The sequence below is a fragment of the Cervus elaphus genome, chromosome 18, assembly GCF_910594005.1.
Source record: "Cervus elaphus chromosome 18, mCerEla1.1, whole genome shotgun sequence".
In the NCBI taxonomy this organism is placed as follows: Eukaryota; Metazoa; Chordata; class Mammalia; order Artiodactyla; family Cervidae; genus Cervus; species Cervus elaphus.
In genome coordinates this window covers 104,387,671-104,459,759 of record NC_057832.1, presented here as the reverse complement: position 1 = coordinate 104,459,759, position 72,089 = coordinate 104,387,671, and the positions used below count along the sequence as shown (strand labels likewise).

The window sequence follows — 72,089 nt, the reverse complement described above, 5'->3', positions numbered from 1 at the left end:
AGTAGTTAAGATTTGCGGGCTTTAGTTGCATGCGGAATCTTCCTAGACTAGGGATTGAACCTGTGTGTCCTGCATTAGTAGGCAGATTCTTAACCACTATACCACCAGGGAAGTTGTAGAAAGTTTCCTAATGCAGAGATGATATTGCCTTAGAGACAGAGGCATTTGGAGTTTCCAAGTATTAATGTTATGGAGATTCAATATCATGTTACTGTTATGGAGATTCCATGATCTGTTCATGACTAAACTGGGATTACCAGACTTGACACCTGAATCTAGCCTTGTCTATTTTTTTTTTCCTTGCAAGTTTCAAATACCAAAAGAATTACTCTCATTCTGAATCCTGGAATGAGAATCAGCACATTGTATTGAATATGCTTGTTAGTAATTCCACAATCTGGATATCCAAAAAAAAAGGTTAAAGGGTCTAAAATGAATACTTCCTTATCTGCACAGGCTCTTCTTAATTAGTGACTGATTTGTACTTTCAGATTTATTCAACTTGGAAGGGGTTAAAGTTGAAGATTCTAATAGCTCTCACCAGTTTAATATCTACTAATCTTTTTATCCCAGGGAGGGGGACAAGTGCATCCCTTGCATAGGACTGAAATGGAGCAAAAAGTCCTTAATTATCTTGGTCATCTTTGGGAAGGAAAGCATTATTTAAAATGGTGAACCCAGCAAAGAAAAAACAGCTAGAAAATCAGCAAGAAATCTTCATTATTCTCCTAGCACAGTGTGTCAACCCAATGAGTGTTTATAAATGTGAGTTAATTTCAAAAGAAACTTTATCTTGGTATTCTAGCTATCAAGGGTCAGTATAGAAATTGACAGTAGAGAGATACCAATATAGCTGCAGTCATGACAAACCACGCAGATGAGATGATACTGGGACTGCATTTGAAGAATAAATCAGATTGAATAGATAAAGGAAAAGGAAAATGCACTAGGAACCAGAGTGTGAGTAAAGTTTGGAGTGAGGAATGAACAGGATATGTGGAGTATGTAGGGGATAGTGAGAAGACCATCTTGATCAAGACGGGGAAGTTGTCATGAATTAGGTGAGACAGAGATTGTACTACCAGGTTATGAGGGTCTTAATAGGCAAAGGCATTTTGATGTTATGCAGTGGATGTTTGAAACTGTTGGATTTCTTGGTGGGGAAATTATTTTAGTGCAAACATCTCTGGTGTTTTCCTTGTGACTCTAGGACAGCTTTTGACTTGATAGTAATGACTGTGGTTGATGAAAGAGGAGATGATTCATGTGTATTTTGACTTCTTTACAAATTTGTTTTGAGCCTGAATCACAGGAAGAGTCTGAAGCCTTTTCCCATGATTTTTGTTGGCAGCAGCTGTACGTTCCCATGGGAACGCACATACTTACCTGTCCAAGCCTTCCTCTTTTATTTATGTCCTCAGCTTTGTTCACTTGGATGTTTTCATCTTTTCTATGGAGCATATTCACACAAAAGCTTAGAGCACAGCCTATTTTTCTTTCACAATTGAGGATTCACATCTTCAAATGCATAAAACTCCAAACCAAATATGATGGAAGGAGGCATTTGGATAGACCATGGAGTGATAATGTCACTTTGAAGACCATCTTCAGTAAACATTTTAGCTTTCTGCAGTGATCAGGTGAAGGAAAGATGGCTCAGTGAGCTTCTTTGGTAACTAATTCTGGAAAGCCTTTGCTAAATTCTAATCCAAAATAGAAAGAATCTCCCTTGCTCATGAACTAAGTTTGCAATGCTGGGGGTAACACTGCCCTTTTCATTTCCTGGAGAGAAGTTCTCCTCTGATCATAACAGCAAATCAGCAAACACTTACTGAATTTTTTACTCATAGAGGACACATTAATTTCTATGTCACTTTGTTCCTTTGCCAAATTCCAGTGGCTTGAAATGCAAAATAGATGAGGTTAAATAAGAGCAGTTGTATATTTTTGAGAAACTCTGAGTTTAGTTACTATAGATTTTCTAAGCTATTGCTTTCCTTAGTTTATATTTTAAAAAAAATCTACTGAGCTAGTTTCCAGACTAAGTGCAGATGATTCAGACATGAATAACACTTCCTCTGGAGTGTTTCAGGTAAGACAAATACATAACGAATAAGCCATAATAAAATTTAATAAGTCCTTTGAAGTGTGTGAGTTCTGTGGTAATGGTGAAGAAAACCACTCTGTGGTTCCAGGGTGGCTGTCACAGAGCAGAAGCCATTTGGGCAAGTCTCAAACGGGGAACAGGGGCTCCCTAAGTGGAGTAAGAGCACTTAAGGTGAGAACAGAATGAGTAAAAATCACCGGAACATCAAAGTGCAGCGCTGGCTATTATTTCTTTTCATTCCAGAAGACACGGGTCAGAAATCCAGGGAGAGACAAGTGTCTGGGAGTTTGCCCTCCTCAAGGATGCTCTTCTCAGCTCAGACATGCTGCAAGCAGAAATTTCAGGGCTGCAGAATCAGGCTGATTAAATCATAGGTCAGGACTTCCCGGGGAGCAAAATATTTGCAAACACTTTCATAGAGATGGGACAATGGTCTCAAAATAACTGCAGGTTCCCCAGACTATCAGGAAACACGATTTCTGGAGGAGGAGCCATATTCTTCTAGAAAGAACCTAAAGGAAATGCCCCAAGGTTTTAGGAACTTTGAGTGGTCCCAGCCTTCTTCTATAGCCCTTTGTGGTTTTCCTGACCACGCACTCTTCCCTTTATTAAACTGCGAGTTCACTCCCCGTATTGGTTTCCTAGGGCTACCACAACAGGTTACCACAAACGTGGCTTAATACAAGAGAAATGTATTCTCTGGTAGTTAAGGAAACCTGAAGTCTGAGACAAGGGTGTCAGCAGGAGTGATTCCTTATGAAAACTCTGAGGAAGAATCTGTTCTGTGCTGCTCCCCTAGTTTCTGGTAATTACCAGAAATCCCAGCACTCCAGCCTCTGCCTCCACCTTCAGAATGCCTTCTTCCCTATGTCTCTGTGTGTCTCTAAGCTCCTTCTCCCCTCTTTTTATCTGGATACCAGTCATTAGCTTTGGGGCCCATCCTAAATCCAGGATGCTCTCATCCCAAGATTCTCAATTACATCTGCAGAGATCCTTTTTCAAGCAAGGCTGCATTCACAGTTTCCAGGAATCAGAACCTGGACATATCTTTTGGGGAAACAGTATTCAATTTACTATGTCTTCCCCTTTTATAGCCCACATCTGATGTCTTCTGAGCACTTGTTTATGAGATGTTAGACCCTGTGCAGAAACTGGGCACTGGGATGGAAAGACACAGCATCATAACTCCCACTGGCAAAGAGTAAAACAAAGGTCTAGATTATCCAGCTCTAGATCTCCAAGAGTTTTCTTACTAGAATCTTAGACCAGAGGCTCATCCAAGATGTGAGCACTAACTGCAAAAGGTTCAGAGTAAAAATTTCTATTGGAAAAATGTGGGGCTACTTCAAACATACCTTTTTTTCCCCTCCTTTTTTTTTTTTAAACAATCTCTATGGTTGTCATATATTCAGCCTCTTGTGAATGAGAACAGATTATTTACAACACTAACAGTTAAATGGCAAGTTGGGTTCTGATCCCTTAGCTAATCAGTAGCTACACAATCTCCCAGAGCCAAGAGGCTCAGCAAGGAAGATCAGTTCACAGCTTTTATTGAGGGTAGAGGGGTTCGCTAATTGTTTCCTGCTAAATCCCTGATGAGTTTTTGCAGAGCAACCCTTTCTAAATGGATTAAGTAAAGCTACTTCTGCTTTGCTTCCTCTCAAATCACTTTTTTTGTTGTTGGCTTATAACGTATTCCCAAGAATTTTGGAATTTAGGATGACTTTCCCAAGAAAATTTTATTTCTTAGCAAATTACTATTTAATGTCTTCCAGGAGCAAAATTACAGGTTTGGGATTGTAAATAAAGCCTACTCAAGCTTGGTCAAATCTAATTTCTCCTACTCCATGCCTGCATGCAAGCAGCTGACCACGGCTGGAGAAAGACTGCCCCATGCTGACTGCTCCGACTTTAAGTTAGTGATCACTAAGCTCAAGCGGTCTTTTGGTGCTACTTGGCCATTTCTCTCCACATGTCTCAGCTACTCCCAATCCTGAATGACTATTTCACACCTTCTTCTCTCTCCTCAATCCTTCAACAGTTCTTTCTCCTCAGTTCTCAAATAGCAAATGACTTCCTTGTTTCTGTGAAAAATACTGCAATTCAGAAGAGAATTTCCACAGACTCCCTCGCTATCCACACCCATGACCATTCCCTTTGCCTTCTCTCTGTTACTCTAGAATGTGTGCTCCCAAGGAAGCTCCCTCCAGTTGCACCCCAGTACCACTCCCTCTCACTTACTGAGGGCATCACGTCTGTCGTTTTCCCTCCTAGCCCTGCATCATCAGCTTTTCCCTCTCAACTGGATGTCCCGTCAACCTGCAAGCCTGCTGCAACACTTACCATCTTAAACACATATACCTCTATTTTGACACCCCACCCCACCCTCCAGACACTGTTCAGTGTTTCTACACAAAACTATTTGAAAAAGTTGTCTATACAGGCTGTGTCCTATCTCTTTTTTCTTTTGAACTCACTCTCTGTCCTGAACCACACCTCCATAATTGATCCTGTCAAGGTCACCATGGCCTGCAACTTGCTGAAGCCAATGGGCAATCTCCGGTCCTCACTTTAGTTGGCCCTTCTACAGTATTTGACACAGTTACTATCTTCCTCCTGTTAGGAGCACTTTTAAAAATTTTTTATAACTTTTAATTTTATATTGGATTATAGCCCATTAACAGTGCTGTGGTAGTTTCAGGTGGACAGCAAAAGGACTCAGCCATACATATACGTGCATCCATTCTCTCTCAAGGGCTTCCCTGATAGTTCAGTTGGTAAAGAATTCACCTGAAACGCAGGAAACCCATTTGATTCCTGGGTCGGGAAGATCCTCTGGAGAAGGGATAGGCTACCCACTCCAGTATTCCTGGGCTTCCCTTGTGGCTCAGCTGGTAAAGAATCCGCCTGCAATGTGAGAGACCTGGGTTCGATTCCTGGGTTCGGAAGATCCCCTGGAGAAGGGAAAGGCTACCCACTCTAGTATTCTGGCCTCGAGAATTCTATGGATAGAGGAGCCTGGAAGTATAGTCCATAGGGTCGCAAAGAGTCAGACACGACTGAAGCGACTTAGCACACACACTTCCAGGGAAACCCAAACTAAGACGAATACTAATTATATGCCAGCGACTCTCATATGTATATCTCCAGTTCAAGCATCTCTCAGATTCCAAAGTCACTATATTCAGCAGCCTTCCCCCGCAGCTCTGTGTGGATGTCTAATATCCATTTCACACTTAATGTGTCTCTAAGTGAGTTCCTGATTTCCCCTCCAAACCTGCACTGCTGAAGTTGAGGTCACTCCTTCTTTCACGTGTACACACAACCCAACAACATTGTTTGTTGGCTCCATCTTATGTTCACATCTTACCTTTCCTATACCCATTGAGCCCTCATGCAAGCTGCCTTACCCTGTTTATTGAGATAATGTCCGAACTGTTTTCTCTCTTGGCCTCTTGCCCTGTTAAGGTTTCTTTCGCTCAGCAGCCACAAGGATCCTTTTAAGCCACAGTCAGATCATGTCACTCTGATCAAAACTTGCCAATGACTTCATCTCAGGGCAAAAGCCAAAGTCCGTCATATGGCGTAGAAAGCCCTCTGTGGTCTGCTGCCTGTCTTTCCCTCTGATCTCATCTCCTATCACTCTCCTGCTCTTTCTGCTTTAGGATCAGTGATTCCATGTGCCCCTATACATGCTCCTTTCTAGGACCTTGGCACTTTTTCCCCCTGAAATCTGGAACATTCTTATTCTGAATAACTGCATGGTTTGCTTCTTCTTTAAAGTCCCTTCTGAAATGTCAGAGGGGCCTTATTTAGAAGGGCCTTCTTTGTAGGGTGTGACGTACATGTTATCTGATCATGCCCTTGCCTGACTCTGCTTTCTCCTGCATGCTGCTTTTCTCACCCTCCAGTGTTAGTTGGCTTCTGGTTAGATTCAGTCAACTCAGGAGACTGGAGAGCTAGAAGAAGGAAAAGAGAAAGTGAAGTCGTGTCTGACTCTTTGCGACCCCATGGACTATACAGCCTGTGGAATTTTCCAGGTCAGAATACTGGAGAGGGTAGCCTTTCCCTTCTCCAAGGATCAAACCCAGGTCTCCCACATTGCAGGGGGATTCTGTACCAGCTGAGCCACAGGGAAGCCCAAGAATACTGGAGTGGGTAGCCTATCCCTTCTTCAGTGGAAAAGAGAGGGAGGGATATTTTCTCTGGCCTCAGGCTGCATTTCCAGGCAGCAGCAAGTTTCTCTATGGCTCCTGTTCCCTTTGAACTGGCTTCTAGCTTCTTGCAGGTCTTCCAGCCTCCAGAATATGACAGCACAGAGTCCTTGTGCCCCCATCATAGGAATGGTAGTGGCTTCCAGCAGTTGCTGATTTCTGGGTTCCTTTGCTGTTACTTATTTGGCTTCTCAGATCTTCAATATCCATATAACCAGTTCTTTTCATTAAACTTCCATCTTTTAAAATACTCAGACCTATTTCTGTTTTATTCATTGAATCCTGACTGAAAACTTATATCAGTTTCTGTTCCAAAAGGAAATGTGTAATTTGAAGAGATTTTAATAAAAAGGATTCTTTACATAAGTGTTGGTTTGGTTTTAGAAAAACAATAATGGGTGTACAGTAACTGCTGGCTAGTCACAGAATCTACAAAAAAAAATTCACACACACACACACAAAGCTACCAAATCTAATAAATGAAGCAAAGTTGCAAGGTACTAGATCAACACTAAAAAATTAGCTGTGTTTCTATACACCAGCAATGAACAATTTGTAAAAAAAAATTAAAAAAACAATTTCACTTGCTACAGCATCCAAAAGAATAAAGTATCTAAGAGTAAATTTAACCAGAGAAATTAAAAATTTGCACACCAAAAACTATAAAAATTGTTGAAAAAAATAAAGAATACTTAAATAAGTGGAAAGACATGTTCTGTGTTCATTGATAAATGACAATATTAAGATGGCATAAATTTTTTTCTTTTTTTATTCTTCATTTATTTTTATTAGTTGGAGGTTAATTACTTTACAATATTGTAGTGGTTTTTGCCATACATTGACATGAATCAGCCATGGATTTACATGTGTTTCCCATCCAGATCCCCCCTCCCGCCTCTCTCCCCATCCCATCCCTCTGGGTCTTCCCAGTGCACCAGCCCGGAGCACTTGTTTCATGCATCCAACCTGGGCTGGTGGTCTGTTTCACCCTTGATAGTATACTTGTTTCAATGCTGTTCTCTCAGAATATCCCACCCTCGCCTTCTCCCACAGAGTCCCAAAGTCTGTTCTGTACATCTGTGTCTCTTTTTCTGTTTTGCATATTGGGTAATCATTACCATCTTTTTAAATTTCATATATATGTGTTAGTATACTGTATTGGTCTTTATCTTTCTGGCTTACTTCACTCTGTATGATGGGCTCCAGTTTCATCCATCTCATTAGAACTGATTCAAATGAATTCTTTTTAATGGCTGAGTAATATTCCATTGTGTATATGTACCACAGCTTCCTTATCCATTCGTCTGCTGATGGGCATCTAGGTTGCTTCCATGTCCTGGCAATTATAAACAGTGCTGTGATGAACATCAGGGCGCACGTGTCTCTTTCAGATCTAGTTTCCTCGGTGTGTATGCCCAGAAGTGGTATTGCTGGCTCATATGGCAGTTCTATTTCCAGTTTTTTGAGGAATCTCCACACTGTTCTCCATAGTGGCTGTACTAGTTTGCATTGCCACCAACAGTGTAAGAGGGTTCCCTTTTCTCCACACCCTCTCCAGCATTTATTGCTTGTAGAAATTTGGATAGCAGCCATCCTGACTGGCGTGTAATGGTACCTCATTGTGGTTTTGATTTGCATTTCTCTGATAATGAGTGATGTTGAGCATCTTTTCATGTGTTTGTTAGCCATAAGATGGCATAATTACCCAAAGCAATCTACAGAGTCAATGCAATCTCTATAAAGATTTTAAAGATGATTTTCACAAAAATGGAAAATCTAATTCTCAAATTAAATGGAATTTAAGGAGTCCCAAATAGCCAAATTAATATTGAAAGAGAAAGATAGAGCTGGAGGACACACATTTCCCAATTCCAAGACTTTTATAAAGCTACAGTAATCAAATCTGTATTATTGGGATAAATATAGACAGATAGACCAATGTAATAGAATTTAAAATCCTTAATAAAACCCATACATCTATGGCCAGTCTATTTTAGACAAAGGTACCAAGATCATTCAGTGGGGAAATCTCTTCAACAAGTGGTAGGGAAGTAATTTGATATCCACATGCAAAAAGATCAAAATTGGACCATATACATCACACCATATACAAAAATTTAACTAAAAATGGATCAACAATCTAAGTAAAGAGTTAAATCCATTAAACTATTAGAAGAAACTATTAGAAGAGTATAAACCTTCGTGACCTTAAATTTGGCTAGGGATTGGGGTAGGACATCAAAGGCATAATAATAAAAGAAAAATATAGATAAATTGGACCTCAAAGAATTAAAAAACCTTTGTGCATCAAGGGACATTATTGAGAAGTGAATGACCAACATATTTATCATTTATGTTGCTAATGATACAACATAATTTATTTGGGATAATTTATTTGCTAATGATACAAATAATAAAAATCTAATATCCAGAATATACAAAGAATCTTTACAACTCAACACCAAAAAGACAACCTAATTTAAAAATAGGTTAAGGACTTGAGTAGACATTTCTCCAAAGAAGATATACAAATGGACAAGTAAATGAAAATAAGCTCAGTATCATTAGTCATTAGGGAAATGCAAATCAAAACTGCAATGAGATACCACTTCACACCCACTAGGATGGCTATAACTTTAACATATTAATAATCAATGTTGGCAAAGATGTAGAGAAATTGAAACCCTCTTACCATACTGGTGGGAATTTGAAATGGTGCAGCCACTGTGGAAAACAGTTTGGTGCTTTCTCAAAAATCCAAACATAGAATTACCACATGAAGCTGCAATTCCACTGCTAGGTGTATACCCCAAACAATCAAATGTACTCAGATGCATGTGCATACATGTTCATAGCAGCACCATTCAGAAGAGCCAAAAGGTAGGACAGTCTGGTTTCCATCACTGAATGACAAATTGGGGATAAACAAATTGTGTCATATTCATATAATGGATTAATATTCAGCCATAAAAATAATGAAGTTGATACATGTTACAACATGAATGTACCTCAAAAACACTATGCTAAGTAAAAGAAGCCAAACACAAAAGGACACATTATGTGATTCCATTTATATGAACTGTCCAGGACAGGTACATCCACAGTGACAAAAGGCATGTTGGTGGTTGCCCAAGCCTGGTAGGAGAGGGGGTTGGGAGAAACTGCTTAATGGGTTGGAGTTTCCTTTTGAGGTGAGGAAAATGTTCTGGAACTAGAGAGAGGTGATGACTGTACCACAGCATGGGTGTATTAAATGCCACTGAATTATTCTCTTGGAAGGGGAAAGTATATATTTGTTAATGTAAGATAGGAAGAGGATTGGATGAGGGGTAATATAGGGATAGGAGAAAAAAAAGGGTTATTATGGGATTATATGAAATCATCTGTGTGAAGTTTTTGAAAATTATAAAACAGTATAGAATTTTTTAAATCAATTAATAAAAAATAAATAAATGAAATATATAATTACTGGGCTGTAATAAGAAATCATATGTTCTAGGGATTCAGTATATTCTCCTGAAAAAGAAAAGGTTTTGAGTCTAACATGATGGAAACTTAAGAGACTAACACTGGTAAGTTATATGACTTGTGGCTCACTTTTGTTAAGAAAACTAGAGTGTATGTCTTTGCTATGGTGTTTTGTTTTTACTATACTCTGCTGCTAGAGTTTGATGTTTTGAGCTTTGGTCTGACAACTGTATGACAATGCACTGCATTTATTTGTTCACTTACTGAAGAATTTTATATTGCGATAGGATAGAATGGAGAAAATTAATCTAGCAAGATGGAACGTAACAGACATGAGAAGTCCTTTCCTCAGATCTAGAACAACAAGCAGCCATCCAAGATCTGGCTTGGGGAAAAATGGTTTAACAGCATCACATGGGCAAAAATAAGGCTCTGGGGTTTCCGTTGGCTAGGAGCTGCATATGAGTCAACAGCAAGTTGTGGCTTCTTAACAAAACAAAACATAGCAAAACAAAACCCTAAAGACATCTTAGCTTGGGAAAACAGAATTGTAGTACCTGGGCCAAGATAAAGAAATCGTTTTGTTTCTCCTTCACTAATCAGCCCATACCTGGGGACCTGAGTACTGCCCCAGGCATTGCACCATAGGGGGACAGCGTCAAGCCACAGGTGTCCAGAGGAAAGGGATAGGAAAGTGCAAGGCTGAAACCATCCACCTGAAGTGTGCCTGCAAGAATGGGGAATATAGTGAGGGGTGTATCTGTGCTGGACAGGGAGATTCAAGGAGGGAGTTTGGAAGAGATAAATTACTTACTCTGTGCCACCCCCTTCTATATAAAAATGACCGAAGGGGAACTTAATATTGAGTGTCTCCTCTGGGCCAGTAAGTGATAACCACTTTACATGTGTTGTCACATTACTTCCCTGCACCAACTCTCTGGGCTTCCCTGGTGGCCTAGGTGGCAAACAATCTGCCTGCAATGCAGGAGACCCAGGGTTTGATCCCTGGGTTGGAAAGATCCCCTGGAGAAGGGAATGGCTATGCACTCTAGTATTCTTGCCTGGAGAATCCCATGGACAGAGGAGCTTGGGGGTCTACAATCTGTGGGGTTGCAAAGAGTTGGACACAACTAGTTGACTAATACTTTCATTTTCACCAACTCTCTGAGACAGTTACTGATGTCTTAGCAGCATTCTAATAACTTGCTTCCATTTGAAGATCAGATATATGCTTGCTAACGTAAGCATAGTCTTTTGATACTGGGCTCCAGTATTCAACTTGAAGGTTAAGCAGTCAACTTCAGAAGAAGACCCTTTGCTCCCAGGGTCTGACACAGTGGTGTATCATTTACTTTCTGTACTCAGACCAAGAGCAGACTGGGGCAGGGCAGGAAGTGGACGTCAAGGAACAAAGGGTTTATCAGAAGCTGCCAAAGCTAGAAACGGTGCTTGAGTAAGAGGCACTTATCTCTTTCCACTTCTGCTATTGCTGGCTGGAAGTCAGAGTAAGATCTTTAAGGTTCTCTCTGTTTGCCAAGTCGATCCCCCCAAGTGTATGATACAGCTAGTCACCCTACCCTTTACTGTCTTCTTCAGCAATTACCTGTTCGTTTGTTCCTTAGCAGAGTCCTACTCCCACTTGCTTTATCTTAGGATTCAGCTTCTAAATAAGAGCTTGAAGATCATACTCGAAATTATTTGAAAAATACTGGGGAAAGTATGTGAATTTCAGTCAACCACACCTATGCTTCCATGTGAAATATAAGTCCTGCTACCTGCTGTCCAGGGCATTTCTTTTTTTTTTTTTTTTAATTCCCCCTCCCCCAACACAACACCTATGGTAACTACAAAATTGATCGCTTCTTTCTATGAGTTATTTTTAAATTAGATGCCACATAAAGTGAGATCATACAGTATTTGTCATTCTCCATTTCACTTAGTATAACGCAGGGCATTTCTGAATGTGGTGTGCCTAATTCAGGCAATGAACACATCACAACATCATGGATGCTTTCCCACGCTAGGAGGATATGCATGAAACTGTGAAGTACCAGGAATGGGGAGATTTTTCACAATGGCCATATGTTGAAGCAGTCACTGAAAGGTTGAAAACAGCTATATAGCTTGGGAAAACCAAGTACTTGAAACTATATCTTGTTTAAAACTATAGCTCAACCAGTTCCTAACTGTCATCTCCACTCCTACCTCCCACCACTCCTGTCATCTCCACTTCTATCTCTTACCATCACCATTTCTGATTTTCCAACATCCAAACTGATACAGCCAACATTTAGTAGACAACTGTGGTATATAAGAATCCTTAGAAAAAATGGAGTAGCCCACATAGTCAACAAAAGAGTCCAAAATGCAGTACTTGTGTGCAATCTCAAAAATGACAGAATGATCTCTGTTCATTTCCAAGGGAAACCATTCAATATCACAGTAACCCAAGTCTATGCCCCAACAACTAATGCCAAAGAAGCTGAAATTGAATGGTTTTATGAAGACTTACAAGACCTTCTATAATTAAAACCAAAAACGGATGTCCTTTTCATCATAGGAGACTAGAATGTGAAAGTAGGAAGTCAAGAGACACCTGGGGTAACAGGCAAGTTTGACATTGGAGTACGAAACGAAGCAGGGCAAAGGCCAACAGAGTTTTGCCAAGAGAATGCATTGGTCATAGCAAACACCCTCTTCCAACAACACAAGAGAAGACTCTACACATGGACATTACCATATGGTCAATATCGAAATCATATTGACTATATTTTTTGCATTCAAAGATGGAGAAGCTCTACAGAGTCAGCAAAAACAAGACTGGGAGCTGACTTCGGCTCAGATCATGAACTCCTTATTGCAAAATTCAGACTTAAGTTGAAGAAAGTAGGGAAAACCACAGGACCATTCAAGTATGACCTAAATCAAATCCCTTATGACTATGCAGTGAAAGTGAGAAATAGATTCAAGGAATTAGATCTGATAGACAGAGTGCCTGAAGAGCTATGGATGGAGGTTCGTGACACTGTACAGGAGGCAGTGATCAAGACCATCCCCAAGAAAAAGAAATGCAAAAAGGCAAAAAGGTTGTCTAGGGAGGCCTTACAAATAGCTGAGAAAAGAAAAGAAACTAAAGGAAGAGAAAAGGAAAGATATACCCATCTGAATGCAGAGTTCCAAAGAAAAGCAAGGAGAGATAAGAAAGCCTTCCTCAGTGATAATTGCAAAGAAACAGAGGAAGACAGTAGAATGGGAAAGACTAGGGATCTCTTCAAGAAAACTAGAGATACCAAGTGAGAATTTCATGCAAAGATGGACACAATAAAGGACAGAAATGGCACGGACCTAACAGAAGCAGAAGATATTAAGAAGAGGCGGCAACAATACACAAAAGAGCTATACAAAAAAGACCTTAATGACCCAGATAACCACAAAGGTGCGATCACTATCCTAGAGAGCCAGACATCCAGGAGTGCAGTCAAGTGGGCCTTAGGAAGCACCACTACGAACAAAGCTAGTAGAGGTGATGGAATTCCAGTTGAGCTATTTCAAGTCCTAAAAGATGGTAGTGTGAAAGTGCTGCACTCAATACGCCAGCAATTTGGAAAACTCAGCAGTGGCCACAGGACTGGAAAAGGTCAGTTTTCATTCCAATCTCTAAGAAAGGCAAAGCCAAAGAATATTCAAACTACTGCACAATTATACTCATCTCACATGCTAGCAAAGTAATGCTTAAAATTCTCCAAGCCAGGCTTCAGTAGTACATAAACCGAGAACGTCCAGATGTTCAAGTTGGATTTAGAAAAGACAGAGGAACCAGAGATCAAATTGCCAACATCTGTTGGATCATCTAAAAACCAAGAGAGTTCCAGAAAAACATCTATTTATGTTTTATTGACTATGCCAAAGCCTTTGGCTGTGTGGATCACAACAAACTGTGGAAAATTCTTCAAGAATTGGGAATACCAGACCACCTGACCTGCCTCCTGAGAAATCTTTGTGCAGGTCAAGAAGCAACAGAACTGGACATGGAACAACAGACTGGTTCCAAATTGGGAAAGGAGTATGTCAAGGCTGTATATTGTCACCCTTCTTTAGCTTATATGCAGAGTACATCATGAGAAATGCTGGGCTGGAGGAAGCACAAGCTGGAATCAAGATTGCTGGGAGAAATATCAGTAACTTCAGATATGCAGATGACACCACCCTTATGGCAGAAAGCGAAGAGGAACTGAACAGCCTCTTAATGAAAGTGAAAGAAGAGGGAAAAAGCTGACTTAAAACTCAACATTCAAAAAATGGAGATCATGGCATCCAGTCCCATCACTTCATGGCAAATAGATGGGGAAACAATGGAAATGGTGACAGACTTTACTTTCTTGGGCTCCAAATCACTGCAGATGGTGACTGCAGCCATGAAATTAAAAAACACTTGCTCCTTGGAAAAAAAGCTATGACAAATCTAGACAGAATACTAAAATGCAGAAACATTACTTTGCCACCAAAGGGCCATCTAGTCAAAGCTATGGTTTTTCCAGTAGTCATGTATGGATTTGAAAGTTTGACCATAAAGAAAGCTGAGTGCCAAAAAATTGATGCTTTTGAACTATGGTGTCAAAGAAGACCCTTGAGAGTCCCTTGGACTGCAAGGAGATCAAACCCGTCCATCCTAAAGGAAATCAGTCCTGTATCTTCATTGGAAGGACTGATGCTGAAGTTGAAGCTCCAATATTTTGGCCACCTGATGCAAAGAACTGACTCATTTGAAAAGACCCTGATGCTGGGAAAGATTGAAGGCAGGAGAAGAAAGGGACGACGAAGGATGAGATGGTTGGATGGCATCACTGACTCGATGGACATGAGTTTGAGCAAGCTCTGGGAGTTGATGATGGATAGGGAAGCCTGGTGTGCTGCAGTCCATGGGATTGCAAAAGAGTTGGACACAAATGAGCCACTGAACTGAACTGCAGTGGATGAATATATTACTAAAATATGGACTCTATCACAGGAATAATCACTCCAAGTGGGGAATGTGAATGGTGCTTGCAAAAACCTGGCCCTGGATTCCCTGACTCTCAACTTTATTGTCTTTCTTCAGAACATTTTTAGCTATACACAACTATGACCACTCCTTTGTACTGATCCTCACTTAATTGTTGTTGCTCTTCAGTTGCTAAGTGGGGTCTGACTCTTTTTGACCCCCTGGACTGCAGCACCCCAGACTTCCCTGTTCTTCCCTATCTCTGGAGTTTGTTTAAATTCATGTCCACTGATCTGGTGATGCTATCTAACCATTTCATCCACTGACGCCCTCTTTTCCTTTTGCCTTCAATCTTTTCCAGCATCAGTGCCTTTTCAATGATTCAGCTGTTCACATCAGGTGGCCCAAGTATTGGAGCTTCAGCTTCAGCATCAGTCCTTCCAATAAAGAGTCAGGGTTAAGTTCCTTTAGGATTGACTGAATTGATCTTACAGTTCAAGGGACTCTCAAGAGTCTTCCCAGCACTACAATTCGAAAGCACCAATTCTTCAGCACTCAGCCTTCTTTATGGTCCAGGTCTCACATCCGTACAAGACTCCTGGAAAAACCGTAGCTTTAACTATATGGACCTTTGTCAGCAAAGTGGTGTCTCTGCTTTTTAATGTGCTGTCTAGGTTTGCCATCGCTTTGCTTCCAAGGAGCAAGCGTCTCTTAATTTCTTGGCTGCAGTCACCATCTGCAGTGATTTGGAGCCCAGAAAAATAAATTGTGTCACTCCTTCCACTTTTTCCCCTTCTGTTTGCCATGAAGTTATGGGCCTGGAGGCCATGATCTTCATTTCTTGAATATTGAGTTTTAAACCAGTTATTTCACTCTCCTCTTTCATCTTCACCAAAAGCCTTTTTAGTTCCTCTTCACTTTCTGCCACTAAAGTGGTATTATCTGCATATCTGAGTTTGTTGATATTTCTTCTGGAAATCTTGATTCCAGGTTGTGATTATCCAGTCCAGCATTTTTTATGATGTACTGTGCATATAAGTTAAATAAATAGGGTGACAAGATACAGCCTTGATGTACTACTTTCCCAATTTGGAACCAGTCTGTTGTTCCATGTCCACTTACGTTGCTTCTTGACCTGAATACAGATTTCTCCGGAGGCAGGTCAGGTGGTCTGGTATTCTCATCTCTTTAAGAATTTTCCACAGTTTGTTGTGATCCACACAGTCAAAGGCTTTAGCCTTTAGTCAATGAAGCAGAAGTAGATGTTTTTCTGGAACTCCCTTGTTTTCTTTATGATTCAACAAATGTTGATAATTTGATCTCTGGTTCCTCTGCCATTTCTAAAACCAGCTTGTACATCTGGAAGTTCTCAGTTCACGTACTGCTGAGGCCTAGCTTGAAGGAGTTTAAGTATAACCTTGCTAACATGTGAAATGAATGCAATTGTATGGTAGTTGAAATATTCTATTCCAATATTTCCAATAAAGAAATATTTTCTATTTCTTTGCATTGTTCATTTAAGAAGGCCTTCTTATCTCTCCTTGCTATTTCCTGGAACTCTGCACTCAGTTGGGTATATCTTTCCCTTTCTTTTGCTTTTTGCTTCTCTTTTTTCCTCATATTTATAAAGCCTCCTCAGCGACCACTTTGCTTTCTTGCATTTCTTTTCTTGGGAATAATTTTGGTCACTGATTCCTGTACAATGTTACAAACCTCTGTCCATAGTTCTTCAGGCATTCTGTTTATCAGATCTAATCCCTTGAATCATCGGCTCCACTGTATAATTATAAGGGATTTGATTTAGGTCATACCTGAATGGCCTATTGGTTTTGTCCACTTTCTTCAATTTAAGCCTGAATTTTGAAATAAGGAGCTGATGATCTGAGCCACAGTCAACTTCAGGTCTTGTTTTCTCTGACTGTGTAGAGCTTCTCCATCTTTGACTACAAAGAGTAAATCAATCTGATTTTAGTATTGACCATTTGGTGATATCCGTGTGTAGAGTTTCCTCTGTGTTGTTGGAAAAGGGTGTTTGCTATGAACAGTGTGTTCTTTTGACAAAACTGTTAGCTTTTGCTGTGCCTGCTTCATTTTGTACTCCAAGGTAAAACTTGCCTGTTACTCCAGATATCCCTTGACTTCCTACTTTTGCATTCCGGTCCACTATGATGAAAAGGACATCTTTCTTTGGTGTTAGTTCTAGAACATCTTGTAAGTCATCATAGAGCTGTTCAACTTCAGTTTCTTCAGCATTAGTATTTGGGGCAAAAACTGAATTAATTACTGTGACGTTGATGCTTTGCCTGGGAAATGAACTGAGATCATTCTGTCATTTTTGTGTACTGCATTTCAGACTCTTCTGTTGACCATGAGGGCTACTCCATTTCTTCTAAGGGATTCTTGCCCACTGTAGTATACGTAACGATCATCTGAATTAAATTTGCCTATTCCCATCCACTTTAGCTCACTGATTCCTAAGATCTTCATGTTCTTGCCATCTCCTGCTTGACCGTGTACAATTTACCTTGGATTATGGACCTAACATTCCAGGTTCCTATGCAATATTGTTTTTTATAGCACCAGACTTTACTTTCACCACCAGACACAATCACAACTCAGTGTTTTTTCTGCTTTGGACCTTCTACTTCTTTCTTTCTGGAGCTATTAGTAATTGCCTTCCACTATTCCCCAGTAGCATATTGGATACCTTCCAACCTGGGGAACTCTTCTTCTGGTGTCATATCTTTTTGCCTTTTTATACTGTTCATGGAGTTCTCAATGCAAGAATGCTGGAGTGGTTTGCCATTCCCTCCTTCAGTGAACCATGTTTTGTTCAGAACTTTCCACCATGACCTGTTGATCTTGGGTGGTCTTTTCATGGCATGGCTCATAGCTTCATTGAGTTATGCAAGCCCCTTCAGCAGAACAAGGCTCTGATCCATGAAGGGGACCTCATTTAATACTCAAAATTTCAAACTCTGAAATTCTCTTAAACCACAAACTCTTATTCCCCTGTCTTTCTTATACCTACTAATATTTTCCTTACCCTCATCATGAACTCCCAACCTCTTGAATGCTCATACCCAAGTGTTCAACTCTGTCTTGGTTTTTCACTTGACCTCTTTCCCGGCTTGGATCCCATGGACATCTGAAGTGACCAATGACCACCAGGTGGCAGAAGAGTCTCAACTGTCCACCAAACTGGACACCAAGTAGGGTATGGTAACCGTTACTTATAATGGGGCCCTCAAGTTTGATGGGGCAGTGGAATTAAACAAAGAAAAGATCATACTGAAGGTCAGTCAGCAGGGGACAAGAAGAACTTGAGCTTCTTATAACTAAACCAGCGAAGTGGCCAGACCTGAGCTATGATAGAGATGGCAGGGTTCTCCCAGATTCATTGTCTGTATTCATTTCATACCTGTTCACATGGGTAGTCTCCTCCTGCTTTGAGACATCCCCTGCCCGATGGCTCTGAAGCTGCTTCTAGTTAAGAGTTAGTTACTTAATGCCAACAAGCCTCTGGAATTCTTTGTTCTTAACTGCCTTTCCAATCCTCATTGCTAGGTGGAATCAACCCTCTTGTCTCTCTCCTTTTGGACAGCCAGGTTCTCCTGCAGAAAGTTATAAAAGTCTACACAATGAATCAACACTAAATCCATGATGTGTAACTTCAGTGGCAACCTCAAGGCTGCTCAAGTTTACTTCTTTCATCCTTTGTTACCTGCTTGGGGCACTGCTCATAGGAGCAATTGCAAGCCTTCGCCACTCCCGGAAATTCTGTTCTGCATTTCGGCTCCTCAACCACAGCAGGTGATCGCACATCCTCCCTTGTCTGGAGGACTGGGACCATCCATCCCACCCTCTGTGCAGGCCCTCTCTGCAGCAGACAGAGCACAAGACCAACAGAGTTCTCTGTGGTACATTTCTTGAGTTGAATGGAAAAGATGTCAGAAATCCCATCTCCTTCAAGGTAAAGTAAGAAAACAGACCACCTACATCTCATCTCAGAATTAACTTACTCCTCTGAATGGTATGTTACTCTCTTACCCAGCTCAGGCCGACAGAACAACATATCTGGGTGGCTGAATCAACAGACAGTTATTCTCACAGTTTTGGAGGCTGGGAATTTCAAGATGCGGGCACGTTTGAGTCCTGGTGAGCACTTTCTTCCTGGCTTGCAGAGAGCCACCTTATCCCTACATCCTTATGTGGTCTTTCATTTATTTATTTTTGGTCTTTGTTGTTGTGCTTGGGCTTTCTCTAGTTGCAGTGAGCTGGGGCCACTCTTTGTCCACAGGCTCCTCATTATGGGGGCTTCTCTTGTTGCAGAGCACCGGCTCAGTAGTTGCAGCTCATGAGCTTAGTTGCCCCACAGCATGTAGACTCTAGACCAGGGATCGAACCTGTGTCCCCCACATTGGCAGACAGATTCTTAACCGCTGACAACCAGTGAAGTCCCATGGTCTTTCCCTGAATGCATGAAAGGGATCTCTTTCTTCTTACAAAGCCAGCAATCCCATTATTGCTTCAATGTCATGATCTAATCTGCTGGGGTGGTAGCTTTTACAAATCTCATCTTCAAAACAGTGTTTCTAAACTATTGGTTGAAAAATTCACAAACCAACATAAAATATATTCTATTCTCTCCAGTTTTAACTTATGTTGTTCTTCCTATCCAACGATTTTTGATTCATTTATTCAATCATTCAATTAACAAGTATTGACTTAGCCAAGACTCCTATCTGCATCACACTGCCAAGTACAGACATGATGATGGAGCACATTTGAGACAGATAAAGAATATTTAAAAGGCTCCTGCTCCTCCCGCCGCCGCCCTGAGTCACTGCCTGCGTAGCTCGGGCCGCCCGGCTCCCCGCACTCGCCACCGGAGAGCTGAGCTGGAAAACGAAATCTGTCATTTTTTAAAATATTTGGCATTTGTACAACATGGCAGACATCTACAACAAAGAACAGTCTGAACTTGATCAAGATTTGGATGATGTTGAAGAAGTAGAAGAAGAAGAGACTGGTGAAGAAACAAAAATCAAAGCGCGTCAGCTGACTGTTCAGATGATGCAAAATCCTCAGATTCTTGCAGCCCTTCAAGAAAGACTTGATGGTCTGGTAGAAACACCAACAGGATACATTGAAAGCCTGCCTACGGTAGTTAAAAGGCGGGTGAATGCTCTTAAAAACCTTCAAGCTAAATGTGCGCTGATAGAAGCCAAATTCTATGAGGAAGTTCATGATCTTGAAAGAAAGTATGCTGTTCTTTATCAGCCTCTGTTTGATAAGCGATTTGAGATCATTAATGCCATTTATGAACCTACAGAAGAAGAAAGTGAGTGGAAACCAGATGAGGAAGATGAAATTTCAGAGGAGCTAAAAGAAAAGACCAAGATTGAAGATGAGAGAAAGGATAAAGAAAAAGAAGATCCCAAGGGAATTCCTGAGTTTTGGTTGACAGTTTTTAAGAAAGTTGACTTGTTCAGTGATATGGTTCAGGAACATGATGAACCTATTCTGAAGCGCTTGAAATATATTAAAGTGAAGTTCTCAGATGCTGGTCAACCTATGAGTTTTGTCTTAGAATTTCACTTTGAACCCAATGAATATTTCACAAATGAAGTGTTGACAAAGACATAAAGGATGAGGTCAGAACCAGATGATTCTGATCCCTTTTCTTTTGATGGACCAGAAATTATGGGTTGTACAGGGTGCCAGATAGATTGGAAAAAAGGGAAGAATGTCACTTTGAAAATGATTAAGAGGAAGCAGAAACACAAGGGACGTGGGACAGTTCGTACTGTGACCAAAACAGTTTCTAATGACTCTTTCTTTAATTTTTTTGCCCCTCCTGAAGTTCCTGAGAGTGGAGATCTGGATGATGATTCTGAAGCTATCCTCGCTGCAGACTTTGAAATTGGTCACTTTTTACATGAGTATATAATCCCAAGATCAGTGTTATACTTTACTGGAGAAGCTATTGAAGATGATGACGATGATTATGATGAAGAAGGTGAAGAAGCGGATGAGGAAGGGGAAGAAGAAGGAGATGAGGAAAATGATCCAGACTATGACCCAAAGAAGGATCAAAATCCAGCAGAGTGTAAGCAGCAGTGAAGCAGGATGTATGTGGCCTTGAGGATAACCTGCTGCTTCCCTGGAAAGGATGAATTTACATCATTTGATGTAAGTTTTTTGTTGTTTGTTTGCTCATTTTTGTTTTTGCAGCCTAAAATAAAAATGTCATGTAATTAAAAAAAAAAAAAAAGAATATTTAAAAGGAAGAGTCATCCAGAATTTGTCAGACTCTCCCTCCAGCATTATGGAAAGAGGATCCACCCACTGGCCGGCAGGCATAGGTCAGTGTGCTCAGCTCGGGTCTTAGTTGAAAAGCAAGTGCTGGCTCAGTAGCTGTGGCTCATGGGCTTAGCTGCCATGCAGCACGGGAGATCTTCCTGGAGCAGGGATCGAACCTGTGTCCCCTGCATTGGCAAGTGGATTCTTAACCACTGGACCACCAGGGAAGCCCCTTACCCAGATTTGGATACTAGTTTCTTTTATAGATTACAGAGGGGGAGGTGAAGAAAGTAAAGTAAAAAAAAGGCAAAAACTATTTACAAATATTTCCTGGTTCTGGCCAGACTGCAGAGGGATTGCATTAATTTCTTTGCAGCCATCCATAAGTGGGCCTGGTCAGGATGTTTCCCCTGAGCTAAACAACAGTATTTTAGCTTAATGCTCAGGCCTGGGAGGCAGGTGTCCCAGAGATGAGCCATTGTGTATACTTTAAGCTATAGGCAACATTCCTTTGTGATTAACTTTCAGCAAAAGCAATAGAATACAAAGGTTAAAGTAAAAGAAACAGATTCAATATGGAGTCAGATTTGTTTTTCCCTATTACAAAAGGATCAGAATGCCATGTGATCACAGTATACAGAACTGAGACCACTAGGTAGAAGATATATACTGATAGTCGTGTCCAACTTTTTGTGACCTCACAGACTTTGGCCCACTGACCGTGGAATTCTCCAGGCAAGAATACTGGAGTGGGTAGCCATTCCCTTCTCCACGGGATCTTCTCAATCCAGGGATGGAACCCAGGTATCCTGCATTGCAAGCAGATTCTTTACCATCTGAACTACCAGGGAAGCCCTCAGAAGATATAGGAAGGCATATTATGCCTCAACATAAGAAAGACCTCTCTTAACACAAGATTTTCCTGAATACTAGTTGTCAGAAGTGAATTCCTGGTCACCAGAGGAGGCTGGGCATTAGCCAGACTGAGAAGTTGAAGGCCTGGAAGATATTCAGTGCTTCTAAAGCCCCACCAGCCTCGATAGCCTGTGAGTCTAGTCTGGCTGGCACCAGGTGAATCTCTTAAATCAGTCCTATCGTTTCCGCCACAACCCAAAACACACAGATGCACTTTAGCCTTGGGGCTCCCTCAGCTGCTGGCTCTGGCCTACCTCATACAGAGAAGCAGGGCATAGCTCCAGGGAGACAAACCTATTTGTTCAGCAGAACTTGTAGAGCATACAGCTGTGAATAGACTGCTTATCGTCTGGTAGATTTGCAAACAGAGGAAGAGCAAAGAGCGTTTGGGTCACCAGGTCACCAGCCAGTTCTACAAAGATTAACCCCCTGCAGTGGCTGACCAACAGTGCATCCTAAACTTCAGACAGAAGAGATCAAGACGATAACAGGAGGACGCAATCTGTGCTCCAGACAGAGGAAAGGAAGACGATAATAGGATGTCCCGTGCCTCCAACATACGGGCCCCTTAGAGAGTTAGATGTATATCTCAGGAAGAACTTTGATGAATCCGGCTTCTTGCATGTTCCCATACATAGTAAAGCACTAAAATCACTGACTTGAGCTATCTGTTGTTTGGACTGGTGTTGCTGCCAAAATCTTGGATTTCTCTGCCCCCTGGAGCAGAATAAGAAAATATGGAGACAGAGTCTCAAGGAAATAGGAAGATAGCCTTAATCCTCAAGCCTGCAGAGGAGAGAACACAGTAGCTTTCTGCCTCAAGAACTGTGTCTCCCCTCCTTGGGGAATCAAGGGGATCATATAGTTGGGACTCACAGTCAGGGGTTGGCAATAAAGAGCCAAGATGTAAGGTAAGGATCCTGTATTCTTCTTTATTTTTGAATTGTATCAAAACAGTCAATAGGCTGGCATCAGTTGGCCTGGTAATTTGAGTCTGGCAGTTGGTCCCGGTAGTAAGTCCATTGTCCTTTGTGGCTTGCATTGCAACTTTCTTTCTGTAATGCCAAAAGAGGGAAAAACAAACTACAAGCGGGGGGAAGGGGGGGTTGCAGAGAGAGTGCTGTCAAGTCCAGCATCAGGATGTGACTAGCATAAAGTTAGAAGATAATAGATGCGGAGTGTGGCTCATGCAGAGTTAGAAGGTAACAGGTACATAAGTGCAGGATGTAGTTTACACAACAGGTTGAAAGGTCGGGGCATGCCCCAGAAAAAGTGTCACAAGGCAAATTCCGGAGGCTGGCTAACTTCCGGGGACCGACCCCCTGCAGCCTGGTCCAATCAGGTACCGACCCGGAGCCCTCGGACACTGACCGCCGCTGTAGCCCGCGCTTTCTTCCTTATATGAAAAGACCTGGCTTGGACGCCGGCCCTGGCTATAAAACCCCTCCCCACCCCTCATACCTCGCAGACTCCCTTTGTCTCCTCACTCACCTGCCCCTGGGAGTTCTGCCCGCGCGACCGCTCAATAAAGGCCTTCATCAACGGTCCTTAGAGGCGGCTTTTTTCCTCCCGTGGCGTTTTTCTAACACAGGTTAGTCTTCTGAAAAGAAGGAAACTTTCTTATCAATGCAGACAGTAGATCAGGAACAGTTAAAGTAGAGAAGGACTCAAAAGGCAAAAGAGAAAGAGAAAATTGTTTTTTTATTTCACTGCAACACTAGCAGCAATCATTTATCAAGATGCATACTTGACTGCATGGATTCCCCTGTCAAAAAAAAATATATATATGAACTATCATCCCTCCTACCTCTTAGAAGTAGTTTCTCAGAGCTATGAAGAGGCCATAGTCTCCTGGGCTATAGTCCTCAGTAAGATGCTGAATATAACTTAACTTACAAACCTCATGTTGCACAGTTATCTTTCAGTTTACAGATTCACGAGGTTGATAATTAGAATGAAGCAAAGGTGCCTCAGTGGTAAAAGAATTTGCCTGCCAATGCAGAAGTCCCAGGAGATACCAGTTGGATCCCTGGGTTGGGAAGATCCCTTGGAGAAGGAAATGGCAACCCACTCTAGTATCTTTGCCTGGAGAATTGCATGGACAGAGAAGCCTGGCTGGATACAGACCATGATGTCATAAAGAGCTGGACAAGACTGAATATGCACACAAAGCAAATATTTGGGTTTCCCAGGTGGTGCTAGTGGTAAAGAACCTGCCTACCAATGCAAGAGACATAAGAGACTTGAGTTTGATCCCTGGGTTGGGAAGATCCCAAAAAGGGCATGGCAACCCACTCCAGTATTCTTGCCTGGAGAATTCCATAAACAGAGGAGCCTGGCGGGTTACAGTGTACAGGGTGGCAAAGAGTCAGACGCTACTGAAGTGACTTGGCATACAGCACACAAAGCAAATATTTAAGAGTCAGTCTGGGTGCTTGGCTTCTAGCTTATAGGTAGAAAAGAAATAAATTACAAAAAAATTAGAAAATAGCAATTGCAGCAGTATTTTCCACTCTTGAATATCACCAGTTGGTTCAGAAATAAGTCAAGCAAATCTGAAAGAAGAGGCACATTTAAAGTTCTGGAATCAGAGAAGAAAGGAGTAGAGACATGTATTTTCCTGAGATAATTTTTTCCCTCTGAACTCTCAAGCAGAAATTAAGGAATTTGTTCAAGAGTTCAAGAGCCCTCAGGACTAGCTGGTTTTCAAATTGTTGCCAGGAAGTGGAAAGAGTGGGTCTAGGAAAAGCCACGTGTTCTGAGAGGCAGGCAGAAGGGAAGGAGCTTTATTTTGGCACATGTGCAATTATTAATACTTTCAGAAGAGCTGAAGGTTCTAACTTCAATCTACTAACCTCTTTCTGGACTTATACAAATACTTGGTGTTTGATTTATTCTGCAAAATATATTTAGGTGATGTGTGTGTCACTTTATTATGATAACTAACACCAGGAAAAAGAAAGGTTGTAAAGAGAAAGGAATAAGCTGGGGGTTGTGGATATTTTCGATTTTCAGAAGCCTCCCCCTCTAACTCCACTGCCCTTGCCTTGGTGGGAGAGAAAGAGACAGTGATACGTGTTTTGTCAACAGAAGGCCAAAGCCCAGATCCAAAGACGGGATGAGGAGGATGCTAGGCAGAGGCATGGTGCAGGGAACTTGGCCAACCATGTAACAATTGATAAGATTGTATTTGGACATGGTAGTGCCAAGTGCGGAGAAACAAACACATAGAAGGCAGTGGGGCTGCTCAAAAAGTGGAAACTGCTGACCTTGTTTCTGGTTATGTCCAGAGACTGATGTTTGTAAGTTTGTTAAGACAACTAATTTAAAAAAAAAAAAGTCCAGGGTGATTTTTTTAAAAAACAGAAACCAAAATGTAGGCCCTCTGTATTTACTGCTTGCTGAATTCTAGGAGAAATATGTAAAATTAATTGGCAGATATTAATTCCTTTTAAAATTAAAAGGAAACTATTAAAAACCCTGCTTATTGCTATATAAAGAAATGGCCTGGGACCTTAACAAAACCCTTGGCATTTCTGTGTGCTTTAAAAAACATTAATTACATTCTTAATACACTATCGAAAGGAACACTCTTTCTGTCCCTTTGAGCTTCAGCTTTGCCATTTTGATACATGACCACTAATTTTGTCGAACAGCTCTTATGATGGGATTGTCTGATGTTTCCTCATACAAACAACAAATAAATAAAATATGTAATGTGTTAGATAAATAAATGCCACAGGAAAAAGAGAAAACAGAGAAGAGAAAGAGGGAATACCAGAGATGGATTAATTTTAAATAGTGTGGTGAAGGAAGGCCTTCAAAGAAGATAACAAGCAAAGACCCAAAGAATCTGAGACAGATAATCGCTCACACTGTCTGAGGGTAGATAGAACATTCCAGGCAGTGAGAACCACCAGGACAAAGGCCCTGGAGCACACACTCAGTGGTAATCTCAAACCACCCCTCTTGTATAATTTTTATTTTTTTTTATTTATTCATTTGTGTGTGTAATTTTTAAACAATGGTCAAAGTCTTCTTCTTGGTCCTTTCTGCCTGTGTGGACCCTGACCATTTTGAACCAACAAAAGTGCTGAAAGTCAGCACGAACAGGCGAAAGGTGAAAAACTTCCCCGGAATTGCTGGGAAAACATTTACCCTGATGACAACAAATGAGAAAATACAAACTGGATATAATTTTAAACACAGTGTAATCAAATTTATAAAGCTTTTGCATTCATTGTGTCAGCAAATCTGGGAGACCCAGCAGGGGCCTCAGGACTGAAAAAGGTCAATCCTCATCCCAATTCCCAAGAAGGGTAGTACCAAAGAATGCTAACCATTGGACAGTTGCACTCATTTCCCATGCTAGTAAGGTCATGCTTAAAATCTTGAATGCTAGGCTTCAGCATTATGAGAACCGAGAACTTCCAGATGTCCAAACTGGGTTTAGAAAAGGAAGAGGAATTAGAGATCAAATTGCCAACATTTGCTGGATTATAGAGAAAGTAAGGGAATTCCAGAAAAACATCTATCTCTGTTTCATTGACTATGACTGTGTGGATCATGACGAACTGTGAAAACCTCTTAGAGAGATGGGAATACCAGACCATCTTACCTGTCTCCTGAGAAACCTGTATGCGGGTCAAGAAGCAACACTTAGAACCCTGTATGGAACTACCAGTTGGTTCAGAGATCAAGAAAAGAGTATGACAGGGCTATCTTCTGTTACCCTATTTAATCAATATGTTGGGCACATCATGAGAAATGCCAGGCTGGATGAATTACAAGCTGGAATCAAGATAGGCATCAACAACCTCAGACATGGGGATGATACCACTCTAACAGCAGAAAGTGAAGAGAAACTAAAGAGCCTCTTAATGAGGGTGAAGGAGTTAAGTGAAAGAGTTGGCTTAAGACTAAATATTTAAAAAATTAAGATCACGGCATCTGGCCCAATTACTGCATGGCAAACAGAAGGGGAAACGTGGACATAGTGACAGATTTCCTCTTCTTGGGCTCCAAAATCAATGCGGGTGGTGACTGCAGCCATGAAATCAGATGATCGCTTCTTAGCAGGAAAGTGATGACAAACCCAGACTGTGTGTTGAAAACCAGAGACATTGCTCTGCTGACAGAGGTCCGTATAGTCAAGGTTGTGGTCTTCCTAGTGGTCACTACAGTTGTGAGAACTGGACTGCAAAGAAAGCAGAACACCAAAGTATTGATGCCTTTGGACTGTGGTGCTGGAGAAGGCTCCTGAAAGTCCCTTGGACAGCAAGGGGATCAAACCAGTCGATCTTAAGGATGATCAATCCTGAATATTCACTGGAAGGACTGATGCTGAAGCTGAAGCTCCAGTATTTTGGTCATCTGATGTGCACAGATGACTCATTGGAAAAGTCCCTGATGCTTGGAAAGATTGAGGGCAGAAGGAGAAGAGGGCATCAGAGGATGAGATGGCTGGACAGCATCACCAATGCAATGAACATAAACTTGGGCAAACTCCGGGAGACGGTGAGGGACAGGGAGGACCGGCCACTGCAGTCCATGGCATCGCAAAGAGTTGGACAAGACTGAGTGAGTGAACGACAACAATCAAACTCCACCTGTAGTACATTAAGTGTGTTTGTTTTCTAAAGTTGAAAGGCCAATTGAATGAAAATAATCTAAATTATAAGTGTTTCTTTGATTTGACTTTCTCAATAAGTGTGGGAAATAACTAATTGAGTTGGATGTTTGTTATTTTTTTGATACTTAATACATCTCTGATTATAAACATGAATTTTTTACTTTAGAAAATGTGAAAATTATGTAAGAGAATAACAAACATGAAATTCACTGGTTACCACCTAGGAAAAAATCTTATATTTTTCTAGATAGACTTTACTTTGAAAGTGAGATGACAGTGTTAGTCTCTGAGTTGTGTTCAACTCCTCGCGACCCCATGGACTGTAGACCACCAGACTCCTGTGTCAGAACACAGAGTGGGTTGCCATCCCCTTCTCCAGGGGATCTTCCTGACCCATGGATCGAACCCACATCTTTCACAGCTCCTGCATTGGCTGGCAAATTCTTTACCACTGAGCCACCTGGGAAGCCCTTACCAGATCCTACTTAAATACTAATGAGTCCCGTCTGGTCCTGAGAGTCCCTGGGACTTGTAGGACCGAAGCAGTGATTTTGCAGATCTCCATATTGGCTGGTACCCATCTTCCCAGCTCAATGCAAAAAATATGGGTGGAGAGACATACTTGGGACATGAGGACCACTTCTTGTTCACCTACTTCCTGTGACAGTCTTCCTTCCTTTCCCATATCCTGCCTCAGCATCCTCCCCTTCCATTACTCCTCATCCTCTCTCCCCATAAGAAAAGGAAAATTCACTACATAATGACATCATCATAGAGTAGACAGAGTTAACACACCTATAGTGTATACATTAGACTGGATGCAGCATGCTCAGCCGTGTCTGACTTTTTGCAACCCCATGGACTGTAGTCCTCCAGGTTTCTCTGTCCATGGAATTTTACAGGAAAAATACTGGAGTGAATTGCCATTTCCTCCTCCGGGCGATCTTCCCGACCCAGGAATCAAACATGAGTCTCCTGCCTTAGTAGGCAGATTCTTTACCACTGAGCCACCTAGTTGATGGCTAGTGTGGCTTTATTCCCAGCAATCCAAAATCAGTGAAAAAATATTAAGATGGACTCATTGTATTGGTTAGAATTGTGAAATTGAAGAATCCAAGGCCTGCAAAGTTCTCATTATTTGAGATCTAGATGTGAAAAATAAAATCAGAGAAAACTAGGAAGTTGCTTTTTAAAATATTTCTCCATATCCACATTTTAATTCACCTCTGGTTAAACTCAAGTGAAACAAAAAATGTCATATAACTTGCTAATAGGAATCTAATCTTTTTATCCTGTACCTAAGATTTTAAATTAAGGAAATCATAATCACATGAAGGAAAAAATTTTTTTTTAATTTTTAAAAGCACTCAAAACAGTCTCATAGATTATGAATGTATAATAGCAAGAATGTAAAAATATGGATGGGAAGTGTGATACCATACTCTGTAACTTACAAGCCTCGTGAGGTTAAAAACAAAATGATGAACCAAGACCCCGAAGCTCTCTAGCAGAGTGCCAGGGACACCACAGATACAGAAACAGTTTGCTCATTCCTCCTTCCACGGATGCCCCAGATGACTGATTGTGGCCAAGAGTGACAGGGCCTAGGGGGCTCCCCTAGGAACCACTGGTTCCCCTGACATTTCCTACCTGGAGCCCTGGGTAAAAAGGACTGGGGGAAATAAGCTTGTTGATTTTTTGATTGATACTGGAGCTAACTTCTCTGTGCTAAAGTACTAAACGGGCCACACCTCCTCAGTGTTAACGACTATCTCCTAAACCTCTCCAAAAGCCCTTATGGAAACCGCAGGAATGTCAGATGAGAGAGACTTATCTGAGGCAGTTTCCTGTACATGCCTGAGTGTCCAATACATCTGCGGGGACGAGAGACCTCTTGAGTAAACTAAATGCAAGAGGAACTTTTTCCCAAGAAAGGATGGACATGAAGGAGCTGCCAGGACAATCTTACTTGCTTCAAGCAGCATTACTATAGCTGGGAAAGGCTGAGTGCCTGAAATTACCTGAAGAGATCCTGCAGAAGGTAAGATGGGATGTTTGGCCAGATGGGAACCCATGAAGAGCAAAGTCAGCAACACCCTGCACAGGTGGAACTCCATCCAAGGTCTAACATTCTGAACTTAAAACAATAGACCGTAAGGGAACATACCAGAGAGGGAATCCAGCCAGTAATATGTGCCTTCCTTGGACATAACCTCATCTGTCTTTGCCAGTCACCACACAGCACTCCCATCCTACCAGTCCAGAAGCCGGAGACCCAAGAATATCACTTTATACAGGACCTGAGAGCAATTCATTCATTCATCTGGTGGATGAGGACATTCATCTGGTGGCACCCAACCCCGATACCTTACTTTCTCTGGAGATTTCTGCTGGCTTACAGTTTTGGGCCTACATAGCTTCCCTGGTGGCTCAGAAGGTAGAATCCACCTGCAAGGAAGGAGACCTGGGTTCCATCCCTGGGTCAGGAAGATCCCCTGGAGAAAAGAATGGCTAGGCACTCCAGTATTCTTGCCTGGAGAACCCCATGGAAGAGGAGCCTGGCGGGCTACAGTCTATGGGGTCACAAAGAGGCCTTTTATTGCACATCCTAAAGTCCTGAGTCACAGGGATTTTTTGCTTTTGAATAGGATGACCCAGAGACCAAGTTGAAATGGCAGTTCTGCAGGATTGTGCCTCCCCAGAGATTCAAGAATGCTTCTCCCAGTTTCAGGGAAGCCCTAGCCAAAGATCTAAAGGACCTACAGTTATATGAGGGAGCCTTTCTTCAGTATGTAGATGACATTTTGATTGCCAGTGAAACCAAAGCTCTCCTAGAGCCTTTGAAAGTGGTTCATCCACTTATAACCTGAGTGGCCCTGACCAAGTGCCTTGGCCTCCCCATTCCTGCATTTCAGCTTCTGTGAAATGTAAGCATATCTCCCTCCAAGGGGTGGTTGCAGGATTCAGTGAGTCACACATACGAAAAAACACCCAAATAGTGCTGGCACGTAGTAAACTTTCAATACCTGTTGGTTATTATTATTCTTTATTATTTTCAGTCATTGTATCCTCAAGTTTAGTGGAGTCCCCATAATCAGATCGAAGAAGTGAGGGAAAAAAAAATGTAATTGGCTTATCCAACTTGAATCTCCCAGTTGTAATCTGTTCCTTTGGTTGAACAAACCAGTCCAGATACAGTAACTGCCTAACCCCTGGACTTCAGCAGGGCAGGCTTGGTGTGATTTCAGACAACCTTGGCTACAATAGGACACTGGTGGAGAGAATTACACTTCAGTAAGATGAAGAAGGATAATGTGCATTAAGAGATTCAGCTTCAATATTCTGCATAGAAGGGATACTCCTCCAGACTTTTCAGCCTGCAGAGAAAACAGTTGTGGAAAAGTACACCAATGTTAAACTCTGGGTTAAATGGCATTCTTCTTCATGGATCCTATGAGCTTTGCTCTCTATCAGCTTCTCCCCTTCCCCCAAGATTTTATAAGAACCCAAGTCTTCCTCCACCTTCCCTCAAACAGATCTGAATGGTGTGCTAGGAAGGAGGGTGGGGGGATGATGACCAGGACACCAGAAAGCTTCATAATGGTAGCTAATAAATAATAACCCTGGAAGGAACAACAATAGAATAACTTGGGCCTGTTATGATCACTGAATGAGTTAATGATGCATGCACTGGGCTTAGAGTGCCTGGCACATTCTAAGTTAACACTCAAGAGATGTTAGCTGTGTTTAATCCTAGCATTCCAACTTTGCAAATAAAGAAACCAGCCTGGGAAATTTACCCAAGGTTACAAGTCCAATACATTAAGTGTTAGAGCTGGGATTTGAACTGGGTGGATTCATTCCTGAGTCCCACCCCTCTAATGCCTCCAGGAGAGAAGTAGTTTCCTCTCCAGCAAGGTATTACTTTACTTTTTAAATTTTATTTTATTTAGTTGTTCTGGTCTTAGTTGCGACACATAGGATCTTCAAACTTCATTTTGGGATGTGGAATCTTTATTTGTGGCATGTGGGATTTATTAATAGTTGCCCAACCATGGATAGAACCCAGGCTTCCTGCATTGGGAACATGGAGTCCTAGCCACTGAACTACCAGGGAAGTCCTTTACTTTACCTTTTTGTTTTGTTTTGTTTTGGCTGTTTTTACTTTTTTTTTTAATTGGAGGATAATTCCTTTACAATGTTGTATTTGTTTCTGCCATACAACAAGGTGAATCAGTCATAAGTATACATATATCCCCTTCTTCTTGAGCCTCCCTCCCACTTCCCTCATTTTACTTTTGACACTTCTTTTCATTCTAAGTAGCTGCTGCTTGTTGTTCTCTAACAAAAGCAAGGTCTTCCCAGTTGGCACGGTGGTAAAAAATCCACCTGCCAATGCAGGAGACTCAAGAGACTCAGGTCCAATCCTTGGGTCAGGAAGATCCCCTGGAGTAGGAAATGGCGGCCCACTCCAGTATTCTTGCTTGGAGAATTCCATGGACAAGGGAGCCTGGGAGGCTACAGTCCATGTGGTTGCAAAGAGTTGGACACGACTGAGTGACTAGCACTTTCACTTTTCACACACTTAGAACTTTACTGGATATTGCAAACATGTCCCAAGGCAAACTCCTGATTTCTTCCCCCAAAATGGCGATTCCATCTTGTGTGTGATTCAGGCAACACCAGAACCAAAGACTTGGAGCCTCCTTTGAATCCTAATGGATTAGCAGATCCGATTGGCTCTGCTTTCCCAATGTATTTAGAATCAGATGGCTCTCTCTACTCACCATCACCCAGGTCCAGCCACTGTTGCCTTTTCCCTGGGTTATCACAGCAGTCTCCCTGTAGTCTCGCAATTCAGAAGTCAGAGTGGGGCTTTTAAAGCACAAGCCCCATCATGCCACTCCTCGGCTCAGAATCCTCTACTGGCTTCTCAGCGCCCTCAGAGCCTGAACCAAAAGCCCTCCTCACAGTGTCCACATGTCTGCTTGCTCTGAGCCCCTGACACTGTTGACCTCGACTTTTCTCCCTCTGCCGCTCACTCGCTCTGCTCCAGCCCCACTCGACCTCTTACTCCAGTGCTCCAAACACAGTTCCACCTCAGGGCCTTTGCGCTTGCCATCCTCACTGCCTAGTATGCTCTTCCCCAGGTATCCACATGGCTCATCCCTCACTTCCTTCAGGTTTCTGCTCAACTGTCACCAATCAGCAAAACTTCCTCTGACTCCTCCTTTTTAAGGGATCACTCCCCCAGCACCCTCCACTCCCTATTCCCTTACTACCCTACTTGATTTTTCTGCTTAGCCTTTATTGCAGTCTGATGTGTGTGTGTGTGTGTGTGTGTGTGTGTGTGTGTGTGTGTGTGTGTGTGTGTGTGTGTGTGGAGAGAGAGGTTATTTCTGTATTCTCTCAATAGAAAATAGAGAAGTTAGAATAGAATAGAGAATGGAATGGAGTAGAGAAGGTAGACAATGCCTTCCTACAATTCACTTTCTTTGTCAGTTGTAGGATTCATTCTCAATCAACATACTTATTTGTGAGTTTATTTCTGTACTCCCTTACTAGCATGTAAGACTGTGAAGGCAGGAACTTTGTCTAGATGATACCCCCAAGCACCTAGAGAGTGCCTGGCACATAGTAGATGCTCAGTAAATACTTAGTGGATGAAAGGATGAATGACTGCCTCTGCCTTCTACCTACTAACAACATGTTCTCTCTTAAGATTCCAGAACTACATCCAGGAGCCCCAACAATATGCAGCAATTAAGGATATGTCTACCCTGGTGCCTCAGATGGTAAAGAATCTGCCTGCAATGCAGGAGACCCAGGTTCAGTCCTTGAGTTGGAAAGATCCCCAGGAGGAGGGCATGGCAACCCACTCCAGTATTCTTGCCTGGAGAATCCCCATGGACAGAGAAACCTGGTGGGCTGCAGCCCATGGGGTCACAAAGGGTCAGATGCAACTGAGTGACTGAGCACACACACCTGCTCTTTCCTCATAATAATTCTAGGTATTCCAGTTTTGATTTTCAACACTACCAGAAAATGGCATATGAAATAAAAGTAGTTCCAGTTATCTTTCAATCCTTCTAGCTAAACTTCTACCAATTTAGACAAACACCTGGCAATCCTCCTAATTAACTCAGCCCAGCACCACTTACCAGTGAAAGGGGTAGTACCGCCAGTCTCTGTTGAGGCTGAGTAGGGTCGCCATCTCCTCATCACTCAATTTAAAGTCAAAGACCTGGAAAAGTGAGAATTCCAGAACATCATCAGCAAGCCAGTTCCTGGTGCAATTTGAGATCTCCAGCCACGCTAGTAGGGAGCAAGCTCACATCCACAGGAGTAACTAGCCAAGGGAGTTTCTCCCATTATGTCCTCCAGACACGAATGGCTCTAAATTGGGTGCTACACAGAGACTGCTGTGTTTCTGAGGTTTTGTGTTCCAAAGCCTTTAAGCCTCCTTGCCTTACAGGCTCTGAACTGCACAGGGTGCAAGCCCCCTGATGGACACGTGGGTTCCTCCAGAAAGGCAGGTCTTCTAGTACGATCTATCTCTCTCCTGCTGCTGGGAGGCAGAAGCATAGGCAGGACTGTCTGCTGCTGTGTGTGGCCCACGACACAACTGCTTAGGGACAGCCCAGACCTTCTCAGGCAGTGGAGAGGTACATCTGTGCTCAGACCTGACAGGATATCACCGGCTGCTCCCCCAGCCCACCCTCGGTCATGGGTCATTCATCTCAGCCCTGAGGTCAGCTCCCTGGCCTGAGAGATGGCAGGGTGGTGGGAAGGTGGTGGAAGCCCACAGAAAACACAAGGACAGCATGAGAAACCTGGTGAAGGAGTCTCTGCCATCCCCTCCTCCACTGAGAAAACCAGTCTGCTCCTTGGAAGGAAAGTTATGACCAACCTAGACAGCATATTACAAAGCAGAGACATTACTTTGCTGACAAAGGTCCATCTAGTCAAAGGTATGGTTTTTCCAGTGGTCACATAAGGAGGTGAGAGTTGGACTATAAACAAAGCTGAGCACTGAAGAACTGATGCTTCTGAACAGTGGTGTTGGAGAAGACTCTTGAGAGTCCCTTGGACTGCAAGGAAATCAAACCAGTCAATCCTAAAGGAAATCAGTCCTGAATATTCACTGGAAGGACTGATGCTGAAGCTGAAACTCCAATACTTTGGCCACCTGATGCGAAGAACTGACTCATTGGAAAAGACCCTGATGCTGGGAAAGATTGAAGGCAGGAGGGGAAGGGGATGACATAGGATGAGATGGTTGGATGGCATCCACTGACTCAATGGATAGGAGTCTGAGCAAGCTCCGGGATCTGGTGAAGGACAGGGAAGCCTGGTGTGCTGCAATCCATGGGGTTGCAAAGAATTGGACACGACTGAGCCACTGAACTGAACTGAACCAGCCAGAACCTTACCTGAAAGTTCTCAGCGATGCGTGCGAATGTCACAGACTTGGGAATTACAATCACATGCCTCTGGATATGGAACCGGATAAGAACCTGTGCAAAAGGGGACTTCTCATTTACACTCATCTGCAATGACCACTCCCTCTACTTTTTCAGAAAATGAAACATCTCTGCCATTCACTGTGTCTTTATTAAGTTATAATAGCTAATATACACTGAGCACTTTATAGCTATCAGATAACTCCTCAGTCCTCTGCTCAGTTCTCTCCCTTAATCCTCACAACACCCCTATATTCTTCCTTTTTAAAAAATAAAGTGACCTGGGATAGTGTTTGAGATCGTAAGGCTGATATGTAGTGGAGCTGGGTTCTGAACCCAAGTCTTTTGGCTGCAAAGCCATGCTCTTGTTCTTGGTCCTCCAGTCTCAACAGAAGTTGTTGGAGGCCATCCCTGTTTCAGTGATAACCATGCTATTTCCTGGAGGTCCAAACAAACAGACTTTCAAGGAAAGGCTTTAGAGGGCTTCCTCTCTTGTTCCCTTTCCCTTCAAGGAGTTAAACAGGTGCTTCCCCAATGGTCCAGTGGTTAAGAGTCCTCCTTGCCATGCCAGGAATACTGGTTCGGTCCCTGTTCCGGGAAGATCCCACATGCGTCAGAGCAGCTAAACCCAGGCACCACAATACTGAAGCCTGCAACAAGAGAAGCCACTGCAATGAGAAGCCCCCGCTCACCCCAATGAGGGAAAGCCCTCTCGCAACAATGAAGACCCAGCATAGCCAAAAAATAAGATAAAAGAAATGCAGGAGCTAAATGAAGGCAATATTAAGAATTACATAAGTCTAGTTTGAGGCAGGTAAAGAAACTATACACTTTATACCTGGGCTGCGGATTTTTTGTGCTTTGCAGCAATCTCATTAATCTTGGGATCCTCCAGTAGAGAAGGGTCCTCTGGTTTGGCCCTAGAGGGAGAAGATGGTTGGTGTGTATAATCACCATGGCTACCATATGTAGATGAATATTACTCCGGTGTGGGCCCAAGGCTGATCGTCAGTCTTCCTCATGTGGTAGATAAGGTAAAAGGATTTGAAAGCTTCATGTCTTACCCAGGGGTCCACCCATGGGTTCTGAAGCCTCAGGAGTTTTTGCAAAGGCTGGTCCAGTGCTAGGTGGCTAAACTGGAGTATTCCCAAAAGGTTGCTGGTTTTTGTTTTTTTTTTAAGTTCCCATATTTTCCCCACTGTTTGAGTATGCCAGGCACATTGCCTTACATGCATTTTTCTTTCTGATGGCTTTCTTAAAAGAATGTCGACAGAAAGATCAGATGCCTCACCCAGATCTATTTGGACAGCCTAGCGGGCTGTAAGCTGTGGCACTGATGCCCTTGGACTGGCAGTACTGGATCAATTTCTCCTGCGTGAGGTATGGGTGACATTCAACCTGTTAAAAGCAAGCAGTTCTCATCACTGAGAAAGTCCACCTGCTCTTTGAGCTGCTCATTGGGAGTTCTACACACAGAAAAAGGCCTATCAGCAAAGGCCAAATCCTGCCCCCTGCTAGGCTGGCTAAACCAGACTCCGAGACCTGTCCCCCATGACCCACAAAGTACGTGATGCCTGACCTTCAAGACGAGACTTAGTGCAAAGCATTGAACTTGCCTCCAGACATCTAAGAAATAATAGAACAGAAACCTTACCCTTTACTAAACAGTTTACCTGGTTGATCACTGGTTTGTATTTCAGTCCAGGTTTGTTCAAGAGTCTCTCGATCTGAAAGTGGTTGAAGTTGGAGATCCCAATGTTTTTCACCAGCCCCTCGTCCACCAGCTCCTCCACGGCCTGTCATAGAAAGGGACGACTTTGGCCACTGCTAGAGAGATCTCAAGGACGCTAGTTTGGCTCAGTCCCCTCCGGGACAGGAGCACGTGTGTGGATTAGCCGAACTAATAAAAAGAATTTGACTTCTAACATAAAGCCACAGTGATAAGAGAACAGACTCTGCATGATTTCAATACCTTTAGACCATGAAATTTTTGTACCTAGTTTTATGTCCCTGGATATGTTCCGGTGTCTCCTGGTTTATAGTCTGTGAGAACTTGAATAGAATCTGTATCCTGCTGTTGTGTGAAAATTGTATAAATCTTAATTACATTGAATTGGTTGATAGTGCTTTTCAGGTCTACTATAGCCTTCTACTTTTCTGTCCATTCTGTCAATTTTTGAGAGCTTGTATTGAAATTCCAACTAAAAATCTTAATTTGTCTACTAAAAAGATAATTGTAATATGTAGTGGAACTATATGCAACCTTGTTCTGTATTTTCCAATTCTCCTGTAAATGTGTTATAATACTTCCATAATTTAAAAAATAAGAAAGAAGGGGGAAAAAGAAATTTTCCATCCAGCCCATGAGTAGAGGGGAAAGCAGGAGCAAAGACTTTGAGGTGAAGACAAGCATGAGGTGTTTGGGGGACAGTTGAGCCAGTGGTTCTCAAATGTGCCTGCAATTCAGAATCACCTGACAGCTTTGAAATATACTGATGCCTAGAGTCGTCTCTGGTGGTCTCATGGTTGAAAATCCGCCTCCCAGTGCAGGGAGCATGGGTTGGATCCCTGGTCCAGGAAGATACTACATGCTGCTTGTGGAGCAACTAAGCCCGTATACCACAACCACTGAGCCCGTGCACCCAGAGCCTGTGTCCACCGGAGAAGCCACCACAACGAGAAGCTGGTGCGCTGCAACTAGAGAGTAGCCCGTGCTCTCCACAGCTAGGGAAAGCCCAAGGGCAACTATGAAGACCCAGGGCAGCCAAAAATAAATAGTTAAAAATACATATATATATATCCTGATGACCAGATTCTACCTCCAGAGTTTCTAACCAAATCCATGTAGCATGTGGCCTCAGCACTGGGATTGTTAAAACTCCCCAGGTGATTTTAATGCATAGAGAGATCCACTAGGGTAGATGATGTAGTGTTTCAATTGGGCAAAAAAAGTTTAGAATTGATGAGATGGCAAAGTCTCCAAAGCACCTGAGTTGGGCCGCGAACCAATGTAAACTTTTTCTGTGTACCATAGAGCAGGTACAGGTGGGTGCATGATACATCTTGACATTGTTTCACTCTTTTTCTCACATCTGCTTCAGGGTGTTCAAGAAAGTTTCTGTTGAACTGGTTATGGGTCCACATAAACGTTGATTGCTTCAGTCCTGCCTTTTCATCCTAGATTCTTTGAACTTGATCATCAAAATCTTTCATTTAGTAATCATTCTCAAATCTATTCTAAGGATACAGCAATGTGAAAATCAGAGTACTTTTTACAGAGAACAATGACATAGTTGTCACAATGAATACTATTAAGTATTCGTTAAGAATGAGGGCAACACCATTTAAAAGTGGACATTTAATTTCCAAATACATGGAGTTTTTAAAGTATCTTTGATATTAATTTCTCATTTAAATGCTTTCTTCCATGCACTTGCCCTCTGTGTTCTTTCCATCTTCTAACCTTATTGAGACTTTCAATGGATAAGTCAAAGATCTCTCTTGGTAAATGTCACACTGCACTTGAAAATAGGTGGGTTATTTTCATCTATCTTGATTTCTAACATAAATCCACAGAGATAAAGAGAACAGACTCTGTGTGATTTCAATACATTTAGACCATAAAATTTTTGCAACTTGTTTTATATCCCTGGATATGTTCCAGTGTCTCCCAGTTTATTGTCTATGAGAACTTGAATTTGTATCCTACCGTTGTGTGAAAATTCTGTAAATCTTAATTATGTTGAGTTGGTTCATGGTACTTTTCAGGTCTACTATTTCCTTCTACTTTTCTGTCTATTCATTCTATTAATTTTTGAGAGTTTGATATTGAAACTCCAACTAAAAATCTCAATTTATCTACTAAAAAAATCATAACATATAGTGGAACTATATGTAACTTTGTCTTGTATTTTCCAAGTCTCAGGTAAATGTGTTATCATAATCTCATAACTTAAAAAAGTAAAAAAGAAAGGGAAAATAAGAATAAGGTCAAAACTCTGGTGGAAACAATACTAGAGGTGTCTCAGTCTCCATATCTCACAAAGAATAATCCCTAAGATATTTCAGAGGTCTTATTTTACCAAGGTAATGTATATGACAGAGCCCTCTTGTCAAATCTAATGCAAAAGCTTAGTCTATTGAAATCTTAGGCTCTGTTGTAGGTCTTACCATAACTTTCATTCTCAGGAATGAAACATTCCCTGAGTTGAGCCCATGCACATAAAACATTCAATTCAGTTCAGTCGCTCAGTCATGTCTGACTCTTTGCAACCCCATGGACTGCAGCACATCATGCTTTCCTGTCCATCACCAACTCCCGAGCTTGCTCAAACTCATGTACATCGAGTTGGTGATGCCATCCAACCATCTCATCCTCTGTCGTCCCCTTCTCCTCCTGCCTTCAATCTTTCCCAGCATCAGGGTCTTTTCTAATGAGTCAGTTCTTTGCAACAGGTGGCCAAAGTATTGGAGCTTCAGCTTCAGCACCAGTCCTTCCAATGAATATTCAGGATTGATTTCCCACTGTTAGATGGTTCATTAAATCTTCATCCTGAAATGTTTCTCTCACAGGAGTTTGTTTGTGGTAGGAAAATAAATATGTTGAGGTTTTAAAAAACTAGTTAAGTACCAGAATTCATGTTTCTCTTTATGGTTACTCTTTTGGCACTAGCAGAAAGAAAGTACTATATTTTCTTGAAAATTCAGGCTTCATAAATTTGTTTTAGTGAGTATATCAAACAAGTGTTTAAGATTATGTAGTTGGATAAAGACTTGTGTGGTTATTAGATTAAAAAGAATATGTAAATCTAAGAAAAACAGCATTTTTAAACTTGAAGTTTGAACCCACCTTCATGCATGTGGGCTCAGCCAGCTTTTGGCTTGGACAGCAGTGATGTTCTGTCACATTTACCATGGATTTATATTTAATTATATGCTCAGGATAGCAGAATGTTTGACAGAATGATGCCTTCATAAGATTTTCCCAAGAAAACTTGATTTACATATATATATATATATACACACACACACACATAACCCTGGAGGAGGGCATGGCAACCCACTTCAGTATCCTTGCCTGGAGAATCTCATGCAGAGAGTAGCCTGGTGGGCTACGGGCTACAGACCATAGGGTCGAAAAGAGTTGGACACAACTGAAGAGACTGTGTACACACACAGTGTGTGTATATACTGCAAGGAGATCCAACCAGTCCATCCTGGAGGAGATCAGTCCTGGGTGTTCATTGGAAGGACTGATGCTGAAGCTGAAATTCCAATTCTTTGGCCACCTCATGTGAAGAGTTGACTCATTGGAAAAGACCCTGATGCTGGGAGGGATTGGGGGCAGAAGGAAAAGGGGACGACAGAGGATGAGATGGCTGGATGGCATCTCTGACTCAATGGGCATAAGTTTGAGTAAACTCTGGGAGTTGGTGATGGACAGGAAGGCCTGGCGTGCTGCTATTCATGGGGTCGCAGAGAGTTGGACACAACTGAGTGACTGAACTGAACTGAACTGATATATATATATACACACATATATATGTATATATATATATATATATATATATATATATATGCTCTTGCTCATGAGATATGATATAGACAATGGCTTATTATTTTAGAATGGCTCTTAATCACATAATCATTGCTGTTTTATTATTGCTAACTTTTAAATGTCTTTCTGTTGTTTTTTTATTAATTTAGTTTTATTTTTGGTCACACTGGGTCTTCATTCCTGCATGAGGGCTTTCTCCAGCTGTGGTGAGCAGACGCTGCTCTTTTTTTGCAGAGCGCAGGCTCTAGGGCGCATGGGCTTCGGTAGTTGCTGCCCCCTGGCTCTAGAGTACAGCCTCAGTAGTGGTGGGGCACCGACTTAGTTCCTCCCAGGCATGGGGGATCTTCCTAGATCAGGGGTGAAATCTGTGTCCCCTGCATTAGCAGGCAGATTCTTTACCACTGAGTCACCCAGGAAGCTTTATATTATTAGTATCTATTGGAAAATTTTTTTTTTTAAGACGCAGAAGAAACTGAGGTTTGGAGGAGTTAAATAACCTGCACTACGTTACTTTAATCAATCCCTGCAATTCCAGGGCAACACTCTGTTTCAAATCCCTCTCCCTGGTTTAAGAATAAACCGGGTATCCTCTGAAATCAGATACGTTGTACTCCCAGTCTCCTTTGAGGATTCGGTCTTAGTTTTCAAAAATATAAGAAGTGTCAGGTGAACCCCAAAAGTCAAAGATGATTAGGAAGGAGTTCAAAGAATTACAAAATGATGAGGAGATAAAACCTCATTGAGCACCTGGGCTCCTTCACACTGGTGTAGACCCTTGTAGGTGACTGAAGGCAAGTTTTCACTCCCAGTCCACTGAGAACAAGATGGAACCTACCTCCCAGGTGTCCAAGAATGTTGTTTTACTGCTGATGGTATCGCCTTTATCGTCTTTGGGAATGAGGTCCTCCCCAGGCTGTAAATGCGAAACAAGAAGCTTAGCGCAGTGTGCATCTAAACACCTGATTCTGTCAAGTGAGGTTTCAGGATCCTAACTCGTCCTAAACACCCACATCTGCATACAATTTTTTTCTCAAGCTCCACAGTATAAATTTCAAGAAGCTGAGTTGAAATAAAATCTCTAAATCAATCTGCTGGAGTAAAAAACACAAGTTCTTATATTTTAGAAATTATTGGACTTTTTTTTCTTTTGGCCATGCCACACAGCTTCTGAGATCTTAGTTTCCTAATCAGGGATTGAACCCATGCCCTTGGCAGTGAAAGCATGGAGTCCTAACCATTGGACCCTGAGGGAATTCCCAGAAACTGCTGGACTGATTTTAAAGTCTATCATAAGCACATCCAAAAGCCACCATTAGCCTTGTGGACATTGATTTCTCACATGCACTTGGGGACAAAGTTCAATTTCAAGAGGTGAGAGAGCTGGGAGTTCATGTCCCTCAGGCTCTCTGGCAAAGGCAGGAGCAGAGTCCTATATCCTCACTGAGCACTGGCTACCTTTCAGCACGATCATACTTAGGCTCCTCTCCAAAATGGCATTCCCAGTGCATCAGTTAACGGGAGGATTGAGCCCTGAAACAGCATTATGTAAGAGCTGCCCTGGGAGGAGAGCCCTTGGCATGGAATCAGGACCAAAGCAGCGTGGAAGTTGCAGCTTGCCTGGGCTGCTAGAAATCATAATTTTCTCAAATGTAACAGAGAAAGCCAAGGTGTGTGGTCACCACCACATTGGTCCATGGGCTTGGACTCCTTTTCAGGACAGTGTCTTTCTGCTCCACCGTCTCATCCTGAAAACTTTCCTGTGGAGTCTTGAAGTACAAGGCCTCTTGCTTCAGCTCCCCTTGGTCCCCAGCCTCCAGCCCCCAACCCTTCCCTCCCCACTCCTGATGCAGCTGCTATCTTCCAACATGTGTCCAGGAACCAGAGATTGGAACAGGGAGGAACTTCAACCTGTAATGCCTGCAGAAAGTGAATAAGGTAGAGGTCCAGATAGTCCAGTCTCAGATCCTTGAGGGTCTTCTGACAGGATTCCCTCACTAGATGCTTCTCCATGAAGGTGGGCCATAACTGCACAGAGCAGAGCAGGGAGAAGTCAGCAATGGACAGAGAAGGGGCTACCTTTCTCTGCTTTCCCTGCTTTTTGACCCTCAGCTTGAGCTAACCCCAGGGGCAAGCCATTTACAGCACAGGGGGTTAAGATGCATCATCCAGGGATGCAAGGTCACCAGGTTTCTCTGGAAGTCACTGACAACTCTTAAGTGTCAACGGCAAGTTATCTTTTTGACTCACCTGGTGTTCTGTGTATTTGTTACATCAGGTACCATATTTGGGCACAGACTCAGCATCTGTTCACATGTGCCTTTCTCTTCCTCAGCAGTAGGCTTTCTGAAGGTATGAATTGTGACCAGCATTTAAGTTCTTAAGCCTTTGGGAACAGGTGATCCTCTACTGCTCTCCTATGTCTCCAAGTCCATGGGCCACAAATGATAACTCTACAAGAAATTTATCCAGACGCAACCAATGGGGTCTATTTGTCCCACTAGATACAAGCACATTCCAAGTACCTATAACTAGTTGCTTTTAGCAAATTGGGTATAATGCATATTCAGTGATTCTCAACCCTCTCAACCTACTCCGATACTCTTGCCTGGAAAATCCCATGGATGGAGGAGCCTGGTAGGCTGCAGTCCATGGGGTCACTAAGAGTTGGATATGACTGAGCGGCTTCATTTTCACTTTTCACTTTCATGCATTGAAGAAGGAAATGGCAACCCACTCCAGTGTTCTTGCCTGGAGAATCCCAGGGACAGGGGAGCCTGGTGGGCTGCCACTTATGGGGTCGCACAGAGTCGGACACGACTGAAGTGACTTAGCCATAGCAGCAGCAACCCTCTCTCACTCCACCCCTCCCTCTTTTTATAACATTCTGTAGCTTGCCTTTTACTAGACTGAACTGAAGTGAAATTCATATATGACAATAAGTATGTCCCACAATTTTCCAAAGTATCTGCCAGCTGAGAACCTCTGGGCTACAACCACTGAGATCACAGTGCTGAAAGGTGGAGCTTCAGGATCCAATTGCAGTCTTAGCTTTTGGCTGCCAAGGGGAAGATGGAGCCCACCAACAGGGAACAGGGATGCTAAGGACATCACCGTGGCTCAATGGAGACTTCTCCTCTAGGGGAAAACCCACTGAAGACAGGTGGGTAGCAGCAGCATCTTTGCACCAACATTGGACGATAATGTGGATTTTTGTGTCCAGGGATGTTATAAAGACAGTGATGAAGATGGCTGGGGGAAGTGACCTGAGTTGTTCTTGGTGTTGTTCAGTCACTCAGTCATGTCCAACTCTTTGTGACCCAATGGACTACAGAATGCCAGGCTTCCCTGTCCTTCACTGTCTCCCTGAGTTTGCTCAAACACATGTCCATTGAGTCAGTGATACCATCCAACCATCTCATACTCTTTCACCCTTTTCTCCTGCCCTCAATCTTTCCCAGCATTAGGGTCTTTTCCAATGAGTCAGATCTTTGCATCAGGTGGCCAAAGTATTGGAGCTTCAGCTTCAGCCTCAGTCCTTCTAATGAATATTCAGGGTTGATTTCCTTTAGTATTGAATAATTTGATCTCCTTGCTGCCCAAAGGACACTAAAATGTCTTCTCCAGCACTACAATTTAAAGCATCAGTTCTTCAGTGCTCAGCCTTCTTTTTTTTTTTTTTATCATTTAAAGCAATTTTATTAAGCAGAATTTACTTTTTTTTTTTTTTTTAATTTTTTTATTAGTTGGAGGCTAATTACTTCACAACATTTCAGTGGGTTTTGTCATACATTGATATGAATCAGCCATAGATTTACACTTATTCCCCATCCCTATCCCCCCTCCCACCTCCCTCTTCACCCGACTCCTCTGGGTCTTCCCAGTGCACCAGGCCCGAGCACTTGTCTCATGCATCCCACCTGGGCTGGTGATCTGTTTCACCATAGATAGTATACATGCTGTTCTTTTGAAACATCCCACCCTCACATTCTCCCACAGAGTTCAAAAGTCTGTTCTGTATTTCTGTGTCTCTTTTTCTGTTTTGCATATAGGGTTATCATTACCATCTTTCTAAATTCCATATATATGTGTTAGTATGCTGTAATGTTCTTTATCTTTCTGGCTTACTTCACTCTGTATAATGGGCTCCAGTTTCATCCATCTCATTAGGACTGATTCAAATGAATTCTTTTTGACAGCTGAGTAATATTCCATGGTGTATATGTACCATTGCAACAAAAAGAATAAAATACTTAGGAGTATATCTACCTAAAGAAACAAAAGACCTATACATAGAAAACTATAAAACACTGATGAAAGAAATCAAAGAGGACACAAACAGATGGAGAAACATACCGTGTTCATGGATTGGAAGAATCAATATTGTCAAAATGGCTATTCTACCCAAAGCAATCTATAGATTCAATGCAATCCCTATCAAGCTACCAACGGTATTTTTCACAGAACTAGACCAAAGAATTTCACAATTTGTATGGAAATACAAAAAACCTCGAATAGCCAAAGTAATCTTGAGAAAGAAGAATGGAACTGGAGGAATCAACCTGCCTGACTTCAGACTCTACTACAAAGCCACAGTCATCAAGACAGTATGGTACTGGCACAAAGACAGAAATATAGATCAATGGAACAGAATAGAAAGCCCAGAGATAAATCCACGAACCTATGGACACCTTATCTTTGACAAAGGAGGCAAGGATATGCAATGGAAAAAAGACAACCTCTTTAACAAGTGGTGCTGGGAAAACTGGTCAACCACTTGTAAAAGAATGAAACTAGAACACTTTCTAACACCATACACAAAAATAAACTCAAAATGGATTAAAGATCTAAATGTAAGACCAGAAACTATAAAACTCCTAGAGGAGAACATAGGCAAAACACTCTCTGACATAAATCACAGCAAGATCCTCTATGACCCACCTCCCAGAATATTGGAAATAAAAGCAAAACTAAACAAATGCGATCTAATGAAACTTAAAAGCTTTTGCACTACAAAGGAAACTATAAGTAAGGTGAAAAGACAGCCGTCAGATTGGGAGAAAATAATAGCAAATGAAGAAACAGACAAAGGATTAATCTCAAAAATATACAAGCAACTCCTGAAACTCAATTCCAGAAAAATAAATGACCCAATCAAAAAATGGGCCAAAGAACTAAACAGACATTTCTCCAAAGAAGACATACAGATGGCTAACAAACACATGAAAAGGTGCTCAACATCACTCATTATTAGAGAAATGCAAATCAAAACCACAATGAGGTACCATTACACGCCAGTCAGGATGGCTGCTATCCAAAAGACTACAAGCAATAAATGCTGGAGAGGGTGTGGAGAAAAGGGAACCCTCTTACACTGTTGGTGGGAATGCAAACTAGTACAGCCACTATGGAAAACAGTGTGGAGATTCCTTAAAAAACTGGAAATAGAACTGCCATATGACCCAGCAATCCCACTTTCAGCCTTCTTTATAGTCCAACTCTCACATCTGTACATGACTACTGAAAAAAAACATAGTTTTGATTATATGAACCTTTGTTGGCAAAGTGACATCTCTACTTTTCAATATGCTGTCTAGGTTTGTCATAGCTTTCCTTCCAAAGAGCAAGTGTCTTTTAATTTCACGGCTGCAGTCATCATCCATAGTGATTTTGGAGCCTAAGAAAATAAAGTCTTCCACTGTTTCCATTTTTTTCTCCATCTACTTGTCATGAAGTGATGGGACCAGATGCCATGATCTTTGTTTTTTGAATGTTGAGTTTTAAGCAAGCTTTTTCACTCTCCTCTTTCACCTTCATCAAGAGGCTCTTTAGTTCCTCTTCTCCTTTTGCCATTAGGGCTGTATCATCTACATATCTGAAGTGGTTGATATTTCTCCTGGCAATCTTGATTCCAGCTTGTGATTCATCCAGTCCAGGATTTCACATGATGTACTCTGTATATTAGTTAAATAAGCAGGGTGACAATATACAACCTTATCATACTCCTTTCCCAATTTTGAAACAGTCCTTTGTTCTATGTCTGGTTTTAACTGTTACTTCTTGATCTGCATACAGTTTTCTCAGGAGGCAGGTAAGGTGGTCTGGTATTCCCATCTCTTTAAGAATTTTCCACAGTTTGTTGTGGTTCACACAGTCAAAGGCTTTAGTGTAGTCAATGAAGCAGAAGTATATGTGTTTTTGTTTTTGTTTTTTGGAATTCTGTTGCTTTTTCTATGACCCAAGAGTTATTGGCAATTTGATCTCTCGTTCCTCTGCCTTTTCTAAATGTAGCTTGCACATCTAGAAGTTCTTGGTTCACATACTGTTGAAGACCAGCTTGAAGGATTATGAGCATTATCTTGCTAGCATGTGAAATGAGCACAATTATATGGTAGCTTGAGCAATCTTTGGCATTGCCTTTCTTTGGGATTGGAATCAAAAGTGACCTTTGCCAGTTCTGTGGCCACTGCTTAATTTTCCAAATTTGCTGGCATGTTGAGTGCAGCACTTTAACAGTATTATCTTCTAGGATTTGAAATAGCTGAGTTGCAATTCCATCACCTCCACTAGCTTGCTTGTAGTAATGTTTCCTAAGGCCCACTTGATTTTGCATTCCAGGATGTCTGGCTCTAGGTGAGTGATCACACCATCGTGGTTATCTGGGTCATTAAGATCATTTTTGTATAGTTCTTCTGTGTATTCTTTCCATTTCTTCTTAATCTCTTCTGCTTCTGTTAGTTCCTTGCCATTTCTATCCTTTATTGTGCCCATCTTTGCATGAAATGTTCCCTTGGTATTTCCTCTTTTTTGGAGGTCTCCAGTAGCCCTTCCAACAAATGTTTATCTAGTCAAAGCTATGGTTTTTCCAGTAGTCATGTATGGATGTGAGAGTTGGACCATAAAGAAAGCTGAGCACTGAAGAATGGATGCTTTTGAACTGTGGTGTTGGAGAAGATTCTTGAGAGTTTCTTGGACTGCAAGAAGATCCAACCAGTCCATCCTAAAGGAAATCAGTCCTGAATATTCACTGGAAGGACTGATGCTGAAGCTGAAACTCCAATACTTTGGCCACCTGATTCAAAGAACTGACTCATTGGAAAAGACCCTAATGCTGGGAAAGACAGAAGGCAGGAGGAGAAAGGGATGACAGAGGATGAGATGGTTGGATGGCATCACTGACTCAACAGACAGGAGTCTGAGCAAGCTCCAGGAGTTGGTGAAGGACAAGGAAGCCTGGCGCACTGCAGTCCATGGGGTCACAAAGAGTCGGACACAGCTGAGCTAAACCAAACTGAGGAGCCCTACCATAGAGCATGTAGACTCCAGGACTGGGTTGCCCTAGGCCAAACGACTAATAGGAAAGGAGCACAGTCCACCCACTAGCAGGCAACTGGATTAAAGATTAACTGAGCGTATCCCTGCCCACCAGAAGAAGACCCAGTTTTCCCCACAGCCAGTCCCTCCCATAAGGAAGCTTGCACAAGCCTCTTAACCTCATCCATCAAAGGGCAGACTATAATTCCAAAGCCTCCAGAACGAAAACCACAATCACAGGAAGCTAACCCAAATCATCACATGGATCACAGCTTTGTGTAACAAAGCCATGCCGTGCAGGGCCACCCAAAATGGATGGGTCATAGTGGAGAGTTCTGACAAAATGTGATCCACTGGAGCAGGGAATGGCAAACCACTTCAGTATTCTTGCCTCCAGAACCCCCTGAACAGTATGAAAAGACAGAATTCTGGATGCTGACTAGATCCAACACTGCTGCCTGCTTTGAAGTGTAGTCTTCCCACCAGGTGAGCGCTTGGTACCTTGCTCACTATGAAGAGTTCCTCCCGCTTCACAGCCTTCTCTTGGATCTTCTCTTGGATGGCTTCCCCCACCTCATGCTCATTCTCATAGACATAAGCACAGTCCAAGTGGCGATATCCTATGTCAATGGCCCCCTTCACAGCCTCTCTGACTTCTCCTAGGCCAGACTGGAAGGAAAAAGAAAAAACCATCTCCCCAGACCACCTTCAACAAGCTGTCTTACTCAGCCCAGCTTCTCCAAACCAAGATCTCCCTGAGATCCCCTTTCCTAGGGGACACCTGGGAAAAAAGCATGCTTTGGAAAACTTTTCAAAAGAGAAGGAAGGAAAGCAAATTCATTTTATGATTATAGCATCACATCCCATCCTAGCTCAGGCGTATTCCCTTCTGATTCAGGTTCATCCTCCAGCCCAGAAGTGTCTCCAGGTATGTAGAAGTGAAGTGAAGTGAACTGAAGTCACTCAGTCGTGTCCGACTCTTTGCGACCCCATGGACTGTAGCCTACAAGGCTCCTCCATCCAGGGGATCTTCCAGGCAAGAGTATTGGAGTGGGTTGCCGTTTCCTTCTCCAGGGGTCTTCCTGACCCAGGGATCGAACCCAGTCTCCTGCATTGCAGGCAGACACTTTACTCTCTGAGCCACCAGGGAAATCAAAGTATGTAGAAGAGACAGCAAACTCTCTCTAATGACCAGGCTACACACTGGATTTTGAAATATACCAAATTTTCAGAGAGAATTTTCAGAGAGAAAGTAGTTATTACCTCATAAATTCAGGCTCATCTCATGCTAGGTGTGTGGCCTGAGCAGATTGCTTAATTTCTCTAAACCTTGTCTGCAAAATGGGAATAATGACAACAGCATCTGCCTCATGAAGCCATTGTGGCTTCCCAGGTGATGCTAATGGTAAAGAATCCGCCTACCAATGCAGGGGATGTAAGAGATGGGAGTTCAATTCCTGGATCAGGAAGATCCCCTAGAGAAGGGCGTGGCAAGCAACTCCAGTGTTCTTGCCTGGAGAACCCCATGGACAGAGGAGCCTGGTGGGCTACAGTCCATAGGGTCACAAAGAGTTGAACATGACTGAAGTGATTTAGCATGTACATGCATGAATGAGGTCACCGTGGTAAGTGCCACAGTGAATGTCTAATTTGAAGTACAGCACCAGGCGTATACCTAAGAGTGGATAAAAGACATTATATAATTATTGTTTCAGAAAAGGAGAAATAGAAAACCTTGTAAAAATGGAATGTCTCCCCTCACTCGAAGGCAGAAAGTTTTTCTTTCTTTGAAGAAAGGAGAGAAGGAAAGAGAGAGACGGAGCTGGGAAGGAAGGGAGGAAGAAAAAAGAGAGAAGGAAGGAAGGAAGGGCATTAGAAATACCACATTCTGTCTAATCCAGCCAAGCCAAACAATGAAAGAAAAAGAAGCATTTACTACTGATCTTCTGGTGGGCTACAGTCCATGGGGTCACAAAGAGACAGACACGACTGAGCAACTAACACTTTCACTTAAACTGCTTAAAACTTGATACCTGCTAGGAAAGCTCTCACCACTGCTGGAAAAAGTCAGTCTTGGAGCACTACAGCTGAATCAGCCCTGAGAAAGAATAACCCTGAGAAAGGCTGATTCCAGCGCCCAATATTTACCTCCCCAAAACCCTTGCCTCTGGGCTTTCCCTCAAGACAGGAGAAAATGCCCAAAGCCTCTCAAGGGAAGAAGGTGTCCAAATATTTGCATACTTACTTTCCAGGTGCCCAGTCCCAAGATGGGCACTTTAGCCTTGGTACTGAGCTCCACAAAGTTGGCCATAGTGCGTGCAGAAACAGCCCTGAGGGAGCAAGTTAGATGTCTTCTGCCCCACGGAAATGTACTGACTGCAGAGGAAGCCGCCTGCCCTGGCATGAACGGGAAAGTCCTGTCAGCCTTTTGTAAGGTTCAGGTTAATGAAAACCAGACACTGTTACCTCGAGAGAGTTCTCCCTGATTAAAAAAAAGCATGAATTTTTAATGAGTGAAATTTTATCAACAAATTAAAATACATGCACATGGAAAATAAAAATGTGTATCTATTTTAATTGTTCCTATCTTATTACTCAGCTGTTGTAAATTTCTTTTCCCCTCAGAGCATGGAAACTATCGAAGTATAAGAATAGATTTGTCTGTTAACCGCCTGGATAGGTTCTTTGTATGCTAATATTCATCATATATTAGTGATGCTTGCCACTTTCTTGAAAAACAAACTTTGTGATTGAAAAAAAATGCTATGTACTCAAGTCCTAACAAACCCTGAACTTTTAGGCTTCTTTTCCCTTAAGACAATGTTCATGTGAGATTCTTCTTTTTTTTCTTTTAATTTCAATATTTTTATTCACATGAAAAAATTGGAAATACAGAAAACTGATCAAGAAATTAATTTGGGTTAGTGAAATTGTTAAAGTAATTTCTTATCAAGAAAAAATGATATATACTCATTATAGTAAAACTGAAAAATGTAGACTATAAATAAGGAAATATTAATCACCTATATTCTCACCACTCATGATACCATTACAAGAGTACTGTTTCGTCCAGACTTTCATATATGTGTAAATGTGTGTGCATGTTTGTGTATACACATTCAAAATATATATTTAATACATTGCATATGTTACTAAACTCAGGTTTGACTGCTAGTCACCTAAGTAGTATTGATTTGGTGGAAAAGAAAGACAGCTTTACTGCAGAAGCCCATAGTCCTGGGGAAGGTGGACTCATGTCCCAAAAAACCAACTCCTGACTCCCCAGGTTTTGCTCTGAGATAACAGAGGGAAAAGAGGAAGAGACCACATGCTTAGGAGAGGGTTATGGGGTATGTGATCTCAGCTCATGGACAGTCTTCTGATTGGTTGGTGGTGAGGTAATTAGAAGTCAATATCATCAGACTTCTGGTTCCAACTAATCTGAGGTCTCTGTGCTTTTCTCCAGAAAGGGGGGTATGTGGTCAAAGGAAATCTGCTGTCTGCTTTTGTTTATCATGTGAAATGTGGTTCAAAACTGAATTTTTTAAATAGTGGTTTTTTAATTAATTAATTTTTGACTATGCTGGGTCTTCATTGCTGTGGGTAGGCTTTATCTAGTTGCAGTGAGCAGGGACTCCTCTTGTTGGGGAGCATGAGCTCTAGGCACTCAGGCTTCAGTAGTTGTGGTGCAAGGGCTTAGCTGTTCTGCTGCATGAGGGATCTTCCAGGACCAGGGTTCGAATTTGTGTCCCCTGCACTGGCAGGCAGGTTCTTAACCAGTGCACCACCAGGAAAGTCCCAAAACTGAGGGGTATTTTTGCAACACCATTTACAGAATAACACACTCCACCATTTGTGATGTTTCAGTAATTATTTACAACTTTCATTTTTTAAATATAAAAAGAAAAATCAGTAGAGAACACAGAATAGATTAAGAAAATAAAACCCACACATAGTCCCACATTTAGAAATGATTATTGTTAATATTTTGGAGCATGTCTAAGGATACCCAGTTGAGTTCGGATGCCCCAAAGTGGAGGAGAACTGTGCCTCATTTCCCAGGGTGAGGCTGTGGAGAAGGCATCAAGTCTAGGATGGGATCTCCTGGTTCCCGAAACTGTAGGGTCTTCATGACCACAGGAGGTGTCCAGATGAGTGGCTAAACGTAGTCTCAGTGTGTCCCATGAGCCCCAGGGGCTGGGAGAGCAGCCCGATTACTTACATCCACTGGCAAAGCTGGCTGAAAGGAAGTGAAACAAAACAAGTGAGACCGTTGCCCTGCACAAGACCAAAAGAGGCAAAGGTCTTTTGCAGAAGGAGAAAGGCTTTATGCAGGACAACCAAGCAAGGAGACAGGAGGCAAAGCTCAGATCTGTCTCCCCAATGGGCTTTTGTGTCGGGTATTTATTGTGGAAGTAGGGAGCAAGATGGGGAGGAAGCTCTGAAACGTTTGGTGGAAATGAAGAAGTTTCAGGAATTCTGTGCACAGGGGTGACTGTCCTTCATGCCTCTTCACGGGTGGTATGTGCAGTATCAGGATAGTTCCACATGTTATATATGGTAGATTTTTGGCAAACAGTGTACAAAGTTCACGATTGATCATTTTAGTCCCTCAATGTGCCAGTGGGAGATGCTGCTAGTAAGTGTTTCCATACCTAGTTTCCCTGGTGCTCTGCAAGACAAGCTTGGGGGAGGGGGTCTCTGTTAATTGTCTTGTTTCTACCTTATGGTCCTTGAGTGTGTGCATAACAGGGTAAGGTTTCAGAAGGATTGGTGAGCCCCTGAACATCTCAAGTCAGAAACTGTGAAAGTTGTGACAAACACAAGTTCATCAAGCATATGATATTCAGGGGAGCTGGATGGAGGTTGTGAGTGGGCTGTATAACTAAGGATTTGATGGGAATAAAGACATCTCAGATAGCTATGCAAAAGGATGGATGATCACACCTAAGGACCAGATATATGAATCCCAGTTCAGGGAAAGTCAATGTATAGATGGTGATTCACACCAGGTACTTTCCCCACACTGCTTGATTTTGCAAGTCTCTTCTAAACCCTGCTGATACCTACAGGAAGGAATCCTAAATGTAGTGGATTTTAATCCTGAAATACAAGAAAGTCAAAGCAAAGACTTTGGCAAAGAAGAAAGGCAGTGTAAGCTGAAAGTGTAACATAGAACATTTTCAGAAGTGTGTATCATCAGCCAGAAGCAGTTGCATGCAGCCCATTTTTTCATTCATGCCATCAAAAATTAATTTCAGTTTTACTTATAAACCAAAGCAAGCTTTAGTCTCCTAATGAACTGAGGAATTTCTGGTTCAGAATTTATCTCACAGGAAGAATGATCCAGCCAGAAGTCTTACTCAGCTTAAAACAACAAACAAAAAGCCTTCATTGTCAGATGAGAAGAGAGGTAATTCTGATTCTGATTTACTATTATTATTATTATTACTATTAGTAGCCATGTGCAATACCCAATAGTGCATGTATTAACACATTTTCTCATTTATTCAAGTAGCCTAATGAGGTAGATACTATTACTATCCCCATTTCATAACAGAGGAACTGACACATTGAAATGTTCAGTAGTTTGTTCAAGGTAAATGCTAGAGCTAGAATACGAATACAGGTTATTGGGCTCTAAAGACAAAGCCAGTGTGACAGAGGAGCCTGGCAGGCTTCAGTCCATGGGGTCATGAAAGAGTCGGATATGACTTAGCAACTAAACATAAGCAAACACCAAAGCAGGAGAGAGGCTGTAGCATCTGGTAGGGGATGGCAGTGGGGATTCTTGGGGACACTGGCAACCAGTGGAGGTGGCTGACACGTCCAGAAATGATGCCAGTATCTGTAGGTCTTACACACTCATCGGAAGGGGTGGCGGGGCCAGCACGTGGCAGACAAGGGCCAGCAGGGTGCGTCCACGAGCGTGAGAAGGCTCTTCTCTGGTGTATTGGTCACCTACTGCGGCATGATAAGTTATTCCCAAAATAACAGTTTAAAACAACAAACACTTATTTTCTCATAGTTTGTGTGGATTGATGACTCACAGTGATCCACGACCAGCAAACCCAGACGTCCAGACTGATCAAGCATGTATTCAGCTATGTAAATTAAGGAAATGTGAGTCATCTAGAGCATAAAAGAAAACATATTTTGAGGAAAGATTGCCAGAACAGGCGAAAACTCTCAAGTTTCATTTCTGCTGCCCAGAAAACCATGTTCTCACGAGAAAGGGTCCTCAGGTACAGGGGTCCCTGGAGTGTAGAAGGAAGTCAGATGGGGTTTTGTCTTTGTTTCCGTAAAAATACATGTTTCTAGACATCAACGTGTATGTTTTTCATTCATGTACTTGGGGAGTGGTCAGGTGCACGAACTGACTCCATCTATGGCATATGAACATCATTGCTTCACACAATGTTTGAGTATTAAAAAAGTGTAAAGTGTTAGTCGCTCAACTGTGTCTTACTCTTTGCGACCCCATGGATTGTAGCCCACCAGGCTCCTTTGTCCATGGGATTCTCCAGGCAAGAATACTGGAGTGGGTTGCTATTCCCTTCTTCAGGGGATCTTCCTAACCCAGGGATCGAACCCAGGTCTCCCACATTGCAGGCAGATACTTTACCATCTGAGCCACCTGGGAAGCCCATGGGTTTATGTGTTCCCCCTGTTTAATTTCAGTTCCTCGTGCTGAGGCCATATGCTAGCATTTTGGTGAATTGCTTTCATGATACCGCTGTGAAATCTGCCTGCGTTGGAGTTTGTATGAACAGTGTTGTGCTACGAGCATTTAGTCCATAGGCTCCATACAGTGCTCTGCGCTGTGCATTCTGCTTACAATCTCCGTCTTTATCCAGGTAAAGAGACCCTTCCTTCTCAAGAAGGAGGACAGGATCCCCTGAGAAGTATAGGATCCCCTAAGACAGTCTGTCAGGCAAGGGAGAGATCGGGTTAAAGAGGAAACACCCTGCAGAAGGAGAGAGGGGAAGGAAGGATGCTGTCGCCATGAGGCCAAGCGCTTGTGTGCTATTTTCCCATTTCTCATCCTAGGTCACTTTACTGAGTGGAGATCACCATCATCCTCCTATGGTGGAGGAAGAGCTTCAGAGAGGTTAGGTAAACTATTCAGGTCAGTCATCTGAGGGAATGTTGGTCACCTTAAAGGTCACACATAGACCCAGATCAGGCTTTTCCTCAAGCAGTGGTTCTCAACCTTACCTGTACACTAGCATCACCTGGGGAACTTATAACCACTGACATGCGGGACCGCCCATCTATACACACCCACACTCACTCAAGTTCAGATTCAGCTGGGCTCCAGGAGAACCCAGACACCAACTGAACTTAATTTTTAGTCTTTAAGTATGGGGCTTCCCAGGTGGTGCTAGTGGTAAAGAACCTGCCTGCCAATGCAGGAGATGTAAGAAAATAGGATTCAATCACTGGGTCAGGAAGATCCCCTGGAGGAGGAAATGGTGACCCACTCCAGCATTCTCACCTGGAGAATCCCATGGACAGGGGAGCCTGGTGGGCTACGGTCTATAGGGTCGCCCAGAGTTGGACACAACTGAAGCGACTTAGCATACAATTATTTGGTTGCAGTTTAACACGCCCCTCAAGATAAGCGCTCTGAACCTGAGCAGAGGCTGATGAGTTTCACACAGTGAACACACACAGGTGAACACACCCAGAACAAGAAACAACGTTACAGACACAGAAACTCCCTCACACCTTCTCCCAGTCACTCTCCAGATCCTCAAGGATGACCTCTCTCCTGACTTCTGACACCACAGAGCAGTTGTGCCTGGTTCTGAACTAATTGCGTGGGCTTCCCTGGTGGCTCAGATGGTAAAGAATCTGCCTGCAATACGGGAGACCTGGGTTTCATCCCTGGGTTAGGAAGATCCCCTGGATAAGAAGATGGCAACCCACTCCAGTATTCTTGCCTGGAGAATCCCATGGACAGAGGAGCCTGGCAGGCTACAGTCCATGGGGTCACAAAGAGTCGGACATGACTGAAGCGACTTAGCAAGCACGCATCCATTGCAGGCTAAAGGTCCATGGGGTTGTAAAGAGTCAGACACAACTTTCATTTTTCATACATTGTGTTTTCTTTTGTACCTGGTCCCTTTCACTGAAAAGTACACTTGTAAAGTTCATCTATGTTGCTGGATGAAGCTGTAGTCTGTTTATTCCTATTGCTGTATAGTATTCCACTCTATGACATTTGGTTCAACTATTGATAAACATTAGGATCTTTCCAGTTTGGAGATATTATGAACGAATGATGATATAAACAGTCTTGTATGTATGTTTTGGTGAATATATGTTCATATTTCCTGTGGGTATTTACAGGAGAGTGGAACTGCTAAGTCTGAGGGTAAAACAGTGGCATTGTAAGAAGTTTCCTAGGGAGGTCCTTAAGGTGCTCCCAAAGTGGAGACGCTCTTCTTTCCACTAGAGAGTATACCTGGAGCACTATGAAGATGTTTCTCGTAAAACCATTTACCAATCACTGGCACCTAAACCAACTCAGATTTCTTTGTTGAAAATCCAGATAACTACATCCAGTGAACTAAAATGCAGAGCAGGGATGTGGTTCTTGGGAGTCTACTGTTTTAACACCCACCATCCAAGTGGTTCTTACATACACCTAAGTTGAAGAGTCACTGCATTATGCCATGTTGCAAAGAAGTCAATCCAGACTTGGTAATATATTTCTCCATCCAAGATCTTTTGAAACTGATGAAAATGCAACAACTAAAGGGAATGATGATTTTAATTGCCTTCAGGAAGGATTTATAGATTGGAACTACTCCTCCCAGGCATCATTAATTTTGAAAGCTTGCTACAAGAATGGAGATAGTTTAAAGACATTTATATACTTCTGTAACTTGTGAAAGCACTCTTTGGTTGGATTGCTTATCCCTGGGGCTGATAGAATATGTTTCCTTTATTCACATCAAATGGGACTCATGAGACGGATCTAAGTCAGGGCCATGGCATTCTTATCTGTGACAGATGAAGACACACAGGTTTTCCGCCAGGAGAATAGGAGTGATTTCCTGTTTTTGTTTTTTGTTTTTTTTGTGTGTGTGAAACACAAGTAACAGAAATGCTTTGCAGGCCTGTTTAGTCTCTGCCCAACCAGAGTGGGGTCCCGGCTCTGGTGTCCCCACACCCTGAGAACAGGACTCTTCTGTCTCACCTGGGCCCTGTCTCCAGGAACACAGCTCCCATTCGGCAGTTCCACATGTACTTGGTACCTAATGTCATAGTTCCAACCCACTGCAGTATTCTTGCCTGGAGAATCCCATGGATAGAGGAGCCTGATGGGCTACAGACCAGAGGGTCACAAAGAGTCAGACATGACTGAAGTGAATTAGCACGCACATATGCCTTTGTTCCTCTGAACCCAGTTTCTTATCCCAAACACAAAATACTCTAGCTTCCCACCCCATGCCCCACCACCAGCCTCATTCTGCTCCTGCTCATGCTGTTTCTAATTTACTTTTTACTATTTTTCCAGTAGACTGGTTGCCCACGCTTCTTCTGAAACAACTTGCCCTAGGCCCCTTCTTTTCTTAACATCCCAGCTCTGTTTAAAGCTCTTAATTCATTTCCAACTGAGCCCCAGCCATGGAACAGGCTCACAACCAAGTTCACTGGGTGTTAAGTTTCACCCCCACACAGCAAGGGCCTCATTATGACGTTTGTGAACCCATAAACCCCTGCTTCCATAAAAATATGCTAAAGTATATTTTATGAGTAAGCTGGTATAAAGGCTGAATTTGAGATATATTGCATTATATTATACACATCGGGTATGCGTCCTAAGTCACGTCAGTGGTGTCTGACTCTTTGCGACCCCATGGACTGTAGCCCGCCAAGCTCCCTGCCCATGGGGTTTCCCAGGCAAGAATACTAGAGTGGGTTGCCATTTCCTCCTCCAGGGGATCTTCCCGACCCAGGGATTAAACCTGTATCTCTTTCATCTCCTGCATTGGCAGATGGGTTCTTTACAACTAGCACCACCTGGGAAGTCCACAAGAATACACAGAAGAACTATACAAAAAAGATCTTCATGACCCAGATAATCACGATGGTGTGATCACTCACCTAGAGCCAGACATCCTGGAATTCGAAGTCAAGTGGGCCTTAGGAAGTATCACTACGAACAAAGCTAGTGGAGGTGATGGAATTCGAGTTGAGCTATTTTAAATCCTAAAAGATGATGCTGTGAAAGTGTTGCACTCAATATGCCAGCAAATTTGGAAAACTCAGCAGTGGCCACAGGACTGGAAAAGGTCAGTTTTCATTTCAATCCCAAAGAAAGGCAATGCCAAAGAATATTCAAACTACTTCACAATTGCACTCATCTCACACACTAGCAAAGTAATGCTTAAAATTCTCCAAGTGAGGCTCCAACAGTATGTGAACCATGAACTTCCAGATGTCCAAGCTGAATTTAGAAAAAGCAGAGGAACCAGAGATCAAATTGCCAACATCCATAGGATCATTGAAAAACCAAGAGAGTTCCAGAAAAACATCTACTTCTGCTTTATTGACTATATCAAAAGCCTTTGACTGTGTGGATCACAACAAACTGTGGAAAATTCTTCAAGAGATGGGAATACTAGACCACCTGACCTGCCTCCTGAGAAATCTGTATGCAGGTCAAGAAGCAACAGAACTGGACATGGAACAACAGACTGGTTCCAAATTGGGAAGGAATACATCAAGGCTGTTTATTATCACCCTGCTTATTTAACTTATATGCAAAGTACATCATCAGAAATGCTGAGCTGGATGAAGCACAGGCTGGAATCAAGACTGCCAGCAGAAACGTCAATAACATCAGTTATGCAGATAACACCACCCTTATGGCAGAAAGCAAAGAACTAAAGAGCTTCTTGATGAAAGTGAAAGAGGAGAGTGAAAAAGTTGGCTTAAAACTCAACATTCAGAAAACTAAGATCATGGCATCTGGTCCCATCACTTCATGGCAAATACACGGGAAAACAGTGGAAACAGTGACAGACTTTATTTTGGGGGGCTCCAAAATCACTGCAGACGATGACTGCAGCCATGAAATTTAAAGATGCTTGCCCCTTGGAAGAAAAGTTATGACCAACCTTGGGAGCGTATTAAAAAGCAGAGATATTACTTTGCAAACAAAGGTCTGTCTAATCAAAGCTATGATTTTCCAGTAGTCATGTACGGATGTGAGAGTTGGACTGTGAAGAAAGCTGAGCGCCAAAGAATTGTTGCTTTTGAACTGTGGTGTTGGAGAAAATTCTTGAGAGTCCCTTGGACTGCTAGGAGATTCAACCAGTCCATCCTAAAGGAGATCAGTCCTGGGTGTTCATTGGAAGGACTGATGTTGAAGCTGAAAGTGCAATACTTTGGCCACCTGATGCAAAGAGCTGACTCATTTGAAAAGACCCTGATGCTGGGAAAGATTGAGGGCAGGAGGAGAAGGGGATGACAGAGGATGATATAGTTGGATGGCATCACTGACTCGATGGATATGAGTTTGAGTAAACTCTGGGAGTTGGTGATGGACAGGGAGGACTGGTATGCTGTAGTCCATGGGGTCGCAAAGAGTCGGACACGACTGAGTGATTGAACTGAACTGAATTGATGTATTATTTTATGCAGTTTATTATATTAGGGGCTTCCCAGGTGGCGCAGTGGTAAAGAATCCACCTGCCAATGCAGGAGATGCAGGTTCCATCCCTGTGCCAGGAAGAACCCCTGGGGGAGGAAATGACAGTCCACTCCAGTATTCTTGCCTGGAAAATTCTGTGGACAGAGGAGCCTGGTGGACTACAGTCAGTGGGGTCGCAAAAGAGTCTAATAGGACTGAATGACTGAGCACACATGCACATTATTATATTACATATTTTTCTTCTGAGTATTAAAGAAATGAAAATTAAAACATCTTTGCAGGTCCCTAAAAAATATCATGGACCCTAGACCCTGTGCCTACTGGGTTTCATGGACCTGTGGGCCCTGCACATAGCCCATTTCGAGATGGTACAGCCTCATCCTTTTTTTGTGACCATTTTTTCATTAATAGGGTTCGTTTTTTGAGGGTAGCTTTAGGAACTAAACTATTTGATCAAGTTTCTGCTAATAGACCCGAATTAAGTTTCAGAGCCCTAGATCACAAGTGCAATAGAAGTTTCTGTTTGTTCACAGTGAGGTTAACAAAGTCAGCACATGCGAAAGTTGGAAAGGCACACTTCTTTTGTGTAAAAGGATCTCAGCTAGAGGAGAGGTGGAGGCGGGGAGGGAGGAAAAGAAGGAAAGGAAGAGGATAAAGGGACTCTCTTACCTTGTAATTGTTTCCACTGTGAAATGGGGTCTAGAAAAGGAGAGGCGAGCAGAAGTGACTCAGTGATGAGGGTTGCAATTCCAGGTTTAGTTGCAAGATGGTCAGATCCTGATCTGATATAAGTCAGCTGTGACTAGTCGGGTAGCCTACAATACAGAGGACATGACAGAGACTCGTGGCCCAGTACAGCATAGATTTCAGCCTGCAGGTGGTGGGGTTTCTGTCTTTGTGGTCTCACTTGTTTGTGAGTTGGCTTTGACTGACTCTTTTTTTTTTTTAATTATTTATTTTTATTTGGCCGTGCCAGGTTGTGGTTGTGGCATGAGGGATCTTTGATCCTCGTTGTGGCGTGCAGAATCTTCACTTGCAGCCTGGGGGATCTAGTTCCCATCGAAGCTGAGCCCGCTGCATTGGGAGTGCAAAGTCTTAGTCACTCCCAGTGGACCACCAGGGAAATCCTCTGATTGACTCTTGAAGTGAACATTAACCTCTAGACTGTGGATTATGATATAACTCATTGAGGTCAATTGACATGGCGTCTGCACCTATGAATAGAAAATCTTCAGACTCCAATAATGTTTGTTAAATGATCTACTTCAGTAACAGGTAACATATGCCTATCTCATAACTGTGGCCACCAGGTCGTAGTAGAAATTCCCGTAAATCTCACAAGGCCATCTTATTGTCCCAGCACATATTGATTACATGGCAGTGCAAGTATTGTTAAACTAGTAAGTTCTTTGTGACTCACAGAATACCTAAAGGTGTCTTACCTAGCCTTCACAATATTTCCTCTAGAACCACTTAACCGATGATCCAGTGAGACGGAAAAAGATCTTTATTGGATAACTGGGATTAGGAAGGTGTATCAGCTGTTGTGTGAATGAGCTTGTCATAACAACCACCATTTATTTGCTCATAAGTCTATGGGTTGGCAACTCAGGCTGCAATTCCTCAGCAAACTTGTTTCTGCTCCACATGGTGTCAGCTGGGCTCACTCACACCTCCAGCTTCATTTGACTGAGATGGCTACCAGCCATGACAGCCGAGATCCCTCTCCACATGCGTGTCCGTCATCCTTGCCAGGTTTCCAGACCGAGGCATTTTACGACCTATTCTTAGAACGTCTGCAGTATTAATTCCACCACATTCTATTAGTCAAAGCAAGTCACAGGGCCAACACTGAGTCAAGATGTGGGAAAACAAACTGTACTTCTTGATAGAGTTGTTACAAAGAATTTGTGGCTGCGTTTAATCAACCCCAGGAGGTTTGGTAAGAGCTTTGATTAGGTACCTTCCAGCTTTATGGTTTTATACTTTAAGAAGCTGAATTTCTCTTTTATTTGGTTTGAGGAATATGTATGTACAATGTTTTACTTTGTGTAAAAGAAAAGTTAAAAGAAAATGATCGAGTTAACCAAAAAATTCGTTAGAGTTTTCAGTAAAGTGAAAATCCCAAATGAACTTTTTGGCCAATCCAATACCTTACAGAAGAATAAGTGATGGGCAGCGATCATTTTTCACCCTGTCCAATATTCCCTCTTCAATATATCCAAGAGGGAGAGGAAGCAGCTACTCATGTATCTGATGGGAACAAGGAGGAAAAGAACAATTCCAAAAATGGTGAGACACAGAACATTTTGGGCAGAAGAATGGTATAAGCCAGGGCCCTGCAGTGAGAGAGACTGAAATTCACTGGAGGAAGCCAGTGTGTGGATGATCCAAGAACAGAGCTAAGGATGAAGGCAGAGAAGTATATGGAAGCCAGACGGTCCAGAGCTACAAAGCCATGCCCACAAAGGTAGATTTGTCATGAAACTTAAGTTTTCAGTTGCCCTAATCTTTTTTTTTCAGTAGAAGGCTTCCCTGGTGGCTCAGACGGTAAAGAATCTGCCTGCAATGCAGGAAACATGGGTTCGATCCCTGGGTTGGGGAGATCGCCTGGAGGAGGGCACGGCAATCCACTCCAGTATTCTTGCCTGGAGAATCTCTGTGGACAGAGGAGCTTGATGGACTACAGTCCATGGGGTTGTAAAGAGTCAGACAAGACTGAGCTACTAAGCACAGCACAGCCCAGTAGGTTTTTACTTATCATATTTCAGCTTTATTGAGGTATAATGGACAAACACAATTGTAAGATAAAGTACACAACATGATTTTATATATGTACACATTGTGAAAGGGGTCCCCCCCCACTTTGAGTTAGCGAACACATTCCTCATTCCACATATTTACCCTTTGTATGTGTACATGTGTGTGTGTGTGTGAGAAAGAGAGCACATTTAGGTTCTATTCTCTTAGCAAATTTTAAGTATACAGTACAGTGTTATTAACTATAGTTGCCATATTAGACATTAGATCCTCAGACTTACGCATCTTATAACTGAAATTTTGTACTCTTTTAATAACTTCTCCCTATTTCCCTGGCAACCACCATTCTATTCTGTTTCTATGAGTCTGATTTTTCTTGTAGATTCCATGTGTAAGTGATGCCTTGAAGTATGTGTCTTTCTCTGTCTTTTCACTTAGCCTAATGCCCTCAAGATCCACCCATGTTGTCACAAATGGCAGGATTTCCTTCTTTTAAAAGCTGAATAGTACTCCATTGCATGTACACAGCACATCTTTATCCATCCATCTGTTGACATATACTTAGGTTATTTACATATGTTGGCTATTATGAATACTACTGCAATAAACATGTGAGTACTGATATATTCTTGAGATCCTGTTTCCATTTTCTTTGGCTATATACCTAGATGTGAGATTCCTGAATCATATGATAATTCTATTTTTAATTTTTGAGACACCTCCACACCATTTTCTATTTGGATAACCAATTTACATTCCCATCAACAATACGTAAGTGTTCTCTTTCCTCCATATCCTTGCCTTATGTCCTGTCTTCTTGATGACAGCCATGGTGTCTTTACCTTTTATTTTTGATAGGTTCATTATAATATATCTTGAGTGAGTGAGTACTCAGTTGCTCAGTCATGTCTGACTCCCTGCAACCCCGTGGACTGTAGCCCACGAGGCTCCTTTGTCCATGGGATTTTTACCTGCATGAATACTGGAGTGCGTTGCCATTTCCTTCTCCAGTGATCTTCCCGACCCAGAGATTGAACTTGAGTGTTCTGTGTCTCCTGCATTGCAGGCAGATTCTTTACTGCTGACCACTAGGGTATGTCTGAGAGAGGGTCATTTTGCACTGAGATAAAGGGTAATAGCATTATGAATACAGATGTTCAAATCTCTCCTCAGGGTCAGGAAGTTCTCAGCTATCATTTCTTTTTTTCCTCCCTTTTAAAGTGTACAGTGTTTAATCACTAAGTAATTACAAACATCACAACTAATTCCAGAGCATTTTCATCATCTAAGTTCTTATTTCTTGATACAATCTTCCTGCCTCCTCTTTCTCTTCTCCTAGAAATCTGTTTATTCTAATATTTGTATGTTTCATTGCATCCCATAGATCATGTAGGATTTCTTTGCTCTTTTTCATTCACCCTTCTTTGTTCCCCTCAGTTTAGTTCAGTTCAGTTCAGTCGCTCAGTCGTATCCGACTTTATGCAACCCCATGGACTCCCTGTCCATCACCAGCTCCCAGAGTCCACCCAAACCCATGTCCATTGAGTCAGTGATGCCATCCAACCATCTCATCCTTTGTCATCCCCTTCTCCTCCTGCCCTCAATCTTGCCCAGCATCAGGGTCTTTTCCAATGAGTCATCTCTTTGCATCACATGGCCAAAGTATTGGAGTTTCAGTTTCAACATCAGTCTTTCCAATGAACTCCCAGGACTGATCTCCTTTAGGATCGACTGGTTGGACCTCCTTGCAGTCCAAGGGACTCTCAAGAGTCTTCTCCAACACCACAGTTCAAAAGCATCAATTCTTCGGTGCTCAGCTTTCTTTATAGTCCAACTCTCACATCCATACATGACCACTGGAAAAACCATAGCCTTGACTTTTGTTGGCAAAGTAATGTCTCTGCTTTTTAGTATGCTGTCTAGGTTGGTCATAACTTTCCTTCCAAGGAGCAAGTGTCTTTTAATTTCATGGCTGCAATCACCATCTGCAGTGATTTTTTCAAAGTTCCTGTCCTCTAGGTAACTTATTCTGTTTTCCCTTTGATCTACTCTGGTACCAATTTTCTCTATTGCATTTTTCATTTCACTCATTGAATTCCGCAGCTCCAGAATTTCTGGTTGGTTCTTTTTTATGCTTTATATCTCTTAGTTAAATTTCTCACTTTATTTTTTTTTCTGATATCTTTAAATTGTCTTTCTGTTTCTTGTAGCTCATTGACTTTGTCAGAACAGCCAGTTTTAATTATTCAGCAGTTAGATCACAAGGGCTTGTGCCTCTGAGCTCGGTTATTGGGGGATTATTGTCAATTTTTTGTGCCATTTCCTTGATTCTCTGTGTTCCTTAATAGCTTTGCATTTATGCTTTTGCATTTGAAGACTTCTCAAAAGATTACTAGTTGTCTTCAGAGGGGGTGTATTTTTTTATTGGTCCTGTTATACCTGGGCTTTTCCCTCTGCCTTTGTATGGATCTACCTGCTCCACAGATCTTTCTTTTATGGCCGGATTCTTAAGCTTTTAGATCGTCTCTGGTTCTTTCAACTCACTCCGCTGACTGCTGAAATCTTTCTTGTTTTCCAGAAGGTGGAGCTATAGCTCAAGTTTGTGGCTTCTCCCTTGTCTGTTTTTCCTGGTCTGTTTTTCTGATCGCACTGATTTTACCAGACTGTCTCGCCACTGCCCTCAGAGGCAAGCCAGCTAAAGAGTGCGGGGTGGTGTGTCTTTAGTCCTGGGGCACTTGGGGTGCCTGCAGGCTGGTGGGGTGACCCTCAGGTAAGGTCCTCCTGGTGGCTTGTGGGCGAGCTTCCTGTTGGAGTGCTGGGCTCAGTCTGTAGGAACTGCAGCCCTTTACTGTCCTTTGGTATTTTCGGTCTGCCTCTTTCCTGATCTCCTCCCTCCCACCCGTCATGGAAGTCCTGTCTCAGTGCTAGGGACACTGCTGGAGAGAAATGGGCTTCTCCAGCTGTGTTCTGCACTCAGCCAGAGACTCACTTCCCTTCCCCCTTGGGCAAGGTCCCCGTGGAATAGCTTAGCCCCTCACTGTGTCATCTAGAGAAGGAGCAGCACAGGCAGAGTTCCTCTTACTGTGTGCAAACTCATGTTTTTTTCCCTAACCACTTTCTGAATCTTTTTTTTTTTGGAAGGCCAGAATTCTCTCCCATCACTGGGTATTTACCCAAGTTAGCACTCTCCACGTCTTCCCTGGCCGCAGCCAAGAGGGCTTGGGGCAGGTTTGCTGGCTCCTCTGGTCCCACAGCCCTTTCTGAAGCCTGTCTGCCTAGTAACAGATGCACAGGTGAGCAAGAGACCTCTCGGGTCCCTTGGTGTATAGTGCTGGATCCCACGAGTTCTACAAGGCGTTTTCATTCATACATGAAGGCCTAATTAGGTGTTTTTAAGGGGGACAAAAAGGAGGGACATCCTGTGCTGTCATGTTGCTGACATGAGGATTATCAGTTCAGTTCAGTCGCTCAGTTGTGTCTGACTCTTTGCGACCCCATGGACTGCAGCACACCAGGCTTCCCTGTCCATCACCAACTCCCAGTTTACTCAAACTCACGTCCACTGAGCTGGTGATGCCATCCAACCATCTCATCCTCTGTCATCCCCTTCTCCTCCCGCCTTCAATCTTTCCCAGCATCGGGGGCTTTTCCAATGAGTCAGTTCTTCGCATCAGGAGGCCAAAGTATTGGAGTTTCAGCTTCAGCATCAGTCCTTCCAATGAATATTCAGGACTGATTTCCTTTAGGATGGACTAGTTGTATCTCCTTGCAGTCCAAGGGACTTTCAAGAGTCTTCTCCAACACCACAGTGGGATTGTACATTTTTCTTAAGTTGCCTGTGTGTGTGTGTGTGTGTGTATGTGTGTGTGTGCCGACACTTCAGTCATATGCAACTCTTTGCAACCCCATGGACCATAGCTTGCCAGTCTCCTCTGTCCATGGGATTCTCCAAGCAAGAATACTGGAGTGGATTGCCGTGCCCTCCTCCAGGGGATCTTCCTGACCCAGGGATCAAACCTACCTCTCTTATGATTTATGCACTGGCAGGTAGGTTCTTTACCACCAGCACCAACTGGGAAGCCCTAATGATGCCCATATGTGACCTAAGTCAGAGGAAACATTCAGTTCTCCGTTTTACCACTTTGTGTGGGTATGCTCAGTCACTCACTCATGTCTGACTCTCTGTTGAACATTTGTATTTGTGACTTTAAAATACTTAAAAGAAAAATAGAATAATGTTGAAACAAGTTTGAGAGAATTTCTTTGCAATCCTTAGAAAAAATTTTAGTTGAGAGATACATTAACTCTTCTTGTTTATATGATGGTAAATGCTTTTCACAAATCAGTTGACCGATTCCCTCTCACTTTCCTTCCCACTGAAGCTGTACCATGGTGTCCATGTTCACCCAGATCCCTGAAATAACTCCTAACTTGTCTCCATAGACCTATTCTTGTCTCTGTCCGAGCAGCAGTTCCCTGCCAAGTGGCCCCAGCCCAGTATCAGCATCACCTAACTTCTTAACTTGGCTGCCATAACGAAGTACCACAGTCTGGGTGGCTCAAACGACAGAAATTTACTCCTCATAATTCAAGAGGCTGGAAGCCCATGATCAAGGTGCCAGCATGATTGGGTTCTGATAAGGGCTTGCTTCCTGGTTTGTAGACAGCTGCCTCCTACCTGTGTCCTTACAAGACACTGAAAGTGAAATCTCTCCTTACAAGGGCACTGATCCCCTCATGTGGACCCCCACCTTCACGACCTCACTGAAACCTAATTACCTCCATAAAACTCCTCATCCAGATATCACCACACTGGGGCTTATGACTTCAACAGGTGAATTTGCCAGGGACACAATTCAGCCCATGGTGCTGCTACCAAAATCTTGGCTTTCTCTGCCTACCAGCGTTGAATAAGAGAATACAGAGATAAGAGTTTGGAGGAAGTAGGAAGATAGCCTTAATCCTCAAGCCAGCAGAGGAGAGAGCGCAGTAGCTTCCTGCCTCAAGAATTGTGTCTCCCCTCCTTGGGGAATCAAAGGGGTCATATAGTTGGGGCTCAAAGTCAGAGGTTGGAGATAAAGAGCAAAGGTGTAAGGATCCTGTATTCTTCTTTCTTTTTGCATTGTTTCAAAACATTCAATAGGCTGGCGTCAGTTAGCCCAGTAATTTGTGTCTGGCAGTCTGGAAGTTGGATCCATTGTCCTTTGTGGTTGCGCTATGACTTTCTTTCTGTAATGCGGGAAAAAAAGGAAAAACAAACTGCAAAGGGTGGTTTGAGGAGAGAGCGCTGTAGTTAAGCATCAGGATGTGACTTGCATAAAGTTAGAAGATAATAGATGCAGAGTGTGGCTCATGCAGAGTTAGAGGTTGACAGGTGCATAGTTTCAGGATGTAGTTTACATAACAATTTCAGTTAGTCAGTCCAGTCACTAGTCATGTCCGACTCTTTGCAACCCCATGGACTGCAGCACGCCTGGCTTCCCTGTCCATCACCAACTCCCAGAGCTTGCTCACACTCCTGTCCAATGAGTCAGTGATGCCATTCAACCATCTCATCCTCTGTCGTCCCCCTTTCCTCCTGCCTTCAATCTTTCCCAGCATCAAGGTCTTTTCTAACGAGTTAGTTCTTCGCTTCAGGTTCCCAAAATATTGGGGTTTCAGCTTCAGCATCAGTCCTTCCAATGAATATTCAGGACTGATCTCCTTTAGGATGGACTGGTTGGATCTCCTTGCAGTCCAAGGGACTCTCAAGAGTCTTCTCCAACACCACAGTTCAAAAGCATTGATTCTTCGGTGCTCAGCTTTCTTTATAGTCCAACTCTCCCATCCATACATGACTACTAGAAAAAATATAGCTTTGACTAGACGGACCTTTGTTGGCAAAGTAATATCTTTGCTTTTTAATATGCTGTCTAGGTTGGCCATAGCTTTTCTTTCAAGGAGCAAGCGTCTTTTAATTTCATGGCTACAGTCACCATCTGCAGTGATTTTGGAGCCCCCCAAAATAAAGTCTGTCAATGTCTCCACTGTTTTCCCATCTATTTGCCATGAAGTGATGGGACCTGAGGCCATGATCTTAGTTTTCTGAATGTTGAGTTTTAAGCCAACTTTTTCACTCTTCTCTTTCACTTTCATCAAGAGGCTCTTTAGCTCTTCACTTTCTGCCATAAAGGTGATGTCATCTGCATATCTGAGGTTATTGATATTTCTCCCAGCAATCTTGGAAAGGAAAGTTTGCTTTATTTTGAATGACAGCAACTGGGGTAGGGGGGAGTGAAGGGGGCAGATATCTGTCCAAAGGCCAATTCTCCCACTGACAAATCAGTGGGTAAAAGCTTTTATAGGCTGAAAGAGGAACTACATGCAGAAACAGCACGATCAACTCTGACAATCATCTTGAAACTGGTCATCAATGATCTAATTAGCATCATGTCATCTTGATTGCTTTAAGTACAGTTAATCTTCAGAAGGGGACAACGAGGACGAGATGGTCAGATGGCATTACTGACTCAATGGACTTGAGTTTGGGCAAACTCTAGGAGATGGTGAAGGACAGGGAAGCCTAGCATGCTGCATTCCATGGGGTTGCAAAGAGTTGGACACAACTGAGTGACTGAACAACAACCGTTAATCTTCAGTTCCAGGGTGGGTTTGTTTTCATTTCTTGAAGCCAGTTCTCAGAATTGTGGCAGCTTGTCTTGGCTGCAGTCTGGTCATCATGTAGTTAACTTCTCAACCTGGTAGGGGTTTCAGCCTGTATAACACAGCTCACAGGATATTGCTCAGAATATTATCTCTAGCCCTTGAAAAAGGAACAAAAGGTCCTTGATTATGCTTAATGACTGGACTGTTATTATTTAGTCTCCTTTGACTATTTTCCTTTGTTTCTTCGTGTTCTCACTTCTCTGATTAAACTTACTCTTTGGCTGAAGTTTTCCACAGACAAACAGAAGGCCAAGGACATGTGGGGGCAAGGACCATAGAGTCCTGCTCCATTTCAGCACCTAGAACTTGTTTTAAGGTACAATTTCAAGGCTTGCCCCAAACTTACTGATTCAGAAACACTGGAGGTGGGGCCCAGCAATTTATATTTTACCTAGGTGGTACTGAGGCATGCTAAAGTATGAGAACTGCTGCTGCAAACCATTCTCTTCACTGTACCTTTTTAACAATGAAAATGGATCATATCATGGAGTTCCCACTGCACTCACAGTGAAACACAGGCTTGCATTAGAACCTTCAAGGCCTCTGCACTTTGTCCTTTTTCTACCTTTTTTTCCCTTCATCTTGTGATTCCCTTGGCTTATCATGTGTCACACTTGCAGGCTTCCTTGCCGTTCTTCAAATATTCTAAGTCCTTTCCTGTCCCAGGGGTAGAGAAAAAAATGTTGCCTGCCATTCCAGTGCTTTAAAGATGAAACCATTAGCCCCTGCAATCGCCTTTGGGGAATTCAGGATGGCTCCTAGATACATATCTAAGGAAAAATGTCAAATGACCCCAGAGTCTTGCATTTCCCCATGCAGAAAAAGGCACTAAAATCATTAACTTGACATGTTTGTTCCTTATGATTAGCAGTAATCTCTTGATGCTTGACTACATTTTTTTCCAAGCAAAAAAAGTTCAGAGACATCCTGGCTCCTCTTTTACCTCTTGGAGCAGTTTCTCAGAGGTATCTGACCTTGTTTCCCAGGCCACGGTCTTCAGTAAGGTCTGTGGATAAAGTTTAACTCACAACTTTTATATGCTGCATTTTGTTTTTTTGTCAACACAGGACATAGGCAGTTGACTTTTTTTTAATTTTTAAGATATTTAACTTAAAATTGTTATATATTAATACCATTAACATCAATTTTTATCTAGTTCATTATGGATGCTGAGTTTTGTGCTCAACATTTTAAGATAAACATTTTAAGGTGTCCGTTCTCAGGGAGTTAGAATATAGGATAATGGTTGTTGTTTTTTTTTAACTGGCATAATTAGGTTTTAATTTTATTAAAAATTAGCATACAGACTCTTCTGATGCACAAGTTTCTGTTAACTAACATATGCATGAATTCATGTGCCCTCTGCCTGAAATCTTTTTGTTTGGCTGTTAGCAGAGCTGACTTCTCTCTGCATGTCTCAGCAAATTGTCTCCTCTGAACTGAAGCTTCCTTCCTTGACCAACTTTTGTAAGGTGGCATGATTACCCACTCTCTCCCCTGCAACTACTCTCTACCATCTAATTTATTTCTCAGGCTAACTCATTACAGCCTGAATTAGTGTTTTTTACTTGATGTTTCTTTCTCCCATCTCAAGAATGTAAACTCCACATGGAAGAAATCTTACCTGTCTTGTGACAGGTAAGTCTTATGAACATCTGGTACATAGCAGGTCTTCAGCACATCTTTGTGTATGAATGAATGAATGATTGTGGCTGGTGAATGTCTTCATCTTTAAGGGAGTGGGCTACACAGCCTCTTACATTCCTTCAAAGTTTGAGTCAGTGCAAATTAAAAAAAAATAACCAACAGCTCTGTCTTCCTGCTACTTTACAAGTATCTGTCATTTATCATTTTTTCCACAATCAGAGGGAACTATTTACCCCCTGGAGCTGGTGCTCCCATTTCTTCTCTGAGTGAGTGGCTGATAGTGGAAAGATCCCAGAGGAAAATTTGGGATAAAAGGTGAAGGAAGGATTATCCAAGAAAGAGCAAATAATTGAATGAATGAGTGGGTTGTAGAACATCCAAACCAATAGGAAGAGAAACAGTCAGGATTAAAAGAAACTTTCTCAATCTGGAAAAAGTCGGGAAAGTGTGACAAAAACAAAATAAGGTTAGATAATGGAAATTTGAAAAGACTTATTACAATAATATGAATATGTTGAATTTACCTATTAAAAATCAAAGAAAACTGTCTTGTTTCTATGGACAGGGACACTGTCTTATTCATAATCTATTACTACATTGAATAACCTTTGTTGAGCACCTATGATTCTTCTGGAATTGTGCTAATGTTCATGGAACAATTAATCTTTACAACAATCCTCTGGTATCTTTTGAGGATTATGCATAATAAATAGTTATTAAATCAATATGATTAATTCAGTTCATGATTAAAATTTATCAAATTGGGTAAAAAAGCTGAATCTATATGACATGTTTTTAAGAGATAAATAAAGATGAGCTACAATAACAAAAGAACAACACCTCCCATTAGATTGATGAGGAAAACAACAAGGAAGTCACAAATACTTATCCCCAAAAATAGAAAAGCAAAAATCATCACAGATACAGGAGAAATTTTAAATTTTTTGAAATTCTTTTACATAATTCCATACAATTACATTTTTAATTGTGGAATATTTGTATGTTTAAGTTGCTAAAATGTACTTCAAAAGTAGAAGTATCTACTTACTAAACCCATAAGTATCTGTGGAGAAAGATGAGAAATTTGTCAAAGAGCAGTATCTCTTTCACTCCCACTCCCTAAAAAATTACAGATCCAAACGGGTTTATAGATCAAGTCTCTTCAAACCTTTAATGAAAAAATAATTCCTCTATGTTTTGATTTTCTTTGATTTCCTTCCAGAGAAGGAAGAAAAGCTTCACAATTTCTCTTATGAATTCACTGTAGCACTGTTACCAAAACATCACGATAGTTCACGAAAGAAAACTATAGGCTCTGTGACAACATGGATGGGCCTTGAGGATATTATGCT

General features: G+C 42.3%; 1 protein-coding gene and 1 pseudogene across 6 annotated transcripts; one reads left to right on the top strand and one right to left on the bottom strand.

Annotated features, from left to right (window-relative positions):
* The first annotated feature begins 19,627 nt into the window (after positions 1-19,627).
* LOC122674325 lies at positions 19,628-20,921 on the top strand (annotated as a pseudogene).
* Positions 20,922-30,652: 9,731 nt separating this feature from the next.
* Positions 30,653-50,366, bottom strand: AKR1B10 (aldo-keto reductase family 1 member B10). Of its 6 annotated transcripts, none has more exons than XM_043873450.1 (11): positions 50,200-50,366; positions 48,456-48,623; positions 42,552-42,668; positions 41,479-41,556; positions 36,760-36,882; positions 36,378-36,484; positions 35,925-36,006; positions 35,650-35,736; positions 35,057-35,140; positions 33,785-33,867; positions 30,653-31,000 (listed from the first exon to the last, which is right to left on the bottom strand). In XM_043873450.1, the coding sequence occupies exons 1-11, from the start codon at positions 50,356-50,358 to the stop codon at positions 30,958-30,960; spliced, it is 1,131 nt and encodes a 376-aa protein (XP_043729385.1). In that variant the 5' UTR covers positions 50,359-50,366; the 3' UTR covers positions 30,653-30,957. The 6 variants fall into 6 exon arrangements, with proteins under 6 accessions (XP_043729385.1, XP_043729386.1, XP_043729387.1 ...); XM_043873451.1 differs by having other exon boundaries at positions 30,653-30,894; XM_043873452.1 differs by lacking the exon at positions 35,650-35,736.
* Between the last annotated feature and the right edge of the window lie 21,723 nt (positions 50,367-72,089).

What these genes read in the sequence shown, in the direction of transcription:
- AKR1B10 (XM_043873450.1), bottom strand. Translation starts at nt 50,358, where the DNA reads ATGCCAGGGCAGGCGGCTTCCTCTGCAGTCAGTACATTTCCGTGGGGC. An exon ending in AACTCTTCATAGTGAGCAAG is followed by an intron (nt 42,669 to 48,455) that starts GTACCAAGCGCT and finishes TGCTCTGTGCAG; the next exon opens with TTATGGCCCACCTTCATGGA. An exon ending in CATTCTTGGACACCTGGGAG is followed by an intron (nt 36,883 to 41,478) that starts GTAGGTTCCATC and finishes TTTCTATGACAG; the next exon opens with GCCGTGGAGGAGCTGGTGGA.